The 72089-nt window shown below is 39.2% G+C and overlaps 1 protein-coding gene across 1 annotated transcript; it reads right to left on the reverse strand.

The window, feature by feature from the left end:
* Nucleotides 1-16923: 16923 nt before the first annotated feature.
* LOC123945468 lies at nucleotides 16924-57492 on the reverse strand. Its single transcript, XM_046010482.1, has 3 exons — nucleotides 57064-57492; nucleotides 55919-56038; nucleotides 16924-17091 (listed from the first exon to the last, which is right to left on the reverse strand). Exons 1-3 carry the CDS (start codon nucleotides 57490-57492, stop codon nucleotides 16978-16980), a joined length of 663 nt encoding a protein of 220 aa, XP_045866438.1. The 3' UTR covers nucleotides 16924-16977.
* Between the last annotated feature and the right edge of the window lie 14597 nt (nucleotides 57493-72089).

The following is a 72089-nucleotide window of genomic DNA, read 5'->3' on the forward strand; positions in this document are numbered from 1 at the left end:
GTCTAAAGTTGACATCTTTACCTTTCCAAGTAGTGTATTTTGATCACTCTTTTCCAATTTATGTGTTTTGACTTTTTTCTATCTTTTTTAATAGTAAAGTCAGAAGACATTATTATTTTTATTATGTACAATCATATTTCCTTGCTTTTCCTATTTATAATTTCTTTGTTATGCATTGCTTTTTATACTTTCTGCTCTGTGGAATTACTAAACTTCTGCCAATAGATCCTCTAACATTTCTTTTAGGTTCTTCTAGTAGCCAATTCAGTTGTTTTTAATGACAGTCTTTATTTTATCCTTATTCATTGGACATTGAATTTGAAGTAAACAAATTTTTTCTTTAGCATATAGATGATTTTCTTCCAGTGTCTTCTGACACTGTTTATTAGCTCATTTGTTTTGTTTTTAGAATTCCACATGCGAGTGGAATCATATGGTATTTGTCTTTCTCAGTCCGACTTATTTCATTTAGCATTATACCCTATATGTTCATCCCTGTTGTTGCAAATGGCAAGAACACTTTTTCCCTGTGTGTGTATACATACATGTATGTGTATGTACATGCACATACATCTTCCTTATGCTTTTGTCTATTGACCGATACTTAGATTGTTTCCATACTTTGCTATTGTTAATAATGCTGCAGTAAACATAGGGTTGCATAAACCTTTTCAAATTCATGCTTTCATTCTCTTTGAGTAAATATCTAGTAATGGAATTATTGGATCATATGGTGTTTCTATTTTCAATATTTTGAGGAACCCCTATACTGTTTTCCATAATGACTATACCAATTTACATTCCCACCAGCAGTGCACGAGGGTTTCTTTTTTTCCACACCCTTGCCAACACTCATTATTTCTTTTGTTTTTGATTTTAGCCATTCTGACAGGTGTGAAGTGGTATCTCATTATAGTTTTGATTTGTATTTTCCTGATGATGAGTGGTGTTAAGCATCTTTTCATGTATCTATTGGCCATTTGTAGGACTTTTGGAAAAATATCTATTCAGGTTCTCTGCTCATTTTTAAATTAGTTAGTTAGTTTGTTTGTTTGTTTTGGTGTTGAGTGGTAGAAGTTCTCTATATGTTTTGGATATTAGCCCCTTACTGGATATATCATTTGTAAATATCTTCTCTTATTCAGTAGGCCGCTTTTTGGTTTTGCTGGTAGAGTCCTTTGCTGTGAAAACACTTTTTATTTTGATACAGTCCAAATAGTTTATTTTTGCTTTTGTTTCCTTTGCTTAGGAGACATATCTAGAAAAATATTACTACAGTCAGTGTCAGAGAATTTACTGCCTGTATTGTCTTCTAGTATTTTTGTGGCTTCAGATTTCACCTTTACATCTTTAATCCAAATTGAGTTTATTTTTGAGTATGGTGTTAAAATGTGGTCCACTTTCATTCTTTGGCATGTAGCTGTACAGTTTTCCTAGAACCATGTATTGAAGGGACTGTCTTTCCTCCATTGTATATTCTTACCTCCTTTTCGTAGATAAGTTAACCATGTAAGTGTGGATTTGTTTTTGGGCTTTCTTTTCTTTCCCATTGATCTCTATGATACTACCACACTGTTTTGATTACTACAACTTTGTCCTGTATCTTGAAATCTGGGATTGTGTTACCTCCAGCTTTGTTCGTTCTTTGTCAAGATTTCTTTTGCTATTCGGAGTCTTGTAGTTACACAGAATTTCAGTATTATTTGTTAAAGTTCTAGTTCTATGAAAAATTCTATTGGTATTTCAGTAGGGTACAGATTCATTGCACTGACTCTGTAGGTTGCTTTGGGTAGTAAGATTTTTAACAGTATTAATTCTTCTAATCCATGAGCATGGACTATTTTTCCAGTGTTTTTCGTTTGTTTGTGTCATCTTCAGTTTCTTTTATGAGGGTTTTGTAGTTTTCAGAGTATAGACTTTCATTCCCTTAGTTAAGTTTATTCCTAGGTGTTTCATTTTTATTTGGTACAACTGTAAATGGGAATTAAAAATTTTTTTCCTGCTACTTTGTTACTAGTGTATAGAAATGCTGTTGAGTTTTGAGCATTAATTTTGTATTCTACAACTTTACGGAATTCATCTATTAGTTTTAAGTTTTTTAATGAAGTCTTTAGGGGTTTCTCTTTATAGTTATGTAATCTCCAGATAGTGGCAGTTTAACTTCTTTATCAATATGGATATCTTCTTTTTTTCTTGTCTGATTGGAGTGTCTAGGACTTCCAGTCCTATGTTGAATAGAAGTGGTGAGAGTAGACATCCTTGTTTAACTGTAATACTTTTTAATACAATCAGAGAACCCTGTGCCCTCCCTCGCATCTCTACTAATAACTTGGATATATGCTGCTGAAGCGAGCACTCTACTAATAACTTGTGATGTCTTTCTTTCCCCATTGTATTTAAAACATTTCTCTCCAGATCACAAATAGGAAAAATAAAGGAAAAAAAAAATATATATATATATATATTTTTTTTTTAAGATTTTATTTATTTGACAGAGATCACAATTAGGCAGAGAGGCAGGCAGAGAGAGAAAGGAGAAAGCAGGCTCCCTGCTGAGCAGAGAGCTAGACTCAGGGATCAATCCCAGGACCCTGGGATCACCACCGGAGCCAAAGGCAGAGGCTTAACCCACTGAGCCACCCAGGTGCCCCAAAAAACATATATTTTTGAAGGTGTTGAATGCTGTAGGAAGGTATTCTGATAGGTTAACTAATCTTGTACCTATATTTAATATTAAAACTTCAACTAATTTTTAAAAACAGATATGATATAAAAGCCAGCAATTTTAGGTCTTTTTAAAACATTCTTAAAAGAAATGTTTTTCCATTGCAAATTTAAAATATGTTTGAACAGAGGTGATGAATTTTTAAACAGGCAGTTATTTCCACTCAGTTGTTTGTGATTTCTGAGTTGACTCTTCCTCTCTTTTGAAAAGTAAACTCCCAACTTTCTGCCTTAACCTAATACATGTTGTTAAAAGCACTGTTTCGTTTTGGCTTTGGCTTTTTATCCATCTTACTTGTCTTGAGTCAGCATTTTCTGTTTAAACTAAATTTTCATAGAATGCAGGGCCTCTTGTTTTTATGTTGCTTGTTGTTGTGCGTAAATGAAAGGGCAATTAGTAAATGCTTTTTATCATTTGTTGATGAAGTATATATGATTTTTCTAGCTCCTTTCTTATAGTATTTTAGATTGTAAGATTATTTTTATGATCTACGTTCCTATAAAGAGAAGACATGATTTTGCTTGTAAGCTGGAAGGCTAAGATGTTATATATTAATTGATAATTATTTGGGTTTATTTCAATTATAAAGCTAATAGATGCTTGTGAGGAGGGAAAATAAAACTTTGGAGCCATGAAAAGGAAAAGTTCTTCCTCTCCATTATTCACATACAACCACTATTAATAGTTTCTTGTATGTTATTACTCTTCACTAGATCTTAAGAAAATATGTTCTTGACCATATAACTGCAGAGGACCCATATAATGATTGTTGGACCATGATGTCACATCCTTTGGCTTCAGTATGTGGATGAGAGTGGGGGGCTGACAAGGTAAAGCAGTATTCTGTTTCTTTGATTGAACTTGATTATGCTTTTCTATTTCTAAGCAATAGAAATTTAGAATTTTTTTAATTCTTTTGAATTCTATAATGAGTCTCTTAATTTTCTCTTAAGCATCTTTTCCTACTTGTTTGTAAGAATTCCTTTATTTCTTTTGTGGTATCTTTGTGATTCTGGAAAAGGAACATTGGGACTTCAGCATAAATTTGATTTTCTGGAAGGAGACTAGGATGATATCTGGCTACTGGCAGAATGGGAGGGTAATTGACAAATTCATTTTGATTCCTTTAAGACGGTGTTAATGTGTTAATGTTTGTTCTAAATGTCATTTAATCGTTTTGTTCATAAAAACTAAATATGATCAACTTAAAAGACTGAGAGAAGTGATTTACTTGGAAATGGGAGGTTCTTGAATGTTTTTCTTATATTTTGTTGATATCCTTTTAAAAAAAATTCTGCTATTTCATGTTCTATCTGAAGAGTACATTTTAATAGGAACTTTATATAGCAATTCAAATTTTGTACTTACTTGGGCTTTATAATAAAATCAAGCAATGTTAGCTTAGATAATGGAACATGTGTTATATAGGACATAATTAAAAATTTTTTTTTTTTACACAGCAGTTGCAGGGGGGGGAAATATATCCTAATTCTAAAATGTGAAATTTGAACTGGTAGAATTGTAAACATTTTTAACATTTTAAAGTCTTTTCAATCTGTTCTATATAAGATGCAATTTTTTTTTTAGATTTTATTTATTTATTTATTATTTATTTGACAGACAGAGATCACAAGTAGACAGAGAGGCAGGCAGAGAGAGAGAGGGAAGCAGGCTCCCCACCGAGCAGTGAAATTTGAACTGGTAGAATTGTTAACATTTTTAACATTTTAAAGTCTTTTCAATCTGTTCTATATGAGATGCAATTTTTTTTTATATTTTATTTATTTATTTATTTATTTATTAATTTATTTATTTGACAGACAGAGATCACAAGTAGACAGAGAGGCAGGCAGAGAGAGAGAGAGTGAAGCAGGCTCCCCGCCGATGCGGGACTTGATCCCAGAACCCTGAGATCATGACCTGAGCCAAAGGCAGCGGCTTATCCCACTGAGCCACCCAGGCGCCCTGAGATGCAATTTTTTTTTTTTAAATCTATCATTACATGATAGAAAATAGTTTTTAAAAGCAAAAATTCTCTTTTATTTGATCACTTTCTATTTTTACACACAAACCTTGACTTCAGATTGTCGAATTGTCATTAAGGACCATTGATTTATTGTTTTCAAATCAATGAGACTTCTTATTTTTTAATACATGAAACTCATACTTTCCCTTTTCCTATGACTCTTACTCTTTCATGTTTCATCTGCTCATGGATTTCAGCGTCCTCCTTGGCCCTTAATAGATTTGCACTGTCATTTCTGCCAACTACTTTATTGATCCTACATCTGTACTTTATTTATTCCATAATTTAGTGAGCAAATGTTATATCTTACGGATATGAAAAGGTTAAAATATCTATCCAACAAAGACAGGGATATCACCCTGTGAAGCTGTAATCAGAGTTTCATATTTTCTGACTATTTTTGAAGTTCATACAGATAGATAATGGAAGGTTATTATAGCTTAGAATTTATAAAAATATCTTTTTTTCTATTTTATTGTTCAAAGGTGATTTCCTCTGTTTAAAGATATTCATTAATGATATTATTGAATGTCTTTTTTGTTATATGGAAGCTGTTGTTTCTTGGTTTTGCTTCCTCATTTTTCTCTATTTTTCATCTTGCTCACCTCAAATCTAGTTAGAATTATTTCAGTTGTGAATTGGCGTTTATTAATCCAATAAAAGGAATCTGCTACCTTAAAAAGGCTCTTTACAAAAGCTCTCAGTTCCATAATTTTGCTTTACTTTTTGTCTTATCAGCTTGTTACTAATAATGGTACCATTTATTGACTGAATGTGTTTAATGTGCTCAATTTCCCTTGTATGTCATGCATATACCTACATTATCTCATTTGATCAAGTATTGTATAATTTCTGTTGGCAACAGTGAAAATCAAGTAGTTTTTTAATTGCCTTTTGATATTTACATCATATGCTTTTGTGTGTGTTTTATTTATAGACTTTATTTTTTAAAACTCTTTTAAGTTTACAGAAAAATTGAGCAAATAGTACAAAATGTTCCCCTGTACATCCCCCAGCCCCCCTCCAGAGTATTCCCAGTTTCTTTCTTCCATCCCTTACAGCATTACTGTCATTCATTTCATTTATTTAATTTCTATAATCACTCAATACATTTCTACTATTACTACTTTGAACTAGCAGTTAATTAGTTCAATTAATAAAAAAAACTTTTATTTTACATCTATTTATTCCCTCTCTGACAATCTTCCTTTTTTAATGTAGAGTTGAGTTGCTGACCTATGTAATTTTTTTCTCTCTCAAGAACTTCTTGTTAACACTTCTTGCAGGGCAGGTCTTCTGGCAACAAATTCCTTCAGTTTTTGTCTGAGAAAATCTTTGTCTTTGGCTTTGTTTTTTTTTTTTTTTTTTTTTTTTTTTTTTTTTTTTTTTTTTTTAAGATTTTATTTATTTATTTGACAGAGAGAGATCACAAGTAGGCAGAGAGGCAGGCAGAGAGAGAGAGAGGAGGAAGCAGGCCCCCGGCTGAGCAGAGAGCCCGATGTGGGACTCGATCCCAGGACCCTGGGATCATGACCTGAGCCGAAGGCAGCGGCTTAAACCACTGAGCCACCCAGGCGCCCCTTGTCTTTGGCTTTGAAGGATAATTTTGCTGGATAAAGAATTCCAGGTCGGTGGATTTTTTTTTTCTTTTCACACTTTATAGTTCACTCCACTTTCATCTTGCCTGCATGATTTCTGACAAGAAGTCTGATGTAATTCTTATCCTTGTTTCTTTATACGTAAGGAGAGTGTCCGTCCCCCCCCCCGCCCCCGCTTCCTTCAAGATTTTCTCTTTGTCTTTGGTTTTCTTTTGTTCAAATATAATGTACCTAGGTATAAATTTCTTGTATTTATGCTGTTTTATGTTCTCAGAGTTTCCTGGATCTGTGGTTTTGTGTCTGTCATTAATTTTAGAAAATTCTGTCAGTTAAAAATCATTAAAATATGATTAAAGGTTATTTATAAATTAAGTAAAATAAGAGTATATAATTTCTTGAGATTTTCTTGATTCTCACTATAACCATTTTTCCTAAAACCTGGACATGTTGGACATTAGGTTATCAAACTCTGGGTCTTGTCTTATTTAAGCTTCTTGTTTTAGCAGGCTTCCCCTGACAAGTCTCTAGCAGGGTTAAAGGAAGTGCTGCTTTGCTAGTGCCAGATTGGAGTAGAAATCCAGGTCCCCACTTGGGGTCTGTACAAGAGGGGTTGGAGGGAGAATAGAGGTTGCCCCTTGTTTCCACTGAGCAGGAATATAAACTTAAAAGAGTCCCCGTTTGGTCTCCACTGACACTGTCTTGGAAGAGAGACAGCCTTTTTATCACTGGGAGGTGGTGAAATCTTGATTCTGCTAGACTACCCCAGTGAGAGACAGAGGTGTGTCTCATTAGAGCTGGGTGGGCATGGAAGTCTAGGTTCTCCCCATGGTCTTCACTGACCTTAGGGGAGAGGGTATCTCATACTCCTTGGTTCTCCACTCAGCTTTCTCTGGCCAATACTGTCAGAGGGTCAGTGTTCCTTGGTATAGTTTGGTGAGGCCAGAAGTCTAGACTCCCACTTGGCCTTTGTTGTTAGGGCTGGGAATGGGCAATTTTTCCTGTAGTGTTTTGCTGAAGTGGAGTGATAATTATCTAAAAGCTTTCTGTCTTGCTGGATTGTCTCTTTCCTGGGTAAAGAGCAGGCTTTTCTTGATGTTTTTTTGTGTGTGTGTCTTCTCTGATTGATGTTTTTGGCTTTATGGCTTCTCTGGTGGTCATTCTGTAACATGAAACAAAAAGAAAACCCATGATATTCATTATCTTGTTGTTCTTTGGATCCTGATTTTCTTAGTTGGACTTCCATCTTCTCTCTACCTTTTAGAATCTTCTTCCTTTTGTGTTAGATATCAAGTCCCTAGGTTTTGGTTATATTTAGTGAGAGAAATAGGGAAAGGTTTGTCTTTTCCACCATACCTATGGTTTGTAAGCTGAAGTCCTAGAAATATATCATTTAATTTACAGAAATATAATTATGCATACCTTTTTAAGAACAGTTGACACTATTGTTACTCACTATTTATTGAATTGAGTCAAAAGTTCCGGAAATTTCTTCAGGAAAGTTGTTTGTCTCCATCTAAGATGTTTGTGAATTGAGAAGAGGAAAATGCTGCTAAAACAAACACGTGCAGCATTTATACCAAGTTTATTTTCAAATGTATCAATTTGTATACTTTTAGTAAACAATTTATGATTTAGGGAGGAAAAATAGGAAGTTTTGTGTTGAACAGTAACTTCAGTCTTCTCCTATCATTTCCATTGTTAACTGGAAACTGGTTCTATTATGTGAAATTCATTTTGGATGATCATTTGTCTTTTAAATTTGTGATGCACATTGTAAATGAGCCCCATATTTTATTATAAAACTACAAATAACCTCTGGATCTGGTGAGCCATTCTAAGCATCTACTCTTAATTATAAGTTCTCATTTATTTTGAAGCTACTTCACACCATTTGAAAGATAAAGGTTCATATGAGTTGGGTGTTTGCATGTTCAGTTCAGATTTTAAAAGTATTTTTTTTTAATTTCAGTTTAAATAATGACTTATAGGATAGTTATCTCCATTTTACAGATGAGGAAATTGAAAAAAATGTGATTTGGTTTATGACTTATCCAAGAGCATTCAGTAACTTGAGATTAGAACTGGAACAATAGGCCAAGATTGGAACTCTATTTTTTTTTTAAACACTGTGCTCAGTCCAAGAGACCATGCCAGCAACCAAATTAAATTTATACATCTTTGATAATGAGAGCAAGGGGGGAAAAAAGAGTTATCCAATTAGAACTGTAGCATCAGACATAAATATCTAATTTTTCAGTCTGATGCATCAAGAATGTTTCATCATTATCATATTCCTTCTTTCTTTTTTTTAAATATTTTATTTATTTATTTGATAGAGAAATCACAAGTAGACAGAGAGGCAGGCAGAGAGAGGAAGGGAAGCAGGCTCCCTGCTGAGCAGAGAGCCCAACGTGGGCTCGATCCCAGGACCCTGAGATCATGACCTGAGCCGAAGGCAGAGGCTTTAACCTACTGAGCCAGCCAGGCATCCCTATTCCTTCTTTCCTATGCAGCATAACAAAAAGTCTATACACACAAGATAATAGTTTCAAAAAATATTTTCTCCTTAACAAGAAATATGATAGTTATTTGAATTTTTACAACTTAAAGAAAAACTGAAAAAAATGGTATGTATAACAAATGGCACAAAAAGCACATATACTTGCTGTTGATTAGATTATGGCTATACAATATATATTGCACATATGTGATATAAAATGTATTGAAAATTTATGATAAGTTTATAACTTATCAATACTATCATGTTAAAGAATACTGTTGTATCAAGTAAGTTGGAATTTGGGAACTGGTGTATTTTACTTACTATTATTCCATATCTGTCTTCTCATCTTGAAATATTTATATAAATATATATATGCTTTCTTTTTAGAGTAGGTTGTTATAATATGTGGGAAGAATTTATCACTAAAAATTAAAATTTGTTTTACATTTAGTTCTTATTTTGCTAAATATATTAACCATAGCGGCATATTTGCAGTATTGTCTGGGAAATAGAATCCTGTTGTAGCAGTTAATTGATGTTGTAGCACCACAGAAATTTCTTCTCGCTATTTTTTTAACCTTTTCTCCTATTTTTAAGATTCTCCTTTTGAACTCCATTGTTAAAATTCTGTCCATTGTGAGGTGAAGCTGGGTAATAATATATTGCTTTTCCAATGGAAAAGCAATAATATATTGCTTTTCCAGAAGCATTGTTTCTGCTTCTCATAATGGGTATTTCCATTAAAATGACTCAGTTTCAGATGATATTACAAAAAAGTTTAAAGCCCATATCTCAGTTGCCCAAGATTAGGAATGTATATAGTGAAACTAAGTTATTATAAATTTTATTCCCTAAGTCCAAACTAATTTTTCCTATTTTTGAAGTTTCAGTTTTTTTGTTAATAATATTTATTGTATTTTGCCTTGTATTATTGTGACCCCCATAGTACCTATGAAAGTGTACGCACTTTGTCTATTTTCAGGTCCATGTTCTAAATTGAATTTAGTTCCCTGAAGATAAGGTAAGCCAGTGATCCCTTCAAAATATCTGATTTTTTAAAATATGGACATGATGATTTTGTTTGTTTCAGCTTGCTTTTCACTGGGCTGTCAAGTTATGTATTCATTTTTAATTTTATTGTCTATTCATAGTTTTCTTCACATGGTTAGATTATTAAAATTTTGTTTCCCTAGTACTCTTTTAATTTGCATGGTGAAAAATCAGATTTGTATTTCCCTGATGATTAGTGACATTGAGCATCTTTTCATGTGTCTGTTGGCCATCTGTGTGTCTTCCTTGGAAAAATGTCCTATTCATGTCTTCTGCCCATTTTTAATTGTATTGTTCATTTTTTGGATGTTGAGTTTTATAAGCCATTTATGAAATTTTGGATACTAACCTTTTTTTATTATTTATTTATTTGACAGAGAGAGAGATCACAAGTATACAGAGAAGCAGGCAGAGAGAGCAGGGAAGCAGGCTTCCTGTGGAGCAGACAGCCTGATGCGGGGCCTGATCCCAGGACCCTGAGATCATGACCCGAGCCAAAGGCAGAGGCTTGACCCACTGAGCCATCCAGGTGCCCCGGATACTAACCTTTTATCGGATATATCATTTGCAGACATCTTCTCCCATTCCATTGATTGTCTTTTAGTTTTGTTGATTGTTTTCTTAACTGTGTAGAAGCTTTTTATTTTATCATATCCCCAATAGTTTATTTTTGCTTTTGTTTACCTTGCCTCAGGAGACAATATCTAAAAAAGAAGTTGAGACAGATAATGTCAAAGAGGTTCCTGCCTGTGTTCTCCTCTAGGATTTTTATGGTTTCAGGTCTCACATTTTGGTTTTTCATCCATTTTGAATTTATTTTTGTTTTTGTGTATGGTATAGAAAGTGGTCCAGTTTCATTCTTTTGCATATTGCTGTCCAGTTTTCCTCACACCGTTTATTGAAGAAACTGTCTTTTTCCCATTAGATACTCTTTTCTGCTTTGTTGGAGATTAACTGAAAATATAGTTGTGGATTCATTTCTAGGTTTTCTATTCTGTTCCATTGATCTAGATGTCTAGTTTTGTGCTAGTCAGAAGGGCTAAAATCAATAGCACAAGAAACAGCAGATGTTGGCAAGGATGTGGATGGAGGAGAACCTTGGAAAACAGTATGGAGGGTCCTCAAAAAGTTAAAAATAGAATTACCCTATGACCCAGCAATTGCACTACGAGGTATTTACCCAAAGAATACAAAAGTACTAATTCAAAGGGATACATGTACCTTGATGTTTTTAACAGCATTATCTATAATACCTAAATTATGAAAACAGCCCATGTCCATTGACTGATGAAAGGATAAAAAGAGGTGGTATATACACACACACTAAGATATTACTCAGCCATAAGAAAGAGTGAAATCTTGCCATCTGCAATGACATGGATAGAATTAAAAAGTATATGATAGGGGCGCCTGGGTGGCTCAGTGGGTTAAGCCACTGCCTTCGGCTCGGGTCATGATCTCAGGGTCCTGGGATCGAGTCCCGCATCGGGCTCTCTGCTCAGTGGCGAGCCTGCTTCCCTCTCTCTCTCTGCCTGCCTCTCTGTCTACTTGTGATCTCTCTCTGTCAAATTAAAAAAAAAAATTAAAAAAAAAGTATATGATAAATAAAATAAGTCAGAGAAAGAAAATACCATATGATTTTACTCATATGTGGTATTTAAGAAACAAAACAAATGAGCAAAGGAGGGGGGGAAGAGGCAAACCAAGAAAGAGACTTTTTTTTTTTTTTAGAGATTTTTTTTTGTTATATTTTATTTATTTATTTGACAGAGAGAGATCACAAGTAGATAGAGAGGCAGGCGCGGGGGGGGGGGGGGCGGGGAGAGCAGGCTCCCTGCTGAGCAGAGAGCCCGATGCGGGACTCGATCCCAGGATCCCGAGATCATGACCTGATCCGAAGGCAGCGGCTTAACCCACTGAGCCACCCAGGTGTCCCAAGAAAGAGACTCTTAATTGTAGGGAACACAATGATGGTCATCAGAGGGGAGGTGAGTGGGGGGATGGGTTAAATAAGTGATGGGGATTAAGGAGTACACTTGCTGTGATGAGTACCAGGTATTACGTGGAAGTGTTGAACTGCTATATTGTACTCCTACTAATATTATACTGTATATTAACTAACTTGAATTTAAATAAAAACTTTTTTTTAAATAAAAACTTTTAATGAAATGAAAAATTAGGGGATCATTGCTCAAGTATCTTATTTTATTTTATAGAGAAAGAGATCATGAATCAGAGTGGGACAGAGGAAGAGAGAGAGAGAATCTTAAGTAGGCTCCATGCCCTTTACGGAGTCCACCACAGCGCTCCATCACACAGCCCTGAGATCTGAATCTGAGCTGAAATCAAGAGTCAGATGCTTAACTGACTGAGCCACCCAGAACTCCTGCTCAATTAGTTTAAAATATAAATTGTGTTCCCATAAATGCCATTTAGATGCCAGTACAGAACAGTAAGAACAGTGTCTGTCACTAAGTAGGTACTCAAAAAATTGAATAAGTGGATGAATGAGAGAACTAACAAACGATTCTTATATCCCATCTGTTTAATAATTTGTCTACTTAGGTATTTATAGGGAAGGTCGCTATAGTCAAGCATTTGAAAATTACTAATTTAAATTTAAACTTCTTAGTGCTGAAGGCTGATTCTCTGTATGAACATGCTACTTGAAACCTGTTAACTGGATTAAGATGTATCAAGTTAATAGTTATCCAAACTAAGTTGGTAGGTTAGGGACCATTAAGCAGAATTCCATAAAATTGTTACATACATTAAATGAGACTTAATGAGTGTGAAGGGAGTCTGTAGACTCTAAACTACTTTACGAAGATTAGTCTGCTCCTTAAATAAGTCTTTTATTATTAAAATGAAATCAGTAATACATGTTCAACAATAGTTTTATATGGTAACTACATTGTATGTAGTGCTGGGTATATGCAATGTGTGTTTGGGTTATTGTGCTGGATTTATAGATTATCAAGATATAGACTAAAGTTTATTCTTGGTAAGGTATCTTTAAGTGTTCCTAAATACTTAGAAAGATGCAATAATGAGAAAAATTACAAAAAATTAGTAACTAAATATATAGAATATAATTTTGATCATTATTAGAAAGCAAATTTCTATTTTATTTTATTTTATGATTTTATTTATTTAGTTTAGTTTAGTTTTTCAGTGTTCCAAGATTCATTGTTTATGTACCCCACCCAATGCTCCATTCAATATGTGCCCTCCTTAATACTCACCCATCCCCCTACCCCCTCCATTCCCAAACCCTCAGTTTGTTTCTCAGAGTCCATAGTCTCTCATGCTTGGTCTCCCCTTCTGATTTACCTCAATTCACCTTTTTCCTTCCTTCTCCTAATGTCCTCCATGTTTTTTCTATGCTCCACAAGTAAGTGAAACTGTATGATAATTGACTTTGTCTGCTTGACTTATTTCACTCAGCATAATCTCCTCCAGGCCCGTCCATGTTGATGCAAAAGTTGGGTATTCATTCTTTCTGATAGAGACCTAATATTTCATTGTATATTTGGACCATATCTTCTTTATCCATTCGTCTGTTGAAGGGCATCTTGGCTCTTTCCCCAGTTTGTCGATTGTGGACATAGAAAGCAAATTTCTAAATGTCAAGGCTGTAATTCAGATGTGACGCTTTGGGAGGAATCCTTTTGGATACAATACTAGTAATTTGGATTTATTTGTAAGAAATATTGAAAGGCTGAACTTTGAAAGATTAAAGCTTGTCTTTGGAGATTATTCAAGAACAGGGTCGATTTTCTGTTTATTTAAAGTTAGAAATGAGAAGGAAACAAGTAAAATGGTTCATTCGTAAATGAAATGTCTTGGAAAAAAAAGATTCCCATTTTCACATAAGAAAGCATTTGAGTACATTAGTAATATTCGGCTTTTTAATTTTCAGCCAAAAACAATTTACTAAGAAAAACCCGACTTTAAGAAATCACTATGAAATATGTTTCATATTTCTGGAATCTCTGGAAACCTATATGCTTTTTTTTTCAACTCCTACAAAGAGAGAGAATATGCTTTTTTCTATAAAGTTTTCCTTTTTTACTGATGTCATTTTATTGTCCTGTAAATTTGCATATGGTAGGATAATACAAAGTGCTGTGGACTTAGTATTTAATGGAAATGTGTCTCTTCAGAGATCATTTGCTGTCCAGACCTCTATATATCAGTCTTGAACAGATTATACTTTACTGTTAAGATTACTGTGGTTGCAAGGCAGCATTTTAAAAAGGAAGAGTTTTAAATATTATGCTTGGATATTGTATGAAGGACAATTAAAATCTGCTATACAGTAACAATTTTAATCAAAATACAATTTGTTATATTTTTTTCCTTTTTTTAAATCAATGAATCTATTGCTTATTTATTTTTTTAAAGAACCTATTTAGAGGGGCACCTGGGTGGCTCAGTCGGTTAAGCCGCTGCCTTCAGCTCAAGTCATGATCACAGGGTCCTGGGATTGAGTCCCACATCAGGCTCCCTACTCAGTAGGGAGTCTGCTCCTCCCTCTCTTCTGCCTGCTGCTCTGCCTGCTCATTCTCTCGCTCTCAAATAAATAAATAAAATCTTTAAAAAGAGACAGAGAGAGAGAGAGAGAACCTACTTAGAATTTTTGATAGATAAAAGCAGGAATCTTAACATTTAGACAAAATGTTGTGCATTTAAATGCATACATATAATAACACCTTGTTATTTTAGATTAGACTCTTTTGGGAGCCTGGACATAGTTTGCACACTGGTTGAGTAGAAGTGTACTTTTGCTTAATAAATTCATGCTCTACATTTTTGGAAGTATATTTAGTCTTACTGAGGATGTTTTAGTTAAGGTTGCTATAACAAATACAGACTGGATGGTTTAAACAACATTTATTTCTCACAGTTCTTGAGGCTGAAAGTCGGAGATCAGATTCTGAGTGTTATTGGGTTCTCAGTAAGGGCCCTTTTCCTGGTTATGTCTTCATATGGCCTTCTTTGGTATATGCACGCAGAGAGACCTCAAGTCTCTTCTTTTTATAAGGGCATTAAATCCCATGATGAGGGACGTAACTTCATGACCTAATTTAACCCTAATCATCTCCCATGGGTCCCACACTCAAATACCTTCATACTGAGGATTAGGGTTTCCATATAGGAATTTGTAGGGGGCACAAATATTCAGTTCATAGCAGAAAGAGAAACAAAACCTTTTGAAGAATCACTAAGCAATTTTAGTTGCATTCATTTGTATACAAACAACATGCTATTTACATTGTCTAACGTAATTTCTGCTTTGCACTTTTGTAACAGTACAAGGCTGAAAGAGAGAAACATATAATGGAGGAGTATCAAGCTAGCTTGAAAAATAATTAGAACTCTTGATTTTATAAAGAGTAAGCTAATCTAGGGGCCCCTGGGTGGCTCAGCTGTTAAGCGTCTGCTTTTGGCTTAGGTCATGATCCCACAGTCCTGGGATTGAGCCTCATGTAAGTTGGGCTCCCTGCTCAGCAGGGGAGTCTGCTTCTCCCTCGGCCTTTCCTCTCCACCTGCTTGTGCTCTTCCTCATGCTCACTCTCTCAAATAAATAAAATCTTTTAAAAGACAAAGTAAGCTAATTTTAAGTATGATGTATATGTGTTACATATATTCATGTATCTTACTGAATATAAAAATTTAAGATTCCTAAATGACAAGATTACCTGTTTGATTTAAAGCAAATAGATGAGATTTGGATAGAATCTTTTTCTTTTTTTCTAAGATTTTATTTATTTGTCAGAGAGAGAGAGAGCACAAGCAGGCAGAGTAGCAGGCAGAGGCAGAGAGAGAAGCAGGCTTCCTGCTGGACAAGGAAACCAATGTGGGACTCGATCCCAGGACCCTGGGATCATGACCTGAGCGCAGGCAGGGGCTTAACCAACTGAGCCACCCAGGTGTCCCTAGAATCTTTTTCTATAAAGAGATTATGAGCTCTTGATTCAAGATGATTCCTTTCTGCCTATTATCTCCATCTTCTTCTAGCTTTCCAGAATGTTGTCTAAGAATAGGTTCTAGGGGCATGGCTCAGGCCTACCCCGGTTTGTTAGGTAGTCTTCACAGAGGGAGGAAGTAGATGGCTACAGTGGGTACAATAGATTCCACCTTGAGATGGAATTCCACCTTGTTCAGTAGTGTTCCTTGCAAGTTTTTGTCCAGGACATCCCTGAATGAACAGATAGTTTGCTTGCTCTTTATTGGCACTCTCCAGTATGGTAGCCACTAGCCACATGTGGCTATTGAGCACTTGAAATGTGGCTGGTCTGAGATGAGTGTGTAAATATAAAGCACACACCAGGTTTTGAAGACTTGGTACCAAAAAAGAGAGTAGAATAGCTCCCTAATAACCTTGGAATTTGTTACCATATTGAAATGATAGTATTTTGTAAGTATCATTAAAATTAATTTCATCTTGTCCATGTTTTTATTGTTTTTAATGTGCCTGTTAGAAAATTTAAAATCACGTATGTGGCTTGCATTTGTGGGCAGCAACTGAGCTATGTGATCATAAATAGTATAGTACATATATGTGTTAAATGACCATAGCAGCTTAAATTGTGTCCCCAAAGCAATTCAGTTGTGGAGTCCCTCTTGACCGTATTTTCTTTCTTTACATTTTTCTCCCATTCAGCCTCAATCTAGTTTGAAAGCCATTAGTGTCCCAGCACAGGATCTTTTCTTTCCCTAATCTTCATAGTATTTTAAGATAAATATTTATAAATTAAGATTTCATCATTCTTCCTACAGAAGTCACAAACATTGGCAATTCATTCACTAAATGAATATGAATAATTTAATACTCTATGTTTTGAAGAAGTGAAAACTATGGCCTTGGCCACTTTTCAGGTTCCTCTTTTCTCGGAGGAAGGCTTATGCCTGCTTGGTATTATTGACAGAATCTGAAGCTTATAGTTTAGCATAAAATACCATCCCTTTTCCTCCTAGAAAACATATACAACAACCGGGAAAATAAATGAAACTGCATAAATTCCATTTTTACTCAAATAAGAAGATAGATTTTTGTCTTCAGAAATCTTCAGAATCTGTCTTGGGAAATCTTCAAATTCCCAAGTGTTGCCAGAAGTGGCTGCAATCCAGTAGAGTCATGGATGGAGCAGCACTCAGGGGTCATGAAGCTGCTGGAGAACAACTGAAGGGCCAGAACGGTAATACTTCAGTAAGTGCCAGCACCAGGGAACTACGTAAAAATCAGCCCCCAGCCCTACAGTCTAGAAGCGTGAGCTGGAACCTCTATGCCCAAAGCTGAGATCTGATATTTTGCATTAGCTGCCAGGGCAAGGAGGAGTGAGGAAAATGTCTAACAGCAGCGGATGTCAGCATGCAACAAAAACACACATTCTTAACTTCAGGGGTGTCACCTTAGAAAGCAGAGCTGTTGTTATCCTTGGGACAGTGGTCAGTGAGGTAGCCAGGTATAACCAGGGGCAGTTGTGCTAGGGGCAGAAGCCCTTCAGGACCCAGCAGGGCAAAAAAGGAATTTGAAAGGAATAGTTTGTCACTGTGGCCTGAAAGAGAGAGCCCTTGGACTTCCAAGTATTAAAGGCTTGAGTTTTCCCCCAATCCTGCATTCACTGGAACCTCCTCCCTGGTCTTGGAAAACCTGAGCTCTTCATCCTAAATTACAAAATGTACTGATAAGGCATCAAATTAAATAAGTTCTGGGAAAAGAAAAGAATAAACATGAAAACCAGAAACAAAAACACACTGGCAGATAAAATCTTACCTGGTGCTCCCCTTTGCACTGAGTCCATTGGTCCTTCTGTGTATTTAGCTTATTACATTGATGGATGGAGTTTGATTTTTCTGTCTTTCACTAGAAAATAATGTTCTTGAGGGTAGAGTCTATTGTTCTACCATAAAACATAGTACCTGTGGCTTTGAAGACCTTTTGTACTTTGAAGAGGGCAAATGCTATAGGTAATAGTGTTTGTCATGATTTGGAAAACCATTGCCATCAAGGTCTCTCTAAATTAGAAAAAAGTGATATCAGCTAGGAATTGACCTAGTTTGTATTCCCATATTCCAGAGAACTGTATTCTGAGAAATAGTTCTTACCAGAAGAGTAAAAACCCTAAGACTTCTGCTCTAAGATGTCATAAAGAGCTCACTGAAATGATTTTCTTAATTCTTTGATGGAATCACTCTGTATAATCTAGCTCTGCTTAAACCAAATAGCCAAATGATAGTTGTTCCCTGAAATGTCATTTATTCTTTTCTAGCAATGCCAATCAATACCTTAATGAAGTACAAAGATAGCAGATACAAGATGGATCTGTTGTAACTTATATATCCTGTATGCCAGGTATAATTCCTTTTTCTTTTACCCCATGGCTATGGCTACTTGGTGTTTTAAAAATATTTTTTATTGGTCATGAATTTGACAGAATGAAAAAAAAATACAATTCAAACTTTTAGTTTGAATCTAGTAATATCTAGTTAATATGACCCCCGGGTTCTCCTTTTCTTTTCTTTTTTTTTTAAGGTTTTATTTATTCATTTGACACAGAGATATCACAAGTAGGCAGAGAGGCAGGCAGAGAGAGAGGGGAAAGCAGGCCCCCTGCGGGGCAGAGAGCAGGATTGCTGGGCTCAGTCCCAGGATCCTGAGATCATGACCTGAGCTGAAGGCAGAGGCTTTAACCCACTGAGCCACCCAGGCGCCCTGGTTCTTCTTTTTCTAAATGGATCTCTTCCCAGCAAATTTTGTGAGGAAGAGGAATAGCAGAGATAATACCTATATTGTTTGTGGAGAACATTCTCTTTCTTTCTCTTGCTGATTATAATCGTATCATTTGTGAAAGCAAACATAAGAAAGAAAGATGTTTGATACTGTGGACTTTGGCTGGTATATTAGTAACAAGATGATTTGGAAACACTTGTCATCTGATTCCTCATATAGTATTTATCTTTTCAAGTCAGGAGTTAAGAAGTCTTTAAGGATTGCATTCTTATCCTGGTGTTTTTTCTCTTTGGCGAAGGCCTACCATGCTACTGGGACTTTTTATATATTCAGTTTTCACAGATTTTAATGGGGGCATCATTAATTTCTAGATATATTAAAAAAATTGTGGAAAGTTTATTTCCATGGAATAATAGCCACTAAAAAACTAAATCCCTCTGGTTATTCTTTAAGATAAATTGTAACTGAAGAAATGAAAAATTGAGTCTTAGAGAGTAGATTTGTTCTCTTGGGTCCTACAGTTTGCAAATGGGAAATAGCAAAGTTTTATGAGGAAAAAAGTGTTTGTTGTAAAATGCGTTTCTTGATCACATGAGACGCTGGGAAATCAACTATACTTCTCAGTCCCCTATGATTTTTTCCATTCTCAAAACAACCATTGTGAAATGATTCGTAAAAATACAACCTTGACGTATGGGATCAACCATAGTCTTTCTGCCTTGTTTGAGGATCTTTAGACAACATTTCCATCTTAATTACTTTTGCGGTAGATGTTTTTTACTTCATTTAATCATAAATTGAAATTGTTTTACCATTTCTTGATACAACAAGTGTTTTATTATAGGGTAAGTCATTCACAGATGAACTTAAATCTGTTAGTTTTAGAGGATTCAGGGAGAGAAAAATAAATTTGGAATCATACTAGTTTAAAAATGATCCCTTAAATACCTAAACTAGTATACATGACTTACTACTTTATTTTACAGATGCATTGTATGTATATGTATATAATTTATGGTTATTATATGTCACATTATATGCACCACACCCTTATTTCCATTATTGAAGTAATTATGCACCATCTCCTCAAAGGAATCTTGAAATTATCACACTTGACCTTTTATCCCCCTTTATCCTGGTAAGTGAACAAGGAATTTTCCCAGCTAACTAAAAATTTAGCTAAAATTCTTAATCTTGGAATCTTTTGTTTGATAATATTAAGATCAAGTTCTGAACTTTGCTGGGGGGCAATGAGCTTAACTGCAAGAAACAGTTAATACTTTTTCAATAAAGCCATTGTCATTATCTTCTTCACTAATGAGTATTTTACCTTAATAAAATTAAGACAAGACTGATGGATTCCCTATCATTTACTTACGTTCTTTTAGTGTGAGGGAAGCTCTTATAGAGCATACTAATTTTTTTTTAATAATTAATTTATTTATTTTTATTTGCTTATTTACAGCATAACAGTGTTCATTGTTCTGGCATCACACCCAGTGCTCCATGCAGTACGTGCCCTCCCTATTACCCACCACCTGGTTCCTCAACCTCCCACCACACCCCACCCCCTCCTGCCGCCCCTTCATAACCCTCTGGTTGTTTTTCAGAGTCCACAGTCTCTCATGGTTCATCTCCCCTTCCAGTTTCCCTCAACTCCCTCTCCTCTCCATCTCCCCATGTCCTCCATGTTATTTGTTATGCTCCACAAATAAGTGAGACCATATGATACTTGACTCTCTCTGCTTGATAGAGCATACTAATTTTAATATGAAATTAACTTGTTCAAAGTTACTTTGTGCCTCATATGTGGCACTTCCTGTGAGTTCCAGATAGAGATAGAGGCACCAACTTTAAGGACCCCAAGCAATTTGGCCGAGTTTGAAGCATTGAGTAGTTAGCCTTTCCATTTTCCTACCCCTCTACCTCTCGTCATAGATTGAAAGCACAAGTATATAGTTTTCATTATCCTTTATGGAGAACATATTACTTTGAGATGAAATCTCAGAACGATGATCCTGGTTGTTACCAAACTAAGCTTTCATTTTCTCATAAGTAAAATGAAGTTAATACTAATTATAAGCTACCTCATAGAGTTACTGTGAAGATTAAATTAATGCAAGTTAATTAGGACTGTGTCTGATATATATACTAAACTTTGGGCGTTAGTATAATAATTAGTATGATTGATTTTACAAATGTCTATTGAATAACTTACTGGAACTGTGGTAAACTGTGGTAGACCCTGTGAGGGCTATACAAGAAACATTACATACCATTTTCCCATAGGGAATTACAACATAGTTGTGATCAAACAGACATGTGAGGATGTAAGAGCAGTCTGGTTGTGACATCTGTGACCCCAGTGTTGGCTGGGGTTGATTAAGCTGATGTGACTGGCTAGGCAGGTCGTTCCCTTTATCCCTCACTGCTCCGCGCGCATTTTTCCCTAAGCTGCTTTCTTGGTCAGAGAGGACCTTTCTTCAGTCAATGGTATATGAGTTCCCTCAAAGTCCATTTGTAGGAGAAGATAGGGTAGTCAGGCTTCCAAGACTCCTGACACATCCAAATGAGGCACTGCAGTCAGTCCTCCTTTCTTGAAAAACAAGAAAAACAAATGAAAAAACACGAAACGATGGTGAACTATGTATGACAAGATATAAATAAGGATCAGACTGTGTAGCCCAGGTTGTTGATGCTGCACAAGAATTCAGAAGAGTAGAAAATCAGTGAGGTGGGACAATGAAAGCAAGTCTCCCACAGGAGATGGCACTGGAGCTCTTTCTGGGAAAATGGCTACTGCTAGAGAAAAAGGATATTCCAGGTCAGTATGACAAGGGCCCATTCACAAGACAGTGAAGAAGCAGAATTGATGAAAACAGAGGCCTCCAGTTGCCGATGATAAGGAAATCAGAAAGTAAGACTTACATTCTTGTCTTAGATTTTAAGCATCTTAAGAGAAGTTTTATATTGAAACTTTCAGCACTTCCCTTTTACACATCTAACTCTATAGACCTGTTCCTACCACATTCTCATATGAATGCTGACATGTCACTTTCTCTGAGGCAAGACATTGTAAGTTTCAAGTTGTTTCTGCACTTTTATTACTGCAAGAGGACTTCTTGTCAGTGTAATTCATTGTGTTTTCTTGATGATGCAGTCAACATTGATTTTCTTTCTTTATTCCTACCTCTTGTTTTTTGTTGTTGTTGTTATTGTTGTTATGATGGCTCAGTTTCCACATTTATTTCTGCTGAACACCCTTTTGGGGAATAGCAGTGGAAGAAGAGTTATGCAATATTAACAAAAAGGGAAGAAAAGTTAAGCTAAAATGTTAAATATTCCTCTAAATAAATTATAAATTAGTATAGTAAGTCTTACAAATTGTCCCTGTATAAAGGGATTCTTTCCTTTCCTTGTGTTCTTAATACCTGGCAACTCTGCCCTCCCTTCCCTGAAAGATGTATGAAGAATCAGTACCCTAAACTGAACCATCATATTTGTGTTCAGTTATTTGTAGCAACATACACTAATCCATGAAATTTCTATCTCATTTCAAACTGTTATTACACATAGGAAATTGTTTCTGTAATCGTGTTTTTCATAGCCCATAATGGTTATAATTGGAAGTACTGTGCTCTTTGTATTTTATAAATAGCTACCTACTTTGAGTTTCACTTCCATGTCAGACTTCTTTTAAGGTTAAAAGTTTAGTATATACAAATTTGGTAAGTACTTTATAAGCAACATTGGTAGGTAGTTTATAAACAACATTATGTGTACTGTAAGAAAAAAATGAAGCAAAATATTTTGGATGATTTTAGGGCAATAGCAGATAAATAGAATCTAATCTGCCATATCTCTTCAGGATGCCTTCACTACTGGGCTCATAATCTTTTGAGTACCTCTCTAATGAATGACAGACTGTTGAAATTTAACTTAAGTGCTTCTGAAGTAGTTAAATTCCCTCAGTATCTGTGCACATTTAGATTGTAATTTTGTTGTGCTTTGTATACACATGGAATTGTTTTGCCTTATTTTATTTGCCATACAAAATTATATTTTACCGTGTAAAATAGTTGAAATGTGCTTGCCATTTTCAAGTGTGAGAGTAGAATTCCATTTAAAAACAGTACTAGTCGAGGGGCGCTTGGATGGCTCAGTGGGTTAATAAGCCTCTGCCTTCGGCTCAGGTCATGGTCTCGGGGTCCTGGGATCAAGCCCCACATTGGGCTCTCTGCTCAGCAGGGAGCCTGCTTCTCCCTCTTTCTCTGCCTGCCTCTCTGCCTACTTGTGATCTCTCTCTCTGTCAAATAAATAAATAAAATCTTAAAAACAAAACAAAACAAAACCAAAACAAAACAAAACAGTACTACTCGAAAGCTTCCAACTTGCTGCTTGGAACCATTTAAGTTATAGAACCTTAATTTAAATTACAGAACCCTTTTTCTTATATATCTGACAGAAAATCTATCAATGCTGTTTCTCATTTATTGTAACAAATTTCTTTGTATCCATCTCTAGATTATTTATATATAATAAATCTGCAGTGTCTTTTTGTTTTTATTAGCTATGTGTTTCATTTGATGGTAAAGATCGTTACTGTTATAAGCATTGTACTTGGTAAAATACGATGTAAAGATAGCTCCACTTCCTTGTAAAATTAATCTGATCTCAGAAGCAAAACATTGCTTTACTTTATTTATCCATCCAGAACAGGTTTACTCCCAAAAAGGGCATTTCAGTGCATTGACGACACACTCAGTGCTCATATTGATTCTAATGCCTCTTGGCTACTGCTGCTGCCTTGTTCCTCTTAATTTTTTCCTCTTTTTTTTTTTTTTGAGTCAAGGAATATTAATAGATTAAAAAACGTCTTGACTGATATTCTTTTATTTTTGGTGTCCTTTAGGTTTTACTGAATTCATTTTCCTTCTCTACTCTCGTTCTTCCCATTCCCATCCCAATATTTCACATGTAATCAGTTTAGACTCCTGAAACAGTTCTAGTCTTAGAAGGAAGCTTTTTTAATACCCGTTTTTGGGTATCACCTGCTAGAAAGTGAAAGGAGGCTCAGAACTTGTGAGTTTATAATAATAACCAAACTTTAGGAAATGAAGTATAATATTTAATTTTGACCTTAGAAATAAATTAACTTGGGTCCCACTAGCCATTATCAGAACATTTACAAAATAATTTATGCTGATTATTATGCCACAGATAGTTCCAGATGTTTTAGTTCCAGCTAAGGCTGTAATTCAGCAAGCAACATTTTTAAATTTTGCATGAATACCTCAGGTTTATTTTTCTAAAATTAAATTGGAGATTTTTAGGAAGCTGTTAAGCTCCTTCATTATTTCTATTATGCTTCATCTCTCATCTCATTTGTAGGAATCCTACTTTAAAATTCCCTAAGTCTAGGTAGTCTTTATCTTGTTTAGATCATTTCAGAACTTCAGCTGTCAGTTTTGGTTTTGCATATCAAAATATTTTATAGCAAAGTGATATATAAATTAGCTTTATATCCATCCATTTACAAATCTGTGTTACATTTTTCAAGTATTTTTTAGACTACCTTACTATCAATGATTAGTTCTTCCCCAAGGAGGTGTGTGTTGTTTTCTGTTTGTTTTTTCTTCCCTTTTTTTACTTTTGTTTTATACTTACTGAGCAACTCTTAATCACATCTACCTTGTGTCGGGCACTGTAATAGAAGCTTGAGATTGTAATATAAAATTGTATATGATGACAGTTCATGGTGTTTAGTAGGAGAGTCTTAAAATATGAAAATTCCCTATTAGTGGTTCCAGTGTTGAGTCATAGTGCATCCACAAGAAATTCCCTAAAAACCAGCATATGGGTTTCCACTTGACATTCAAGCTTCTACTTTCACCGTTTAAATCTTTAGTATTCAGATTACCACAATATCTACCTCATGTGGGTCTGTAGTAGGATTTACCAAATCAAACCTGCTGCCTCTTTAAGGCTATGAGCTCCTGGGGGTGGGGGTTATCTTTTTATCTTTTTATCTTATCTGGCCCAAAGTCTGGCATATATAATAAATGAGTCAGTTTTCATAAAGAGGAAGAAAGAAGATGGAGGAGAGCCAAGATGAATATAAGTTGGACTTAATCTTCCTCCCTTGTTGTTACCTTTCCTCCCCCACTTCTCTTTTTAAGTAGGTCATGTTGATTTAAAGAGATGCTGTGCACATCTGTGGAGGTGGGATTGAGTTTTGCAAGGCCCAGATTGATTCTGTTATGTAGAATTGATCAAGTTGTGGGGAATTCATTATCTTTAACCAAACTTCTTAATTATTAAAACAATGCCCATACAGCATGAAAATTAAGAACAAAGAACCAGAGAAGGAGAATTTTGATTCCTAGATTCCTAGTTCTATCTCTTACAAGCTGTGTGCCCTTAGGCAAATTAGTCATTTCTGTTAGCTTCCATATCTATTAAGTGGGGATAATAATGGTACCTAACTCCTGAAGTTCTTTAACAAGAACTTAAATGAGAATCCTACATTAAAATTAATACTAGGGAGAAGACCAATGTAATGTAAAATTAAGCTTAGCCCATGACCTTGCATATTGATGTTATTAGTGAATAACTATTATTAACATTGCTTTTGTAATTATTAGTACCAGTTTGTAATGCTATATCATTACATATGTATGTGTGTATACACACATGCAAATACACACATACGCAGTTGACCTTCGAACATCGCAGAGTTTGGGGCACCAACTCCACATGCAGTTAGAATTCTGGTATGACTTTTGACCCCCACCAAAACTACTGGTAGCTTACTGTTGCCTGGAAGCCTTACTGATAACATAAACAGCTGACTGATACATATTTTGTACGTACTGGGTTATTACAATAAAGTAAGCCTGAGAAAAGAAAATGTTACTATGAAAATCGTAAGAAAAAGAAAATACATTACTGTATTTATCAGAAAAAATTGGCATGTCAGTGGATCCATGCAGTTCACACCCATGTTGTTCAGGGGTCAGCTGTGCATACATACTTAGGCCTGCTGTTTACAGTATCTCATTTCCAATCTAACTACTTGGGAAATTTAATTAGTCATCAGAAGATCGTTTTGTGACTATGTGATCAAAGAAAGAGGGTTAGGTGATCCTAAACTATATCATTCGGGGCTTGGAAAGTCAGGTGTTCTGTGTTAGTGTCTACTTTTCTAGCATCCACATAACTCATTTTTGGTAATGAGTCTCTTTCTTCTTTCTTCCCTTCCGACCATCTGCCTCTCTCTCTTTTTCTCCTTCTTTCAAATATGTAGACATGCATGTAGCATATAAATTCTGGCAGATTTATATTTTCAACTCTTTTATTTGTCATTAACCGCCAACTTCCATATTTCACATAAGGCAATTAGTTTTTTCTTCTTTTTAACCTGACATGTGTTTTGAGACTATACCTTGGTCATTTAATGTATTCAACTGATTTTGATTTAATAAATACCTTGGTCATTTAATGTATTCAACTGATTTTGATTTAATAAATATTGAGAACGTATATTATTTAATCCTCAAAAGATCTCTGTGAAGTGAGCTAAACCCATTTTGTCCAACAAAATCCTAAAGCTGAAGAGGAGTTAAATGAGTTGCCTAAAGTAATGTAGTTAACACCCACTACAATCACAAGTAGGCAGAGAGACAGGCAGGGGGGTGGGGAAGGCAGGCTCCCCACTGACCAGGGAGCCCTATGCGGGGCTTGATCCCAAGACCCTGAGATCATGACCTGAGCCAAAGGCAGAGGCTTTAACCTACTGAACCACCCAAGCGCCCCTTCATTTCTTTTTTAAGGCCAGATAATAATTCCATGGTATGTATGCACCACATTTTATTTATCAATTTTTGATGGACATATGGATTGTTCCTACCATTTTTGGCTATTGTGAATAATGCTGCCATGAACATCGATGTACAAAGAAATGGGTTTTTTAGAAATGCATCTACCATACCATTTAAGTCATTCTGAAAGCCTGGTTAGTTTGAGAAGAAGATAACATGATATGACGATCCATCATGTTTTTGCTGAGCATATTCTAAAGTTGTAATGGCCATAACCTGCCCCCAAGAATTCACAGAAATCACTCAATAGAATGGGAAAAATGAATGGAAAAATACTGTGATTATTAGATAACCGCCATCTCATTTTTCAGGAATAGTCAAATTAGCCTAGCCACAAGGATATGAAGGTCTATAAGTCATTTACAAAATGTGGTCCTAGTCAGGAAGTATCATTTAATTTATATTAATGTGTTTTTTTCTTATTTATTTTTTAAGTAGGCTCCACCCCCAGCATGGAGCCCAATGTGGGGTTTGAATTCATGACCCTGAGATCAAGATCTGAGCTGAGATCAAGAGTCAGACATTTAACTGACTGAGCCACCCAGGTGGCCCTATATTAATGTTTTATGAAATATTAGAATTACCATGCATTATACCATTGATGGCAGTATCCAGTGAAAATGTCTTTTTTAGGGACATTTCATGATTTTCTGTTATTGGTGCGTGAGATTCTGGAACGTTGTCTTGAATACTTGATTATAGTTGTTACATTATTGAGGTAAGAACTATTAAGAACTATCTCACACATTGTGTTAGCTTTCAATTGTTAGTGGGTCAAAGCATATTTCAAGGATAAATATTGTCACTTGTAAGCAAAATAATTGACGTGCAATACAGCATACTAGACAGTCACTTTTACATTTGGAAGTAATTTTTAAAGACTTTTAGTATTATATAATTATATCTGTTTGGAACAGATATCAAAATAAAAGATAAAATGGACTGTGATAGTTCAGATTCTTTTACATAAGCTATTCAGCTGGTAATAAATTCCTTCAAGGGGTCTACGAACTACTACCAGTCAGTAGTTACTCTGTATGGAGCAAAAACATACTGATGAATTAAGGAGGAACTATCTATTGAGCTAACTCAAATATGCTGATTCATTTTTATAGTCATGAAAAAGATAAAATTAATTACTTTAATAATAATAAAGATTGCTAGTACATGGCTAGCAGTGAAAAAATATAATTGTTTACCTATTATAATCCATGTTTTAATATATAAAATATAGTATATTTACTAGGGGAATATTCAGATTAAACTTAATAGCAGAGAGAAGACCAATTTAATATGTATTCTATCAATGAAATACTTAGGCGGTTCTCTGTATTTTTCATTATAGTTCATGTGTCAGTCAGCATTTTGTAACGAGCTCAATGAAGCTGAAATTCAGATTTGCAGTAATTCTTTTCATTGTGAAATATAACAATCTCAGTCATTTTGGGGTCTGTGATTTAAAAAAACAACAACATTTTTCTCTTTGATTGATCATAGCTATTATTGAAATAGCTATTAACATGTGACATGATGATATAATTTAGACTAAAAAAAATTGAATTGTGAATTATATCCACTCAGCTTAAATTTCTCTGTTTCTACTCTCCAGAGCATCTTCTTTACTTCTTTTCCTGCAGAAATGGCTTCTTACCATAATGTTCCTACATTTTCCCAGGGGAAAACAAGGACCTCACGGTCAAATTCTTGTCCAAAGTATACAGGGGAAGCTAATACAACAAAAACAGAAGGAAAAAAAAAATATGATTTAGAATTTGCCAGTACAGGAAATGAAGATTTTATTCCATTTAATCTTTTAACAACACATAACAACACATAATATCCGTCATGGTGTCATTGTCAAGGAGATGAACATGTATGGATTCGATGATGATTCAGATGATTTCAGATGTTTAGATTTGAGGTTAATTCCTGCATACATCATTCTCCCATCTCTTGTTTTGTAGGTAGAAGTAAGCCACAGAATAATGTTTAGGATCATTAGATAACAAATTAGGCAGGAAACTTTATGTTTGTAATGATTTCCTTGTTAAAATCCACTTTCAAACTATTCTGCTTCATGTTCACACAAGCAGTTCTTCAAGTAACAAATCTATTCATTTAGAATGATCAGGGTGGATCAATTAAGAATTATTTGTAGGCTCAGTTTGATATATGGACTGCAAACTGTTGTAGCCTTTATTTTTTAAATATATTTAACAAAATTTGGAAGGTGAAGTTTGTACATTTTTTACAGCTTTATCAAGAAGTAATTGATACAATAAACTGCACACAGTTAAAGTGTGCAACTTGATTGGTTTTTATGTGTGAAATCATCACTCCCAGGATAAGATGATGAACATTTCCAACACCCTCCAGAATTCCCTCCTGTTCTTTCTAATCTCTCCTTCCTCTCACACCCTTCTTTGGCAACCACAGATCTGCTTGCTATTGAGAATTTATATTCTAGAATATTATACAAATGGAAGCATATAACTTGCTCTCCACACTTCTTTCAATATTAAAGAATTCATCTGTGTTGTTAACATATACCAATAGACCATTTCTTTTTATTGCTGAGTAGTGTTTTAGTAATAGGTACATCACAATTTATCCATTCATCTTTTGATGGGCATTTGAAATGATTCTAGTTTTTGGCTATTAGGAACAAAGCTCCTATGAAAGTTGAATACAAGTCTTTCTGTGGACATTTACTTTCGTTTTTTTAGGAGTTGACAGGTTTTTTTGTCTAAAGGAACACATAGTAAATACTTCGGGTTTTATAGGCTTGGATTTTCCCTTTGTTGCCCTGCGGTAATGAAAACTCCAGGTAGTAAGCTGGGGCAGAGGTGGGAATGATTTGGTTTGTTTTCCTTTCTTTCAGGTATTACTGACCTGTGCTGTTTCTTGTCCAACTTCTGAAAAACATTGTGTAACTTTGTGTATTTAGTTGTTTAGTGGGAGTAGCACCTAGTTCAGTTCTCCTGACGCTGTCTTGGCTGGGAGTGGAAAATTTGTCTAAATATTTTTTATCAGTTCTATTTCTTTTCTTCAATTTTAAAATACCATTATGCCCAGGTATATAAGTTCTGTTTTCAAATTATATTTATGCCATAGAATATATAGCTCCAGTCTGAAGGAAGAGGTGAGTGACTTTTGGATTCTCTAGGAGCTCATCTCTCTTTTTTTTTTAAGATTATTTATGTATTTATTTGACAGAGATCTCAAGTAGGCAGAGAGGCAGGCAGAGAGAGAGAGGAGGAAGCAGCTCCCCACAGAGCAGAAAGTAGGGCTCAGTCCCAGGACCCCGGGATCATGACCTGAGCCGAAGGCAGAGGCTTTAACCCACTGAGCCATCCAGGCGCCCCTAGGAGTTCATCTCTTAAAATACTCATCTATTTATACAGGAATATTAAAATATGTTAATTTGTGAATTAATGCTCTACCCCTCATTTAGGAGTCACTCTCTTACTGATTATTTTGTTGTTTTTTTCTTTGTGCTTTTTCTATTAAGACCTTATATTATACAGAAAAGTACATAAAACAAATAAATGTACAGTTTTATGAAATTTTATGTAACCAATACACACTTAACCACTACCCAGGACAAGAAAGAAAATATTTTCTGGCAAACTAGATGCCTCCAGCATGCTCTTTCTCATTCACAAACTTTTCCCTCCCACCAAAGATAACCACTTTCCAGATTTACTCCCTTGCTCTTCTGTATACTTTTACTACTTAAGTATGAATCTCTAAACTGCACAGTTTGGTTTTGCCTGTTTTTGAGCCTTACATAAATGCAACCTTATGTTCTTTTAGGTTTGGCTGCTTTTGCTTAGTGTCATGATATTGAAATTTATCGATGATGTGGGCAAATTCATTCTTTTTCATTGCTCTCTCTCCCTATAAAACACCATATTATATAAAGGCATTTGCATAGATGGCAGTTTGGGGTCATTACCTATAATAGTCAAACATACTTGTATGTGTATTTAGGTACACATGCACATATACATGTCTGATGTGTATATACTTGGGTGTTAGACATTTCTTCTTTTCAGTGGCTTCTTTCAGCCTCTTAATAATGTCTCTTTTTTTTTTAAGTTAGCATTTCTCCTCTTCCTAGTTTTGAGATATTATTGACATACAACATTGTATTAGTTTAAGGTGTACAGCATAATGATTTGATATGTGTATATTTTGTGAGGTGATCACTACAATAAATTGAGTTAACAGCCATCACCTCACATAGTTACAAAATTTTCTTTCTTGTGATAAGGACTTATAGATCTATTATTTTAGCAAACTTCAAATATACATAATACAGTATTATTAACTATAGTCCCCATGCTGTACATCACATCTGCAGAACTTATTTACCTTATAACTGGAAGTTTGTAACTTTAGCTACCCTCATCCATTTCCCCCAACTCCCATCTCTGGTAGTGACTCTGTCTGTTCTCCGTTTCTGTGAGTTTAGTTTTTTTTTTTTTTTTTTTTAGATTCTACGTATAAGTGAGATCATATAGTATTTGTCTTCTCTGGATGACTTACTTCATTTAGCATAATGTCCTTGAGATTTGTAGTGTTGCAGTTGACAGGATTTCCTTCTTTTTGTAATGATTGACTAATACTCCATTTTGTATGTATGACACATTTTCTTTATCCATTCATCCACTGATGGGCACTTAGGTTGTTCCCATGTCTTGACTATTGTAAATAAAGAGATTTCATTTCTTTCAGATATATACCCAGAAGTAGAATTGCTGGATCTTATGGTAGTTCTACTTTTAATATTTTGAGGAACCGCCATGCTGTTTTCCATAATGGCTGTAGTATTTTACATTCCCACCAATAGTATACAAGGGTTGTCTTTTCTTTGCATTCTCCGTATCATTTGTTATTTCTTGTTTTAGGGTTGGTTTTTGTTTTTTAATAATAGCCGTTCTAACAGATGTAAGGTAATATCTCATTGTGGTTTTGATTTTCATTTTCCTGATGGTGATGTTGAGTACCTTTCCTTGTATCTGTTGGCTGTCTGTATGTCTTTTACTTCCTCTGCTCCTATTTTAATTGGATGTGTGTGGCTGTTGAATTGTTATGAGTTCTTTATTTATATTTTGGTTATTAACAACTTATCAGACATTTAATTTGCAAATTATTTTCTCCTGTTCTGTAGGTTCTCTTTTCATTTTGTTTATTGTTCCCTTTGCTATGCAGAAGCTTTTCAATTTGATGTAGTTCCACTTGTTTATTTTTGCCTTTGTTGTCTTTGATTTTGGTGTCAAAAAACCATTGCTAACACTGATGCCAAGGCGCTTTTATATTTTCTTCTGGGAGTTTAATTGTTCCAGATCTTACATTCAGTTCTTCAATCTATTTTGAGTTAACTTTTTGGTGTGGTATGGGGGGCACTCTTTCTTTCTTTCTTTCTTTCTTTCTTTCAACTATAGTGGACAATGTTATATTAATTTCAGGTATACAATAAAACAATCTTTTTCTGGGGTCAAAAAGGAACTACATGTTCAATAGAAATAAGACATTAGAATCAGAAGGATCCTTAAAAATCATTTCGCCCAATCCCCCAATCCAATGTGGCAATCCTCTGTAGTACCCTTTTCCCTCAAGTTTTTGAGCCTATGAAATGAGAAAGGGAGCACCTTATCTCACATAAGCCATTTCACACTTGGATTTCTTGAGCCAAAACTTGCTTTTTCCAACCTCCACTCATTTGATGACGAACAGAAGAATTCTAATTCCCACTCCACACAGCAGTTTTTAAAATGTTGGTAGATGGTGATTATGCACCGCACTTCCCCCACACACCCATCCCTGCCAACAAACATGTGTCTTGAAGTATAAATATCTCAGATTGCTTCTAGTACTTTTTTAATTTGTTGAGGGGCAATCTTTTTCCCTTTCTTTCTTTCTTTCTTTCTATCTCTTTTTTTCTTTTTTGACCACTCAGCATTCTTCCTCCAGACACACTCCAGTCTGATCGGTCCCCAGGCCACTGACATTCACAGAGTCTACGCCACATCCATGCCATCACTGCCTGGCACGAGAGGCAGGTGTGTCTCCTCATGTACTTGAACTTCCGCCGGGTCCTCCAGAGAGCAGAGACAAGAATCCAAAACCAAATTCTTCGTTAGCCAATAAATTCTTCAGTAAATCCACCCCAGGATAGAAAAGACATCTTGGGCAGCTTCCTGGAGACTTGTATGAACTTAAATCATCCCCCTCCCCCATCTCCTTCATAAGAACAGGCGGATACTCACCACATGCTATGTTGCTTTGATATTCATGCTTTGCGTCTAAGGGCAACAGTGTGCATTTAGTCCTAAATTTTACCATGTTTGACTCAATCAACCCTTCTTGTGTGTGAAGATCACTTTTTAATTTTGGCTTTCTGGTTGCTGTGTCACCTGCCCATCAGGCAGGCATAATTAATCCACTTTCTCCTACCACATACCCCCTCTCCCCAGAGGACACTACTTACAGGGTGAGAAACCTCCACGTGATCGTCCAAGCTCACCAGAGACAATAGATATTTAAGTTCAGTCAACATTGTTGAGTGTTTGAGCCAGGCCCACAGGCAGGGGAAGGAAATGCAGACAGAAAGAGACAACAATCCATGTATTTGGGGACACCTGTCGGGGTCTTCCACAGGCTACCAACATGGACACGAAGAACTCAAATGTGGGGCCTGGGACTGAGGCTCTGGAGCACGGTGACGACAGCCATCCATGTGATGGAGACCGTCCAGGGAGGCCTGAGTGAGGGGAGGGCAATGGACTGGAGCCTTGACCAATGAGAAGGAGCTCAGTGGGCAGGGCTGGGGACTAGGGAGACAAGACAAACCTGCAGGCAATGGGTTTTTAAATGATGCAAGTGACAGAACTATTTTTTGTTTGTTTGGGGATATCCTTCTCCCTTCTGGAAACTCTGCTGAGTCGCAGTCCATAACCTAACTGTCCTCTCACAATCCTTTCCTCAACCGCAAGTGGCTTGTTTCACTGCTGTCTTTTCAACTGGGACTTTATAATAAAGGTATTTCTTTTCTATGGGAAAACGTAAAGCAAGACCACGCCCCGTTTACAAGTCAGGGGCGAACTGCTACCCCATCTGCCACAGTCAGACCCCTGGAGGTGTGGGCCTGAGCTGGGGGACCAGCCACACAGAGGCCTTTCAGAACTTTCTGGATTTTGTCCCACCCCTTGCGGGGTGCCCACTCCGCTTTCATTTTCTATGTGGCCCTTTATTTCCTCTGAACATGGACTGAGAAGCTGGGCTTGGGTTCTGAGTGTGTGCTTGTCCAATACGGAAGTCCTTCAGCAGAAAAAGTGCTCTCCGACTCCCGGTGGTGCTTTTGTTGATAAACAGGCTTGTCACAGTTTTGCCCTGGAATTCAGTCTCTAGTTTCTGCTTGAAATGATGAATGGTTGCGGGAGCCAGAGCTGAGGAACTCTCCCCCAACCTTCTCTTCTACTGGAAGTCCCTGGGCTCCCAGCACCATCGTCCCAGCCACACAGAACCAAAAGGCAGTGCAATGAAGAGCGACGGGTTTGTAGTTCACGGTGCTCTTCCTCTGTGGGGAACGGGGAGAGGGTTGTGGATAGGGACTACATCTCACTCTGTTTGGTTTCCTCAGCACCGTGCATAGCCCTCAAGCATACACCAGGTGCCTAATATTAATAAATATTAAATAAGAGAATAACAGGATGAATGGACAGATGGCACAGTTTCCTGATCTCAAAAGGAGATTGCTCTAATTAAATAAAATTTTAACAGTAATTCAGACCTGAGATTCTAGGCTTCTACCATTTTCTAAAATAAATGAGGGCACTGACAGGCATATTTACTTGAATACCAGGCAAATGCTTGAAAAGGTAGGCCAGATCTGAGAATCCCAGGAACCCGTGGAGTACAGAGGACCCAGATGCTTCTCATCAGCTCACCGATGTTTCAAGCACAGTGCTAAGTGCCAGAATCCCATCTATATAACCTAGAACATCACAGCTCACAGGCCTGCGTTTTACGGATACGGACAGTGAGGCTGAAGAAAGTGCCATGACTTGTCCAAGGTCACATAGCTAGTACGTTGGACTGAATTTACTGCTGCTTACTCATGAAAGGTGATCATTCACATTTAAGGCAGAAAACTGACAGGCATCAGCCTGAGCCAGAATAGGCCTAATGGATTCAATGAACGCTAGGCTTTCTGTCTTGCAATGAAGACCCAGCGAGTCTATAACATGGGGAGCCAAAGATGAACTGAAAGAGATCACTGCTCTAAGACCAACAAGCGCTAGCTTATAATGCCAGTCCTACTTTCCCAGTGCTCCGGGTCCTCACTGACTATAGAGCTGCCTATGCCCCCAGCACTCACTGAATTCAGCTTACAGGTAGCTTCCATTGGATCAGGAGGTAAGAGGGCCTTTGGAATTATCATCGCATGTCTTCCGAACTTCAGATGGAGCTAGCGTTTCACAGCTCCAAGGGCTCATCCCTATGAGGGCTCACCTCCCAGTATCAACTGCTGGCGATCTGAAACACCGTTACTGAACGTCTGCAGGTCTGTGCACAAAATGAACAGTGCACTGGTAGAGGAACCTTTATTTTTCTGGTGAATTTTTAACACCATTGAGGTGGAGAGAATGAAAAACTAGGGGGCTTTCGACCTGTGAAGCTCTTCTATCTAGACACTGCAAACCACCCCTGCCAGACCTCCTCCCCTACACCAGCAGTGGTGGCGGGGCACAAAGGAGGCACTTATTTCAAGTGGCTAAAGGAACAAATGTTATGGAAGATCATCTGGCCTGCCCACGAACTACCCCTGGAGGTACCCAACTAGAGGTTTTTTCCCACTTCGCAACAAACTTACATAAAACACCGCATAAAGCAAGATGATGCAGGGACTTCACACCAGTACCTGTCTTTTTCTTTTTCGTTTTCCTTTTCCCTTTCCTTTCCTTTTCTTCTCAAAACAAGTCACCAAGTTAATAGTAACATCTTATACTGGTCCACTTGGGAGACTTCCAAAGTGCGAGCCCTAAATTGTCTCATGTAGCCTGGGCTGTTTATTTTAGACACTTCTCCTCCCATGAATCATCCACCACATTACCATTTCGTAATGCTGAGGAAAGAGAAGCAATCATAGCTCGTGCCCATCTAGGCACATTACACAATTCATACATGGTGCAATCACGAAATGGGATTTACTCAGTCTGCGGCACTGATGTTGATGTGGCTCAAACCTAATTTTCTAGAGGACAGCACAATTCTCATTGATTTGGGAAGATGTGTTCACATTGTCTTGCTTTGCAGACTAGCTCCTCCAGAGCCCAGGCAAAAACAACCTCAAAACATTAAAACACCAGTGAGGACAGTACAAGCTCTCTCTTCTTTCTTAAAAGCATGGGAATGACCTCACCGCCATGCAGGCCACATTCTGACATGATAGGAAATCATGTAACATGGCCCTACCATATGGTGCTGAGTAATCAGAAATGTATAAAAGGATTCCATTATCGGCCCCAAATAATTTACCTCTCTGCTCAACTGCAAAAATTTGGCATTTCATGTACACTAAAGTGAAATTTCCCTGAGAAACTACTGAATTTACTGTACATGGCTTAAGGGCCTAAGCAATTTCACCACAGCTATATAAGGGTCCCCTTTCATAAAAATTTTTATCTGTGTTTGTTTCTGTGCTTCCCTGCACAATCTCTAAAATGTAATGCGAAGTTTATCCATACAGTTGCCAAATATTGATCAGGTGTCATGTTTGCAAAATATTCTTTTTATATGGAAAAGACATGGGTGAAAAGGCTCTTGCCCTCAAGGAGCTCACAGCCTCGAAGGCGAAAGTAAGACACAAAACATATCCACTCTAAAAAAGACAGCCTCTTCAATAAATGGTGCTGGGAAAACTGGACAGCTATATGTAGAAGAATGAAACTCGACCATTCTCTTACACTGTACACAAAGATAAACTCGAAATGGATAAAAGACCTCAACGTGAGACAGGAATCTATCAGAATCCTAGAGGAGAACTTAGGCAGTAACCTCTTCGATATCAGCCACAGCAACTTCTTTCAAGATATGTCTCCAAAGGCCAAGGAAACAAAAGCGAAAATGAACTTTTGGGACTTCATCCAGATCAAAAGCTTCTGCACAGAAAAGGAAACAGTCAACAAAACAAAAAGGCAACCCACGGAACGGGAGAAGATATTTGCAAATGACAGTACAGACAAAAGGTTGATATCCAGGGTCTATAAAGAACTCCTCAAACTCAACACACACAAAACAGATAATCATATCAAAAAATGGGCAGAAGATATGAACAGACACTTCTCCAATGAAGACATACAAATGGCTATCAGACGCATGAAAAAATGCTCATCATCACTAGCCATCAGGGAGATTCAAATGAAAACTCATTGAGATATCACCTTACACCAGTTAGAATGGCCAAAATTAGCAAGACAGGAAACAACGTGTGCTGGAGAGGATGTGGAGAAAGGGGAACCCTCTTACACTGTTGGTGGGAATGCAAGTTAGTGCAGCCACTTTGGAGAACAGTGTGGAGATTCTGCAGGAAATTAAAAATAGAGCTTCCCTATGACCCTGCAATTGCCCTACTGGGTATTTACCCCAAAGATACAGATGTAGTGAAAAGAAGAGCCATCTGTACCCCAATGTTTATTGCAGCAATGGCCACGGTCGCCAAACTGTGGAAAGAACCAAGATGCCCTTCAACGGACGAATGGATAAGGAAGATGTGGTCCATATACATGATGGAGTATTATGCCTCCATCAGAAAGGATGAATACCCAACTTTTTTGTAGCAACATGGATGGGACTGGAAGGGATTATGCTGAGTGAAATAAGTCAAGTAGACAGAGTCAAGTATCATATGGTTTCACTTATTTGTGGAGCATAACAAAGAACATGGAGGACATGGAGAGATGGAGAGGAGAAGGGAGTTGTGGGAAACTGGAAGGGGAGATGAACCATGAGAGACTATGGACTCTGAAAAAGAAGCTGAGGGTTTTGAAGGGGCAGGGGGTGGGAGGTTGGGGAACCAGGTGGTGGGTAATAGGGAGGGCATGTATTGCATGGAGCCCTGGTTGTGGTGCGAAAACAATGAATAATGTTACGCTGAAAAGAAATTTAAAAAAAAAAAAAGTAAAGTACTAAAATAAAAAAAAAATCCACTCTGATAAAGAGTATCATTGGTGAAAAATATAGTAAGAACAGAGAAGGACAGAGCCTAGGATGAGGATCGATTTACAGGAAGACTTTTGAGAGGGGGGGAAATCATGTGTATAACTGCGTACTAGACACTAGTCATTATGTATTACTATAGATGAACAAAAAGTGTCAGTCTGCATAAAAATCAGAGAGTTATTGTGGGTAGGGATTTTAGGGATCATTCATCCAAAACCTTCTTTCTCAGTCAAGAAAAGGTAGGTTCAGAGAAGTCAAGTAAGTAGTTCAAGGACACACAGGTCTTCTGACTAACCTGATAGGAGATCCCACGTGTTCCTACAGGATGTTAAGACTCCCCGATGCACAGCCTATCACAGCTCCCTCTCTTTTACCTGCCTGCCGGTAACTCGATTCAGCACAAGCGACGCAGCCAAGAAGAGCACAGAGTTTCACCAAGCCTGTGCTTCATGTTTTAGGTTCTTTCGAAGTACAGACAGTTTGTCTCTCATTCCATCTGGAATAAAAGAGCACCAAAAAGCGAGTTGTGTTCATGACATTGCCTGCATCATTATATAGTAATGACTGACTAGGTAAAAGCTGATAATACATTAAGGTGACACGGTATCTGGATTGAGCTCCCCACCACCACTCCTGCCACAGTGAAAATGAAGTAAAAATATATAGACAGATAAAGAAAAGACCCTAATTTCACAGTACAGTAGATGTTAGGACAAGAAATGAACTTATATGTAGGAGGTCAATCTCATCTTATGGTCAGGGAATATTAATTTGCTGATATGCTTTATGCTGGAGAGTTTAAAGGAAAATTGGCATAAACGGTACCACAAAATTTCAGCCTCTCTTAAGAGGCCGAGCCAAAACAGTAAAAAGGAAACTGTTTGAGCCACCATATTTTATTACACAAAGGGCTGAATCAGAAAACTGAAACATTAATAAAATATTTTCTACATGGATTTTGCTGATGAAATAACTAGCTTCATACTTTTATGAAGATCTGATATGTTACAGTCACATTTAAGGGCAGTGAGTCCCTTTTTGTTAATACTAATAGGGATGGTTTAATTACACCCATAAGTCCCAAGATATTGCTACAATACACCAGCTGGGGACTGAAGTACCCACTCTCCACCAGATTCCTAGATTATCTGATGTCTGCCACGTAAATCCCATCAGCTTTGATTCAGGTACTTGTAGGAAGGGGCTTAGGCAATATATCTTTTGCCTTATTCATAATGAAAAATAATCACAATGGATGCATCGATTTACTTAACCTCATTCACTTTCTGGGGTATAGTTACCTACTTCCCAGGGAGAAGAAGTTAGCTTATGAACATGCTGTCAGAACACAGAGTGAGAGCAGACACAGCCCAAATACCCCAATGCTTTCATCATCAGAAGACTTGGCCCTCCTTGGGGTAAGGGAATGATCTCATTAAGTGATAAAAGCCTGCTAGGCCAATGGATAGCAATTCACAAGATGAAAAAATCCACCCTCCCCCCTGACAAAATGGCTTTCCTGAAATAGAACTGGGGTAACCAAGAATGCTTCAAAGATACGGTACAATGAGTATCCATCGTGCAGCATGTGTCTGCCTGACAAACACATTTCCCAACCCAGTGGCAGACCATGTAGTTTACCAGGGAACTCACCTCAGCTCTATACAGACCTGGGCCCAGAGCTGACCGACGGACATGAATCCTACCTCCCCAACTGTGACCACAGGGACAGACTCAGGAATGAAAACAAGTTCACCAAGATCCAGATAAAGGCCATTCTGTGGATCTGTGAGGGAAAAGTCCTCTCTACTTCTGCTAGGGCCCAGGCTAGTAGGATGTAAGCCTAGACTATTGGCAGCCATCTTTGCCACTATTTTGGGAGAACCCACTAACAAAGCCAATGACGTGGAAAACGCAGGCCAAGGAATTAACCTTTAGACCAAAGTCATACTAAGCTACATTCTTGTCACTGACAACCTGAACTGTTCTCACATCAGCAAAACTTAAAATTCATCTTCTAAGTTAAGATGGTAGCTGGCGGGGCGCCTGGGTGGTTCAGTGGGTTAAAGCCTCTGCCTTCGGCTCAGGTCATGATCTCACGGTCCTGGGATCAAGCCCCGCATCGGGCTCTCTGCTCTGCGGGGAGCCTGCTTCCTCCTCTCTCTCTGCCTGCCTCTCTGCCTAGTTGTGATTTCTCTCTGTCAAATAAATAAAATATTAAAAAAAAAAGATGGTAGCTGGCACGTGACGTGTCCTCTACTAACCCTCCATCAAAATAAAAAGAATGTACACAAAGAAAGGGAAAATCCAGTACTTAAGTACCTGTACCAGAGAATTAAAGGAAAAGGCCAAAAGATAAAGCTAGATGTTTCACTGACAGGTCTCTCTAAAAAAACAAACCCCAGCCTAGATCTACTCTACTCCTTGAACCAGAACAGCATAAGGCCATGCTGTACAATATGGCAGCCATGAGCTCACAGGGCTATTCAAACTGAAATTAAATAATGTTAAAAATTTTTTTAAAAAATCAGTTTCTCAGTCACACTAGCTGCATTTCAAATGCTCAATAGCCATGCATGGCTAGTGGCTACTATACTGGACAGTGCAGATACAGAACATTCCCATCCATCATCCGCAAGGGCTCCACTGGAGGATGCTGGCAGGAATCCTGCCCATTTCCCATGTGAGATGCAGTCACTATATTAACCAGAAAATCAAGCTGCCACCAAAGATTGATGAAGAGAGATATCCATCAAATAATTATTTATACTAAAGAAGGATGAAAAACACCTTAAACATGCAAAGGAAAAGTTTAAGGATGATTCAGGTCTGTAAAGAAATCTGTTAAAAAGGATACTTAGAGAGTGATTCTTAAAGAGATATGGGAACAAGGGGAGTGGTCCTTTTATTTTTTTTAACAGAAAATAGGTCATTGACCATATGGATTCCACAAAGCAAAACGTTTGTAGCCAAAAGAATAGGAGACATAAGCATATTGCTCATTTTTTTCCCTCTTTTTTTTTAGTTTTTCAGCATAACAGTATTCATTGTTTGTTGCACAACACCCAGTGCACCATGCAAAACGTGCCCTCCCTATTACCCACCACCTGTTCCCCCAACCTCCCACCTCTGACCCTTCAAAACCCTCAGATTGTTTTTCAGAGTCCATAGTCTCTTATGGTTCGCCTCCCCTTCCAATTTTTTTTTTTTAATAAACATATAATGTATTTTTATCCCCAGGGGTACAGGTCTGTGAATCGCCAGGTTTACACTTCACAGCACTCACGATAGCACATACCCTCCCCAATGTCCATAACCCCCTCCCCCTCTCCCAACCCCACCTCCTCCCCGCAACCCCCAGTTTGTTTTGTGAGATTAAGAGTCATTTATGGTTTGTCTCCCTCCCAATCCCATCTTGTTTCATTTATTCTTCTCCTATCGCACTAACCCCCCATGGAGAAAGACAACTATCATATGATCTCCCTGATATGAGGACATGGAGAAGCAATATTGCTCATTTTTTAATGCATTCTCTGCACCAACCAATGAGCTACATGCTTCATGTACATTATCTGGTTTAATCAAGAATATATGAGATAAAAGAGATAATATCCATATTTCTATTTCATAGGTGAGAAAAATAAGACTCATCAAGAATACATAAAAGAAGAAGACTGGATAGAAACCCATATTCATCTGACCTCAATCTCTAGCCTGTTTATCTCTGTAATTCAAAACATTAACAGAGACTGCTTCTGGGTAGAAATATTATAAGTGACTTTTTTTTTCATATTTCTTGTGTGTTTTCCAAATTCAGTAAACAAGGGATTATTTCTGAAGAAAAAAAAAATCTGGAAGAAAAATACATTGAACCTGTTTACAGCCACTACATGGTTAAAAGGAGGCTATTGTATGCAATGGATCAGTGCTGAAAACGGGTTAATTATGAACACCAGGAGCTTTCATATTCTGCTGAAACTTCTGTTCAAATCTGATTTCTCAAAGTATATTGCTAGATGTTAATGAAAACCCAAGAGACACACACATTCAGGAGATGGATAGCCAATAAATTTTCTGTTGTTTTTATAGTGAACGACTTTTTTATATCCTAACATTTTTATGCCAGCTGTGAAAAAGATAAATATTTATGACATTCACCCAACTCCACAGTAACTACTAAGTTGCTTGTGTTCTCACTCTCGTTTGAAATGTGCATATTTCAGAGGCTGGGAGTCAAGGCTCAACCCTAAAGGAGAACGCCATGGAACGCTGTCATTTACAGACACTAGACCCACTCATCGGACTTACTACGGGGACTTGCCTGGGCAGCAGGACGTCACAGGCTTCACCAAGGCAGCTGTAGGGCCAGTCACACATAAATCTCAGTGCTGCCCAGCAAACAGTGAGCAACACACTCGGATTGCCACGAACACCGGTTTTACTGAAGGTTTACCCTGTATCAGAAGCATTTAATCAAGAACAACAGAAGAGGTGATTGAGGAAACACACAGAAATAAACGAGGACCAATTCTTACCATCCAACTGTCTTACAGAAAATTTTCCTTACTAAAAATGGCCCGATTTACCCCTTGGTATATTTATTGAACTTCCATTTGAGAGCGATCTATGTAGTCATAACTTAATAATTATCAAGAATGGGCCAGAATCCACCAATGAGGGGGTTCATGAGTCAAAACCAGCCCACGGGCAAGTTATCTTTAGCCTACAAATGTTATTTTTATGTTGTTGTCCTTGTGTAACTGATTTCATCCACGTTTTTAAACTGATGGATTTCACATTTAAAAAACAGATTTCTTGGTATGCCTGGGTGGCTCAGTCAGTTAAGTATCTGTCTTTGACTCAAGTCATGACCCCAGGGTCCTGGGGTCGAGTCCTGTACAAGGCTCCTTGCTCAGTTCTTCTCCCTCTGCCTGCCACTCTCCCTGCTCCTGTGCCCGCTAGCTCACTCTCTCTCTCTCTCTCAATCTGGCAAATAAATAAATAAATAAGTCTTTTTAAACGTTTCTAACTTTTCTCAAGCTGAAAACTTGGCTACTTTTGTCTAGCACTCTCTTATGGCAACCCTTGGTTGGAGCTAACCAAGTAGCTAACCCAGGACCCCCCAACACCTCCCCTGGATTGTTCCACTCAGCAATGTCAACTATGCAGTCTTTGTGGGCACCTGGGCTTTCAGGTATGGTCACAGGAGGCCACTGAGAGACCATTAAAACACACCGTACCTGCCACATACCCATTCTCATTTCACCTAAATAAATATAACCCCATTTCTCCTTAGACTGCCCGTTCACCCCGGGGAAGAGGAGAAGGGTGAGATCTGAGCAGAAGGGCACACAAAGAAAAGGCTGTTTCACCACCAGCCACAATCTCAAGGCTAATATGGCGACCAGGTACTACCTTCACGGCCTCACCTTCCCCGGCTCTGGCCGGCTCATACCAGCTCATTCAGGTTTCACCATACATGGAGGTTCTCATCTCTACCTTTAACATGGTCCCCTGACCTAGAACGTGCCTCCTCCATGCATTTGTGGATTTGTGTCTTCCCTGGTAGACAACAGCTGCTGTCACCTTCACCCAGCACAATCCCTGAAACATATTTACAATAAGAACAACCCACCAGCAAAGCCTACCTTTTGGTGGCCTTGAATTTGAAGTTCACCTTCAAATTACTTAGCTGGGGGCTGGCAAAATTCATCCCTCAGCTAATTCTACTTTTTTTGTTGTTGTATTTAGCCACTGTGTTGTCATCTGTGTATCTGGGCTTCACACACCAATCCTCGATCTTGAGAAGAAAGCCTATCTTTTGTGGCCATTTCCACGGAGTGCACCATTGTGCCAATACCCTGCAAGGGCGCAGTGAACACTGGGTAAATGAGTGACAGGACAGAGCACAGAGTACTTCCCCATAAACCATTGACCCTTGTAATGGACACAGAGGTAACTATCCTCCTCACCATCACCCTCATCATTGCTATCACCCTTGCCACCAGCACACCATCTCCATGTGCTAAGAGAGCAGAGACCCAGGGCACACAGCTTGAGACAAGGCAGCCAGGGTCCAAATGCCTCTGTGTCTAATGTCGCTGCAGTGCCGCCAAAGGGGTGGAAGGGACCAGCATCCCAAGGACCGCGATTACTCAATGGGCTGCCGCCTACTTTTTCACACCCTCCCAATTTGAAAACAAAATGAACACAACTGCTGGTTTAGATCACATCCAAGGGAGAGTTGCTATCCTATCAGCAACCTGCACTACACCTGGCAGAGAGCTAGTTGAATAACGGACACATAATTCAATGCTGACGTCTTTACCTACAGGACATATCTCGTATCTTCTTCCTCTGGAATTTTCTATAAGTTATGGATTAATAAACTTTCCCTAAGAATGCAGCCTTACTAATCTTGCAAAATACTCAGAAAAAGAAAATATTTTATTATGCCCATGTACCGTGAATTATGATAAGCAAAGTACCATGTGTGCTGACAAGAAATAAAGTTGCTCTCTGCAGCAAATTGTATTTGTGATCTGGTTGTTTCCTCTCCAGTCAGATTTGGAGTAAACAAAATAACAACCTGTGCCTATCTGGATCTGTGAAGACAATAGGGTCTGTGAAGACAATAGGGGCCACAAAGGTCACAGCCAACTGCAACCCAGTTTCCCAGGAAAGAAAGAGAAAATTAGCACATGGTGGCATTTCTTCAAGCCCCTCCTCTTAAAGCCAGGAAAGCAAGCAAGCAAGCAAGCAAGCAAGCAGAGGCACAGAGAGAAGAGGTCTGTCATCAGTCAACTACTAAATTCTCTTCGTGATACTGAAGCCTGCCCTTTCAAAGGGAATAGCTGTGTGGCTTCAAGTAATCTACTTTACTTCTCTGAAGGTGGAGGGGTGAGGAAGAAAGGATGGTTGATGGGCACCAGGCACATTTCTAATTGTGTTGCCGCTCTCCCTATGGGTCTGATTGTGGCTGAACAATTAGAACAAAAGCATGAGTAAGAATTCATTTTCCAGTGGAGGCTCCAAGCATTCAGGGAATTGCCCACACCATGGACCTAGTTATTACTCAAACCTTGGTCTGATGGTCTGGAAAATGGGGATGGTGACACCCATCCTGTCTGTCTGATAAGATCAGAAGCTGAATAGTTTTTGCATGACTGTGAGTACGTGCGTGTGGATGTGCAACTGTGCGTGTCTGTGTGAAATGCTACAAAAGGATAAGATGACCACAGCTGGAGGGCAGATTTACCTGTATGTTCACTCACCAGCTGGCTTCCTTCATTCTGACACTTCAACATTGGAAGTCACCCAAGCTTCAGACCAAAGCAGCATGGACTGCAAAGGGAACTCAAGTAGCAGCAGCTCCACTGAGAAGCTCTTGGTGACCCCGCGACACATGGGCCAGCTCTCCAACCTCAATGAATTCTCCCCATCTATAGACTGAGTGGGCTGTTAGGCCAGTCTACCGAGGAAACCCGCTCTGGCATTCGGTGATCCTGGAATGGCTGTACTGCCTACCAGGAGCACTGGCCTAGAGCTCCCTATAATCAGGCCACATTTCCACTCCTTCTCCTTCTGTCATGTTGAAATACATGTTCACAATCCAAATTTCCTGGGTATGATGTTTTCGGAATGCAGATTTTATTCTGCAGTTTAGAAAGGCAGCATGTCGCATGTCGCATGTCACACACTTAGCTTTTAGGTATCTGGACTACCCCTAGCTAGGTTCCTCTCTCCGTAATCAAGTTCATCAAGACCTCTTGAGCCGTATGTATGACTGTTCACACTCAGGGGGATCAACAGACATGATAAGTAGTCTTGTGTCCATTCAGATCAGATCAGTTCTTGCCATGCGATGAATTATAAAAAAATACTGGGACTTTTCAGAGTCCTCTAGATTTGGGAACTGCAGAAAAGGGACTGTCACTGTTCTACTCACCAGGGTACTTGGCACAGACGTAGCTCCCCCTGGCAAGATAGAAATTCAATGCCAGGGGTCCCTCTCACAGTTCGGCAAGGGAGGTTGGATGGGACAGCATGGGAGGGCAGCTTAGAGGAGGAGCATGGCTTTACTTCACGTTCTGAAGCTCTACAATATTAGTGAACACTTTTGTAAGAGACTAGTCTCCCTGGCATCAGAACTAGTCCTTTGCCTGTTTCTCTCTGATCCACTCCAGGCCCCTTCCCCTGCACTGCTGGGTGTGGCAGGAAGCTGAGCCCAAGTCCCATTCCCAGGCTCCCTGGCCAAATGACTTCCAGTTAGGGTCAATCAATGGGAATGCCGGGCAGGAGACAGGAAGAAAGGAGGAGGGGTAGAAACTAGGGTATCTATCTCCCTCTCTCCCTCTCTGCTTCAAGGTGGCATCCTGGGCAGTGGCCCAGTCTCCTCAATGGATCAGGAGCCAGACTGGCCCCAGGTCTTGTTCCTCAGACGAAACAGAGTGCCTAACCAGTGAAGTTCTTTGCTTCACCGCACACTCCAAAACTAGAGACAGCTCTCAAAGACCCTGCCACTGGAACAAGGTGACTGACTGCTACAAGGTTTGAGCAAGTCCTTGGAGCCCCATTCCTCACTTCTGCATTCCCATTGGTCCACTGGGACAAAGGGCATCCCCTGCTCTGTCATCTGTGAAGGAGGGCGGAGGCTGTTCTGGACATCAAATGAGAGCATGCAAGGTACCTAGTAATTTTTTTTTGGGGGGGGGGACTCTTTAGCAGGTTCCATACCCAGCACTGAGCCTGATGCAGGACTCGATCTCACAACACTGAGATCATGACCTGAACTGAATCAAGAGTCGTATGCTTAACCAACTGAGTTAGGCAGGTGCCCCAGGCACCTAACACTTTGTAAGCAGTCAGTGAGCACCATTTTTTCTCCTCCCTTCCTAATCCCCCACCATCCAGAGCAAGAAATACAGGTGGGATATGATGAAAACTAATACATAATTAGAAAATATAGTTTTTAGAGATAGCATTTATAAGAGCAACTACAGAAACATAAAGCACCCAGAAATAAATCTAGTAAGAGTGCATAACTTCATGAAGAAAATTACAATCTATATTGAAAGACATTAAGAACCAAAAAATGGAGAGAAGTAGCATGTTTATGGCTGGAAGGACTCAGTATCATAATGATATCATCTCCCCGAATTAGACTATAAATTCAATGTAACTCCAATCAAATCTCAAGAGTATTTTTGTGTAACTTTGAAAGTATAAAATGAATATGAAGATAAAAAGCCAAAAAAAGAAAAAGCACCAAGACATTTCTGAAGAAGGACATTATGGGGATCTGTCCTGCCAAATACCAAGATTTACTATAAAGTTATAATAATAAAGAAATGTAGTCTGGGCAAAGAGTAGACAAAATATACACCTAGAAACTGACCCTAAATGCCTCGATGACTCTTTTCTATACGGAAGAAAATTAGGAATAAAATAAATTGCTACCTCACACCATACATACTCTCTCTCTCTCCACGTGGATTACAGAACTTAATGTGAAAGGCAAAACAATAAAACTTTTAGAAGATAATAAAGGAGAATATCTTTAGGACATCAGGATTAAAAAAAAAGACTTTCTTAAACAAGACATAAAAAGTACTAACCATCAATGAAAAGATTGATAAATTCAACCACATTAAAATTACTAAGTTAGATAGCAGAAGGTTGGCAAGACCCCAACTTCTATGTGGCTTATAAATCTATTCAGTTTCCCAAAGGAATAAATCACAGTAACCTTTTTGCATTCACTATGTTCTAAAAATACATACCAGAGCTCAGATTCAGCATATGGTTGACCCATCTTTGACTTCATCCACAATTGGATTACCGGCACTTCTGGTTTAATTTTAATGTCTGAATGGTTGTGTTCTATATTTAGAACTTTTGTGAGCATGCATATAATTTTGCTCAGAATGTGTCCTCCAATTCAAGACAAGCACCGCCATGTGCCGTCCTCCTAGCCCATGGGCATCTGTAGGCAATCATGTGGGCATGGCAGTCTATGGCATTTCTTCCTGACCCTCCGTGTGCTGTCTGCATTGTTGAAGGTCATTCGAACCCAAAGCTGATCCTCATTCTATCTCTTGGAATTTTACTCGTGCTCCCAAAATTACTCAGAGAAATCAGTACTGGTGAAATCAGAGGAAGAAAATCATGCGGGTGGACTGTCAGCCATGATCAACATCCAGCCCCATGGGAAAAGCTAACAACCACGATTTCATATGAAATAAAAGTCTCCCCCCACTGAGACTATGGATCTCCCACTTTATTCATCCTTTCATTCTTTCTACCATGTATCCCTCAGCAATATTCCAACATTCACTGCACGCTGACATGTAAACAGGAGTAATTCAGGAATACAGGCTAGGATAACATAAAAGGAAAATATGACAAGTTTCAGATGGAGATTTTTCAAGATGTCCCTTACATATATCAAGAGAGATTCTTGTGTTGGCATGACTGTACCTAAGGTCATACCCTGCTACTGGCAGTAAGTTATTTCTTGGGGCCCTAAGTATAAACCTTCAAAGTACTTGGTGTCTGGGTACTGAGTAATTAATTACATTGTAATTTACAAATATCCTTTTTGATTGAAAGCACTTGGAGTTATTTTTCCTGTAATGGAAGTAGATAGCTGTTTTACTGAATCACCTATTTTAATAGGGCAGATTTGGGCAAGTAGTTATCATTAATGACTCCAAAAGATGTCAAGAAAACATGAAAAGGACTTATAGTCAGTAGTTGTTACTATTCACTTACAGATCCGGATTATAAAACAAAACAAAAATGAAACAAAAAAAGTTTTCAAGATCTCTGATCACAAAGAATTTCAATACTGTTAATGAAAAATAATTACTTTTCCCCAATCTTCGTTACCACGTAAACTTAATATACTCCATGAGAGTGCACACATTTAGTTAAATTCAATTCAGCAGAAATTTATCGAGCATCTACTACATTCCAAATACTGTTAAAAGGAGAAGTCATACTTCCTTCTTCTGAAGAGCTTATAAACGTCCTTTATTCCAGGAACAGAACAACAATTCCTGGACAGAACAACAATTTCTTTATTATCTCTGTAGTGACAAGCTAGAAACTGAATGGGAATTCAAAGGAATTCTTTGTCTTCTAAAAAGAATATTCCAAAGAATTATATGGTATCATAAACACCAAATTAAGGACGGTGGTTACTTCTGGCAGAAGGGAAGGAGATATGATCAGGGAAAGGAGTCTTCAACTGTATTTACATGGCTCTATTTCTTAAGTTGGGTGTTCTCAGCTTTTTTTTGTGCTGCTTTTTCTTTCTTTATTCATAGTTTTACTCTATTTTTTTTTACTTTTTTGTATGTCTCACATATACTATACTACATTTCAAATCACACATACTACTTTTATGATAAAATTAACTCCTTTTGGAGCTCCTGGGTGACTCAGTAGGTTAAAGCCTCTGCCTTCAGCTCAGGTCATGATCTCAGGGTCCTGAGATTGAGCCACACATCAGGCTCCCTGCTTGGCAGGGAGCCTGCTTTCAACTACCCCCCCCCCCACTCTGCTTACTTGTGATCTCTGTCAAATAAATAAATAAAATCTTCTAAAAAAAATCAACTCCTTTTTGTAAAAATCCTAAGTGATTACCTACAAACAAATTCCCCACTCTAACTCATAAGACACTTTTTAAAAAGGGCTCCTTGAAATGAGGGGGCCTCTGGCAAGTGAGTTTAGAAGACCTTAATGATTTCAATGAGCTTCCTTGCTTGCTTGCTTTTACTTCTTACTGAAGTTTTAATATGTCAGTAAATACCATGTCTTAGCAAGAGTGAGTTATGTTTTTCAATGCTTTTCAAACTTTGGGGGACACAGAACTTTTTTCCTTCTGTATGTTCTTTCTTTTAAAATACTCATAACCATCTTGGGGAACCCTAGTGTTCCTTGGAACACAATCTGGAAAATGCTCTACAAAATAATCCATTTCAGTCACATATTGTACACTACAGCCACACCCAACTTTGCCTGTCTCCAAACCAATGACGAACCTTCATGCCCACCTCTGTTTGCCCACACAGTTCTCCCAGTCTGGATGCCTTCAAGACCTGAGAAATTCTTGGTCAACCTTCAGCTTCCAGCTGAAATGCAATCTCTTCTTTCAGGCTTGCCCCTCCTTTTCCTTTCTTTAGACGTAATAAATTACTCTTCTGGAAGCTTCTAGTGCCATGCAGATATTTTCTGTACCGTATCTCACACTGTGGCAGTAATTTATGCATGAGGTAGAGTGCCTAGATGGCAGAGACTGCACCCTTGCCCATGGTACTGTTCATAATGCCAGGCACAAAGCCAGAGCCAGATACAAACAAGGTGCTCAGGCAAGTATGTGTTAAATGGGCATGGAAGTAATGTCTATGGGCATTCCCTGAGTTAGCTTCCTCCATTTCCCAGATAGTCTCAAAGACATATTTGTAACTTTTCAGTCTTCACTAGCAAAAGTGACACTAACTGGAAGAGATAGGAACTGATCCAAAGACTGAAAGAGAGACACACTCTGAGACAAAAACAAGAAGAGGCAAAGAGGGGGAAAGGAAGACTAACTGATGGGCCAACAGATCACAGTTGTCCCGTCAAGAACCAGAGACACTGACCAACAGCGAGAGTCAGAAATTGCATCTTGGAGCCAATATACGAAGTTGACTATTTTGCAAGGCTCAGTGTAGGTGGTGGACAGAGACTGCGGTTCACCTTGAACGGTCTCATCTGTCTGGGACTGCCCTCCTCTCATTTTTATCCCCTAAATGAAACAACCCATCTTGGCCATCACAAAACTTGTATCATTTTGGCTGTGAGTTGTTCTATTCAGCAAAAATTTTATTTCTGTTTTCCTTTCTCTTTATGAGAATCCCCCACTGGTATTGTAGATTGGTTATATGTTGGGTTCAAATTAAAAAATAATAATAATAATAATAATAAAAGCAAGCTGACAGTTTCTCTCCAATAGTATATGCTGCATATTTCATGAAATAGAAGCCGGAAGAGTTTTAGGATTCCTGAACCAAAACCTTCCCATATCTGAAAACTAAGTGGAAGAAAAACACAAAGAGCATCTCACAGAAAAAGAAACCCAATCATTTGTTCATTTGCTCTCCAACCTAAGGGAGGTGTTCAAGTCATCAGCTGCTCTGTGTGTGTGTTTAACATGGGTTCATATCCCGATGTGCATTTCATAGATTGAGTTTAGTGCCAGTTTTCATGGATATTAATGTACTTATAAGAGGAGGGGTTTTCTTTTCCTATTGGACACATTTTTCAGTACAGAACATCTGACTGGCTCCTGCTCCTTGTCTGGCAACACTCCCCTTGCTTCAAGGTTTGTTTATACTTAGGCTACTTCTCTATCCTGGTATGGGAGGCAATCTGGCCCAGAGGAAAAAGCAGTGGACAAGGATCCCAAGAATTCTGGGTTCCAATGGTGTCTCTCAGCCATTATGTTTATATGTTTCCTTTAATCTGACTTGTTTTCCAATCTGTAAATGGGGAGAATTGACTATTCTACTACTAGAATCCAATCAATCAAACAGTCACTTTATTTTCCTCAAAACAGTTTCTGAAAAGAGCAATTCCATGGAGAGTTTAGCATTATGTGTACTTCCCAATTCCCTTCACATAGAAGGTAAATGTTCAAGGTAATATTTCCAATGACCTAGAAAAACAAAAACAAAAACAAAACCCAACAACAACAAAACCGTTCTCTGAAATCCTGAACTATATCTCTTTCTCCCTACCTCCTGTTTAGGAAAAAAATAAAAACAAAAACAGATACTGTTAGGATACTTAGGCCTTGGGATATCAATGACAGAGACCTTTGTATTATGATTGTATTATGAAAAGGAAGAATCTGGCTTTCATTTGAAGGGTGACACAGAGCTAAGTAACATTATGTACTCACTTCTGTTCTAAGCACTTGGTGTTAATTCCTATAATTGTCTCCACAGTCGTAGGTGGTGGGTACTGTTGTTTTATTATCAAGGACACTAAAGCATGGAGAAGTCAGAGAGAGGTTGGTCAAGTCCACACCGCTGGCAGGGCTGGAGGAACTAGGGTCTGAACTCAGGCACTCTAGCACCCAAGTCCAGACTTCTAACTACCTGTTATGCCACCTTTTAATTTTAAGAATCTCTGCTTATCACAGTTGGTAACAGACAACAGCAGTAATGCAATTTCTGTATACCTACTTAAAGAATACTTTGACAGCACAGATAGATGTGAACATACTGACCAATACCTATCATGAAGTCCCAAGTGTTCAAAATGTTCTACCATCAGCCCAATGCCCTGTTGATAACACAATACTCATTTTGTTTTAGCATCTGAACCTTGGGAAAAACCTATTAACTTGCTCCTGCCTGAAGTCTATTCCATTATTCCCTGTTAAGTTTTACAACCACCATGAGAGATAGCTGGGATCACCCCTCCACACAGAGGCAAGTGTGTGGCCACACAGGCCCAGGAACCAGAAAGCCTGGATTTAAATCCCAGTTCTAGGGGCACCTGGGTGGCTCAGTTGGTTACCTGTCAACTCTTGACTCAGGTCATGATCTCCAGATTGTGAAGATGAGGCCTACATGGGGCTCCATGCTGATGATGGAGCCTGCTTAAGATTGTCTCCTCCTAACCTTGCCCTCTGCCCCTCCCTGCTCATGCGCACTCTCTCTAAATAAATAAATACATTAAAAAAAAAAACACCCTAGTTCTATACCTTATTGGCTTTGTGACCTTGGACCAGTTACCATCTCTGTGGGCCCCAGTTTCTTTATTAATCAAAGGGGAACGAAAATATAACTATCAACCTATGGTTACTCAAAGATTATTCATGGCTTTTAAAGATTAAATAAACTAATGCATGCAAAGTGCTTAAAAGGGTGCCTGACTCTTAGTAAGTGCTCCAAAAAGGTAAACTATTCCTTTTTTTTTTTATTAACAGTGTTAGGGAACGGAGTCTACCACCCCTCAATTAGACAGAGAAAACTCTCGATAATGCAAGTCACACAGCAAGGTTTATTTGACAAGCTTAAGCTTGGGCCCAAGTATACCCGACACAGCGGAATAGGGACTTGGACACCAAGGCTAGTTAAGGCAGGGGTTTTTATGGGTCATTACAAGAGGCTTGGGGGCGGGGGGGTTTTTCTGCAGTAGGCTGATTAGCTGTTGCGGGTCTAGTTACAGGGTTAGGTACTTTCTTGGAAGTGTTTACAGGGTTAGGTATAGCGGTTTTTCCTGGAACTGTTTACAGGGTTAGGTATTCCTGTTACTAAAGCAGGGTGGGGGTCTCTGGAACTAAAGCAGGGTGGGGGAAAGTTCAGCTCTTAGGCCTGAGATGGCTGCTCAAGCTAAGATGGCTGTACTTATGCTAACCCACTCTTACAATAGAAGAGGTGATTGACCAAACATCACATAGTCAGGATTCCATCCTGGCCTTCCAATGCCAAATATCCTTTCTCCTTAGCAGGACTCCTTCCTGTGACCAAAAGTTACCATTCTCCTGAAGTCCTGTTATCTGTCAAAGGGCCCAATGAGATAGTTTCCCTATCAAATTGCTTGAAGAGCATACAATGTAGATAATACCGTCCTTGTTTTGCAAATAACAAAACAGAGGTTCTGAGAGGTCAAGAGATTTATCCTCAATTGCTTAACTCACCCAGTGCACATTCTTCTTCACAGTAAGCCCTAAATAATGCTGAAAGCTCCTGACAACAGCATTCAATGTAGGCAAGTTTTTAAAGTGCCATCTAAAAGATATAAACTGTGATTTTCTTGCTTTGTTAGCTTTATTAGCTTGAGAGAGGGATTAAATTCCTGCAAAAACCAAAATGTTTGACTTGAGTGAATTATCAAAATGAAATGCTGCTTCAATTAGATTCTTCATCTGCCTGCAGGTTGGCTCCAGGCATCCATATATCCACCAAATGCAATTTTTAGGAAGGGTCCTATCAGGTACCAAGCCAAACCCCCATCCCTTTAAGGGAAATAACTTTGGAGGGCAGAGGGGAGTGAAGCAGCAGATTCCTCTCTGGCCTGGGGAAGAGAACAAGAACAATAAGTGATGGCATCTCTTCCCTACAGCCTCCTACAATGGTGTGTCTTGCAAATAAAACATACTGTGAAACAGCTTGTGAGATGAGCTTCATCAACAATAAGTAACTTTTATCCAGATGAATACAACAAACATGATTAAATGTTTCAGATATTCCTATTCAGACCTTAAGCAAACCGACAAGAAAAAAAAAAAAAAAAAAAAAAAACAACCTAGTAAAAACCATCCCCTAAATCTGCTTTACGAAGAGATTTAATTGCCAACTTGATGCTTAGAACTGAATTCCCACTTGATAGTGGCACTGCTCCCAAGAAGACTTTAACAACAGGTTTGCACTTCCCACCTGGGCCTCTGCTCTCATCCCTGCTGATCCCCTCAGAGTCGCCAAATAGTTACAATGTCAGTCTTTCAAATCAGGGCATTTTGAACGTCCTAAATCTTTATGAGGACCTCTGTGTACTGAAAAGAACAATAGCACTTCAAAAACTATGTCTGTGAGTTCTTCAATACTCCATTTGAATGCTGGGGTTTCAATCAAGGACATCAGCAGACAACTTCTGATTGTTTAGAATTGACTTTTACACAGCACTGATTAGGTTGCCCTTCTCAATAGGAAATCAAGAAAATCTTTGATCCCTTTCAGATTCCAGAATTGTCACCAAGCCCTGCCAGGATAGGAAGTGAGAGAGATGGGGGAGGGGGTTGCTGTTAAGTGTCCTTACTCCAGCCCAGCTCTCCTCTCCCTCGCCCCCACCCACCTGCACATGTATCTTCTTGCCTGTTCAATTCAGGATTCCCATCCATAACAAAAACAATGCGCGCTAATTCAGGGGGTGGGAATGGTTTATAATTTTATGGATTTCCTGAAGACCTCTAATTGGCACATAAATGCACAAACGTGAACCGGATAATTAGGGGGTTCTGAACGTAAGCCACCTTTAATTTATATGATTACTTGAAAACATGTTAAGTGTTATGAAGTGTCAGCGGAACCCCCACAAGGCCTTTATTCAAAAACCATCAACACAGGGCGCCTGGGTGGCTCAGCGGTTTAAAGCCTCTGCCTTTGGCTCAGGTCATGGTCCCAGGGTCCTGGGATCCAGCCCTGCATTGGGCTCTCTGCTTGGCGGGGAGCCTGCTTCCTCCTCTCTCTCTGCCTGCCCCTCTGCCTACTTGTGATCTGTCTGTCAAATAAATAAAATCTTTAAAAAAAAAAAAAAAAAAAAAAAAAAAAACATCAACACTGTGAAAGTGCGTGGAACCCGCCAGCAGGAGGGGAGCAGGAGGGCAGGAGACGCAATAGTGGATCCTCGCTCCGGTCCCGGTAACTCGCTGGAGCGGCTTAGTAGCAACCGCCTCGGAAGACTCGTTGGCCCGCTCGCCCGCTCTCCAGACCGCCCGGCCGCCCAGCGCCAGGACAGCAAAAGACGCACTCGCTTCCGCAAGCTTTCCACTCGCGGCTCTTCCTAAAGGATCTAAGTCCAGGCGTACCTGGGTCTCCAAACGTACCCGCCAGGCACCGACCCACGCGGGCACGCAACCACGCTCGCCGACAGTCGCCAGAGCGCTGGATGCCCGCGCCAGGGCGCTCTCTGCTCCGCCCGCTGGGGGAGCCCCCTGCTTCAGCCGGCGCTCCTTCGCCCAGCGTCCCCGGCCTCCCCACCCCCATCCCATTCCTTCAGACTCTCCCAGCCCCGGCGGAAGTGCCCAGGCAGACCCCCAACAATGAGGACTTGTGTGATGCAGTTGGGGGTGGCGGGTAGTTTAGAGTGAAGCACACACAATCTGGCGGGTCCGGGAGCAAGCAATGCAGGAACCAAGGGGCATCAGCCTCTCCAAGCAGATTTCCCTTGTACCGACTCACTCTTCTCCCACACGCGTTCGGTCACCAGCACCACCAAGGACGGGCGGGGGGTGGGGGGAGAGGTGGGGACGGGCGCTTTAAAAAGTGCAGAGAAAAACGCGCCCTCCCACCAGGGGTCACAATAATACTCCGCGGGACGGAATCAGCCAGGGAAGGAGAGTCCCGGCAGCAGCAACCACCTCTGTTTTGAAATTTACTTTGTACACTCACCCCATGGCTCCCTTCCGACGAGCGACACGATCTCCCCCATCTCCGTCTCCCTGCGTCCAGATTCTCTCGGCGGTTGGGCCCTCCGGTTAGGGCTTTTTTTAAGAGCCGAACCACGGGGATCTTAAAGTTTCCCCAGTAGGAGGAGAAAAGAAAAAAGAAAGAAAGAAAAACAGAAACAAAAGCCCTGAGCTCTGGTTCCAGGCACAGCATCCAGTCTGGAGCCCAAACCAAGGAGGCGGGCCAGGGAGGAGAGCCATCCGGGCTGCGGGGAGCCTGCGGAATGGGACAGAGCGGGGAGCAGCACAGAACAGAGTCGACGGAGGACTCGAGAACGGCTTGGGTCCGGGGAGACGAGGTGTCCAGCTCTGAGGGTGTTTGCGAAAAGGCAGGGGTTATAGGAGAAACCCGCTTGTTCGACAGTTGCGGGCAGAGCTCTACAGATGAGTGGGGAAGAGGGTCCGGCCCCGGGAAGCCGCTAGAGAGACCGGGAGATGGGCTCCGGAGCAATGGGGAGGTTTTGGAGTGGAAGGGAGGGCTCAGAGGTGGCTAGAACCGGGTTCGCGGCAGGGAGGAGGGAGCAGGGGGTCTCGGAGAGAGACGAGTGTTTGGGGTGAGGACGTCTGGAAAGAAGAGGCGCGAGGTCAGAAGTAAGGAGACTGGGGGTGGTGAGGGAGAGCCAGGAGGAAGGAGGAGGGGTCGCTCCTTTTCCCCCAGCAAGAGAAGGGAGCGGGCGGAAAACTGCAGTCGCCATTCCCGCAACATCCCAGCCAAACTCCCACGACGGGCGCCCCAGGAGCCCTCCTCCGCGCCCGGGGCCCCAGCGGCGGCGTCCGGCGCCCAGTTCCCCCCTGCCCCCGGCACCTGCTGGCACTGAACTCGGAGCTGCGCTCGCCCCCGCCGCGCCTCACCTACGCACGCGGACAGCATCCTCCTCCGCTGTCGCAGCCAAGCAGGAAGCGGCTCCCCAAGCCCGGGGGGCGACGGCACTCAAGCGCGCTCTCCAGCCCGGGGAAGCCCGGCAAGCGCCGCGCAGGGTCCGTCGTCCCCGACAGCCACGGGCCCGCGTCAGCGCCGGGGGAGGAGACCGCCGCGCGCGCAGCCCCGTGCGGCCCCCCGCCCGCCCGGCGCCCGGCGACTTAGCTCACCTGCCGGCTCCCGTGGCTGCCTCCGGGCCGTCTGCCCGCGGCGCGCCGTCGCCCGGGGCCTCGCCGCTCCGGTTCCGGCTCCGGCACCCGCCCCCGCTCCCGCCCGGACGCTTTCTGTGCCTCCTGAGCGCGCTCCGAGAGCTTAGCCGACTCGCGGCGGCGGGGGGGTGGAGGAGGCAGAAGGAGCGAACGAGCGAGCCGGGGCGCCGCGGTTCGCGGTCGCGCCTCTGGAGCCCCTGCGCTCACTCCGCATCCGGGTGCGGACGGAGGCGAGCAGAGCGGAGGGCGTGGGGTCCCCTCCCCAGCCGCATCGCGCCAAGCGGGTGAGGAAGGGAAAGTGTCAAAGCTCCCAGCCTCGGCTTTCACAAAGTACCCAGTGTTTTTCGCCACCGTCCCCACCGACCACAGCGCCCTCCCGACCTGCCTCATTTTCCCCTAGGGTCTACTCTTTGATCCAAGGGTCCAAACTTCTCACGCATTCCCAAGGGTAGAATGCCCGCGGTGAAAGCCAGAGGCGGCCCCCTCGCCCCTTCGCGGGAGGGGGCGCTAGCGCCCAGCGGCCAACCCTGGTTAGGCAGGTCCACGTCTCCACTGAGGCTTCCCTGGGCAAGCGGAAGGGAGAAGGCTTGCATCGCTCACATTGCCCTCAGTCCTAGGAAGGGACTCAAGCCCCTGAAGGTATGCGGGCTGGTCTTCTCGCCCCACTCGCGTTCTTAGAACGCTGGGGAGAAGGCAATCTGCAGATTCAGTTCGAACACGCGGCCTGCACGGGAGAAGGCCCCAGCTAGTAAACAGTTGCTCCCTCCTTCTGATCCTAGTTTACAAAGAGCTACCAAGCTGCAGAAAAGCTGTGTTGGTCTGAAAGTCTTGTACCTCAGACTGGGTTCAACTCCAGTAAATGTCTGGTATGGTATAACCTGTCTCCAGACGCCGGAATGCCAGGTGTGGGAGAGAGAAAAAATCTGATCAAGGACTGCCCATTGGGAACAGGGCCAAGAAAGGGAAGAAAAGACAGGCAACAGTTCCTCAAAAAGTTCATTTTCTTATTCTTTTGAGGTACCACACTCCTGTCCTCCAGCTGTGTAATCATAAAGCTAATGTGGCAGGTTTGGGTTTTGGGTTTTTTTTTTTCCCCCCCTCATAGCTTCTGTCACTCACCCATGAAAATTTAATGAAGCATTTAGGGTTATTACCCCCAGAGTCAGTTGGCTAAAAATATTTAGCCTAATGCACTCCTTGTGGAGCCAATACCTCCGTAGCTGATACATACAAAGTCATCGAGAGACCCTCCCTTTCTGCACAAAATTCATGACCCATTAAACTTATTCCATAATAACAGTTCTGTACAAATGGAAGCCCAAGCAAAGGGAGGCTGTCATGCTCCTCCTGAAAAGATAGCAATTTATGTGGAGACAAAAAAATTGGTGAGGTCATTGGCAGGATGCAATCTTGGGAGAACAGTTGATCAGAGGAAACTCCCAGCAAGGTGGGAGGGAGGTGTCACCCTTGGTACTACTGTTTCTAGCCACTTCTGGTGTGTCCAGCACATCTAAAGGTGAGGACCAGGAAAAGCCTCAAGTTGGAGAGCCAACTTTTCTAAAGCTCTAGAAAGTGGGAAGAGTTGCCACCAAATGCTTACGATTCATTTAGTAGGAAATTCAGGCTCACCAGGCAACTCTACTAAGATTTAATTAAAAAAAAAATACCACTTCAGTATCCTCATCTATAAAGACAAACCCCAAGGGTCTGAACTCCATAGAGAGAAAACAGGACAAACCAGAGAAGACATTGTCGAAATAGGAGGAGAGAGTGTATAAAACTGTTCAGCACTATAGGTATCTGGGACAAATGTCAAACCTAAGGTAATCGAACACAGGTCTAACTTTTCATTGACTACCAAGAATCACTGACGTTCCTCAATGCTTTGAGGACAGTCACAGGACATCAAAACCACTCAACTGCATTTTAAGACCCTGCGTATACCATTCACTGCCTCCCTTCCTCCACCTCCTTCTGTTTTCCAGGGGGGTTACGATTACAGACTTTGAAGGGAATGCAGGACGCTGAGTTGGCCAAGTAATAGAAATGGAAGAGGTTCATGTAAAACTCTCTCTATATTCAATGTTGAATAAGATCAACTACAGAAACTGGGCAAATTCCCATTACATCCAACAGGGGCAATAAGCCACAGCTATTCCCAAGTCCAGGCTAGAAGAAAGTGTAACATATAGACAGTAAGTGCACACATGCTGCTCACCAAGGACTTGGTGAAGACACTAATACTCTTCTGGGTTAAACCCCAAACCAAGTCTAAAAGCACTATTTTGAGTTACTGTAGTAAACATATCAAGAAAGAACATACCTAAAAGGGTGTTGTTTTTCTTCTCTTCTCTTTATATAACGATGTCCTTTCTACTAAGTGTGGCATAAAGAAAAAAATCAATAAACATTTCTTTACCATCTACTCTGAGAAACTGCAAAGTAATAAGAACGGCAAAGATGTATGCATTGTGTATTATGTTCCAGGCACTGTGCTGGGCGCTTTCCATACATTAACTCATTTAATCTTCATGGCAGCCCAGTGAGAGAAATATCGCTTTTAACATGTACTGGATAGACTGCCCACTTTGAAATCTGATGGGCCTGAATCACCTTGGACAAGCTACTCACCTTTCGGCACTCCAACATTCACTAATCTACTATGGTGTTACCTGCATCATGAGACACCTGCTTCATGAGATCACAGCAGGTCTTCAGAGAGATAATGCAGTAGACATAGCTAGCACCAAAGGAATCACCTAGTAAACATTGGTTGCCCTCCGAGAATAATGCCAAAATAGTTCATTTTAAATCAACAAGCATCTATGGCATTCCTTTTATATATCGGGCTCTGTGCTATGCAATGGGAATGATGATAAATCAGAAACTGACTCTGCCTTTCAGGGGCTGTGAGTCAACTGAATAAAAAAGCAAGAGCATGGGCAGGTGGATGGGCACGAAGGAGTTTTATTGAACTTCACATAATTCATCCGGATGCACCTGATTCTCGAGCTACACAGAGGAGCAGCCTGTATGAGTTACTGTTTGAAACTGACCCAGGACTAAAAGTAAAACCAAATGTCAGAAATCATCAATTCAATTAGCAGAAATTACTTCTCCTATGAAAGGAATGGAAAGTGGCTCATTTTCTGTAGTATATATTAAAACTAAATTTATTCCTATAATTTTTTTCCAATAAATAAATGAATTCAGGCCATAAGCTCTGGGGGTTTCAAACACAAATTATTACATAGCCACTGTTTATTAAATAGTTTCTAGTGCTTGCATATGCCAGGAATACACTAATATTCTATATACATAAAGCTCTCAAATTAATAAAATTTTGACTAATGCGCAGTAGGAACATTTCCACCCAGCTTACTAGAGACATCATGTGTTAAAAGTATACTAGTATATAGAATGCACAAAATTTCAAAGGTTAATACCTAAAGTAAATGAACCTTGCACAGGCCCTTTCTATCAAGTTTATGTTAACACCCAGATTCTATTCCTTTACTCAAAAAGTGCTTGCTGATTGTTTACTCCATACCAGGAATGATGCTTGGCATTGGCAAAGAAAGAAAACAAAAAGCAAACAAAACTCATTCTCAAACAACTCAGAGGCACATGAAGGCCATACATCGTTATGCTGCATTCGGATCCATGCTATGGTAGTTTTAAGTACAGCATGCTAGGGGAATATCAGATGGGGCATTTAACAGAGAGTAGGATGTTAGGAAGACTTCAGGAAGGAAGTGATATCATCTTGAAAGATGACAGAATAACCAAAGGAAGCAGCGAAAGGTATTTCAGGCCAAGAAAAGAGAATGGGCAAATTCTCTCATGGGGGTGGAGGGGTTGGATATAGTTAACTATATAGAGGGAAGCAACGTAAACAAATTTTAAAGGGTCTTGTTTGCCATATTAAGGACTTTGGAATTTACTGTGAAAGGGCTCAGATTTCTTAAAAAGCAAGAAAAAAATATTTTGCAATCCTTACATTAGCCACATTTCAGATATGTTTCTTACCACCCTGGACTCAAGCAAGATATCCAATTGCTATTTCTCTTCTGAAGGTTAAAAAAGAAAAGAAATTTCTGTAAGTCTTCATCAAAACAGAAGCTCCTTTCTTTTATGATGCTGGCCTTTCTTGATTCCAGAGAAAGGTTGTGTGGCAGTATTATGCCTAAACTTGACTCTGGTTTACAGTTGCTATAAAGAGCCCTCCTTTTATTTCTCCAAGAAGGCTGTGGAGGGGACTAGCAGCACTACAATTGTATTTATGCCACCAATCTGCTCTTTTTGGCTAAATGCATAGTAGAAACAAAGCGCGGAGCTGAAACGATCATCAAAAGGCTCTTATGTTCCAACACAAATCCCAATTTTTTTTTCACTCATAAAATGGAGTGTAAGTGGGTGTTAGTGCTTGAAAATAGGAGGAGACTGGACGCTATCAGAAAGACCAAGTTCCCAGAGCCTATGGAGTATGAGAGCATGGAAGAATCAGAATGCTAAAGGATACAATGCCATGTAGCTTGTGGCTACAGTATTCAAGTTATGACAGATACCTGGTTTTTTGGCCTCTCTGCAGCCATTCCCCCTTCATTGGTAAACACAACTCAGATTTTGTTGGGGAACCATTTCCTCCACTCAGTGATTTGGTTTCCATTTAGTTTTGGGAGAGTTGACCCAACTTTGAACTCCAGGGAGAAACAGGTGCAACACATTAATTGGCCACAATTCAGGGATGGTCCAATAGACCTGTGTACTTTTGCTAGAGCAACTAGGGAAACTACTATCTCCTTACTGCTGTTCCAGAAACTGGAAAGATGGTAAGCCCATAGCTCTAAGAACCCATTCCATAAGAAAAGCCTCCAGAGAGGAGGAAAACACAGATCAAAACCACAATGAGATACCACCTCACACGAGTCAGAATGGCTAAAATGAATAAGTCAGGGAAAAAACAGGTATTGGTGAGGATGTGGAGAAAGCAAGCAATCCAAGCAAAAGATCAACAAGTAAATAAAGGCCTTAAATGACACACTGGACCAGATGGACATCACAGATATATTCAGAATATTCCATCCCAAAGCAACAGAATACACATTCTTCTCTAGTGCACATGGAACATTCTCCAGAATAGATCACATCCTGGGTCCTAAATCAGGTCTCAACTGGTATCAAAAGATTGGGATAATTTCAGACCACAATGCTCTGAAGCTAGAACTCAGTCACAAGAGGAAATTTGGAAAGAGCCCAAATACATGGAGACTAAACAGCATCCTTCTAGAGAATGAATGGGTCAACCAGGAAATGAAAGAAGAATTTTAAAAATTCATGGAAACAAATGATAACAAAAACACAATGGTTCAAAATCTGTGGGACACAGCAAAGGCAGTCCTGAGAGGAAAATATATAGCGATACAAGCCTTTCTCAAGAAACAAGAAAGGTCTCAAATACACAACCTAACTCTACACCTAAAGGAGCTGGAGAAAGAACAACAAAGAAAGCCTAAACTCAGCAGGAGAAGAGAAATCATAAAGATCAGAGCAGAAATCAATGAAATAGAAACCAAAAAAGGAATAGAACAAATCAATGAAACTAGGAGCTGGTTCTTTGAAAGAATTAATAAGATTGATAAATCCCTGGCCTGACTTATCAAAAAGAAAAGAGAAAGGACCCAAATAAATAAAAACCATGAATGAAAGAGGAGAGATAACAACTAACACCAAAGAAATACACACAATTATAAGAACATACTATGAGCAACTCTACGCCAACAAATTTGACAATCTGGAAGAAATGGATGCATTCCTAGAGACATATAAACTGCCAAAACTGAACCAGGAAGAAATAGAAAACCTGACAGACCCATAACCAGTAAGGAGATTGAAACAGTCATCAAAAATCTCCAAACGAGCAAAAGCCCAGGGCCAGATGGCTTCCCAGGGGAATTCTACCAAACATTTAAAGAAGAATTAATTCCTATTCATTCCTATTCTCCTGAAACTGTTCCAAAAAAGAGAAAGGGAATGAAAACTTCCAAACTCATTTTATGAGGCCAGCATCACCTTGATGCCAAAACCAGACAAGGATCCCATCAAAAAACAGATTAGAGACCAATATCCTTGATGAACACAGATGCAAAAATTCTCACCAAAATACTAGCCAATAGGATTCAACAGTCCATTAAAAGGATTATTCACCACCACCAAGTGGGATTTATTCCAGGGCTCCAAGGTTGGTTCAATATCCGCAAATCAATCAATGTGATACAATACATTAATAAAAGAAAGAACAAGAACCATATGATACTCTCAATAAATGCTGAAAAAGCATTTGACAAAGTACAGCATCCATTCCTAATTAAAACTCTTCAAAGTTTAGGGGTAGAGGGAATACACCTCAATATTATCAAAGCCATCTATGAAAAACCCACCACAAATATCATTCTCAATGGAAGAAAAACTGAGAGCTTTTCCTCTAAGGTCAGGAACACAGGAGGGATGTCCATTATCACCACTGGTATTCAACATAGTACTAGAAGTCCTAGCCTCAGCAATCAGACAAAAAAAAAAAAAAAGAAAGAAAGAAAGAAAGAAAGAAAGAAAAAGAAAAAGAAATTAAAGGCATCCAAATCAGCAAAGAAGAAATCAAACTATCACTTTTCACAGGTGATATGATACTATATGTGGAAAACCCAAAAGACTCCACTCCAAATCTGGTAGAACTTGTACAGGAATTCAGTAAAGTGTCAGGATATAAAATCAATGCACAGAAATCAGTTGCATTTCTTTACACCAACAACAAGACAGAAGAAAGAGAAATTAAGGAGTCAATCCCATTTACAATTGCACCCAAAACTATAAGATGCCTAGGAATAAACCTAACCAAAGTGGCAAAGAATCTATACTCAGAAAACTATAAAGTACTCATGAAAGAAATTGAGGAAGACACAAAGAAATGGAAAAATGTTCCATGCTCCTGGATTGGAAGAATAAATATTGTGAAAATGTCTATGCTACCTAAAGCAATCTACACATTTAATGCAATCCCTATCAATATACCATCCATTTTTTTCAAAGAAATGGAACAAATAATCCTAAAATTTATATGGAACCAGAAAAGACCTCGAATAACCAAAGGAATATTGAAAAAGAAAGCCAAAGTTGGTGGCATCATAATTCAGGACTTCAAGCTCTATTACAAAGCTGTCATCAAGACAGCATGGTACTGGCACAAAAACAGACACATAGATCAATGGAACAGAATAGAGAGCCCAGAAATCGACCCTCAACTCGATGGTCAACTAATCTTTGACAAAGCAGGAAAGAATGTCCAATGGAAAAAAGACAGCCTCTTCAATAAATGGTTTTGTGAAAATTGGACAGCCACATGCAGAAAAAATGAAATTGGACCACTTCCTTACACCACACACGAAAACAGACTCAAAATGGATGAAGGGCCTCAGTGTGAGATAGGAATCCAACAACATCCTTGAGGAGAACACAGGCAGCAACCTCTTCGACCTCAGCCACAGCAACTTCTTCCTAGGAACAATACCAAAGACAAGGGAAGCATGGTCAAAAATGATCTATTGGGACTTCATCAAGATCAAAAGCTTTTGCACAGCAAAGGAAACAGTTAACAAAACCAAAAGACAACTGACAGAATGGAAGGATATATTTGCAAACGACATATAAGATAAAGGGCTGGTATCCAAAATCTAGACAGAGCTTAGCAAACTCAACACCCAAAGAACAAATAATCCAATCAAGAAATGGGCAGAGGACATGAACAGACATTTCTGCAAAGAAGACATCCAGATGGCCAAGAGACACATGAAAAGGTGCTCTACATCACTTGGCATCAGGGAAATACAAATCAAAACCACAATGAGATACCACCTCACACCAGTCAGAATGGCTAAAATTAACAAGTCAGGGAATGATAGATGTTGGCGAGGATGCGGAGAAAGGGGAACACTCCTACACTGTTGCTGGGAATGCAAGCTGGTGCAACCACTCTGGAAAACAGCATGGAGTTCCTCAAAAAGTTAAAACTGAGTTACCTTATGACCCAGCAATTGCACTACTGGGTATTAACCCTAAAGATACAAACGTAGTGATCCAAAGGGGACATGCACCTGAATGTTTATAGTAGCAATGTCCACAATAGCCAAACTATGGAAAGAACCTAGATGTCCATCAACAGATGAATGGATAAAGAAGAGGTGGTATATATACACAATGGAATACTATGCAGCCATCAAAAGAAAGCTTTCTTGCCATTTGTGACGACATGGGTGGAACTAGAGGGTATTATGCTTAGCGAAATAAATCAATTAGAGAAAGACAACTATCATATGATCTCCCTGATATGAGGAAGTGGAGATGCAACGGGGTGGGGGGGTTAGGGGGTAGGAAAAGAATAAATGAAACAAGATGGGATCGGGAGGGAGACAAACCAAAAGAGACTCTTAATGTCACAAAACAAACTGAGAGTGGCCGGGGGGAGGGGTGTAGGGAGAGAGTGGTGGGGTTATGGACATTGGGGAGGGTATGTGCTATGAAGTGTTTTAACCTGGCGATTCACAGACCTGTACCCCCGGGGCTATATATATATTTATATGTTTATAAATTTTTTTTAATTAATAAAAAATAAAACTAAGATGAATGTAGATTCTCCCATACTAATGAACGAGTAAGACAAAAACTCAGGGTGCCAGACCCATGGCTGCCTTTCCTGTAATCACTTGAAGAGGGTGGACTTCATTAGGACCCCCAGCAACCCTTGATCTATGTATGAGTGAACACAAGGGAAAAAAAGACCTACTCCCATCTTCTGCTTGTATTAAAACTTTTTATTTCACAAGCTATGATATTTTTATAATACTTGGAGGAGGGCATCTGGGTGGCTCAGTCAGTTAAGTGTCTGCCTTGGCACAGATCATGATCGCAGGGTCCTGGGATCCAGCCCCATGTAGGGCTCCCTGCTCAGTGGGGGAGCATCCTTCTCCCTCTCCCTCTGCAGCTCTCCTTGCTTGTGCTCTCTCTCTCTGTCTAATGAATAAATAAAATCTTAAAAAATAATAGTATTACTTGGAAGAAATAAAAATACTGATAAGCATAAAGAAGAAAACCACTCATAATCCCAACCACCCAGATAGCTATTGTCAACATTTTGATGTATGATACTATTTTAGAAAGAAATAAACTACTACTCTGTTATGTTAAATGCTATACTTTCCTAATATTTGAAAGTTAGGGTATAATTTGTATGCAAAGCATATCAGTTGTTTACCGTTGCATTAAAAAGTACCCTTAAGGGGTGCCTGGGTGTCTCAGTCAGTTAACCTTCTGCCTTCAACTCAGGTTATAATCCTGGAGTCTAAGAATCAAGTCCCGATTGGGCTCCCTGCTCACTGGGGAGTCTGCCTCTCCCTCTGACCCTCCCCGCTGCTTGTCCTCTCTCTCTCTCTCAAATGAATAAAAAAAAAATTAAAAAAAAATAAAAAGGGGTTCTGGGTGGCTCAGTGGGTTAAAGCCTCTGCCTTTGGCTCGGGTCATGATCCCAAGGTCCTGGAATCAAGCCCCACATTGGGCTCTATACTCAGTGGGGAGCCTCCTTCCCCCCTTCTCTGCCTGCTTGTGATCTCTGTCTGTCAAATAAATAAATAAAATCTTTCAAAAAAATAAAAAGAGTACCCTCAAATTTTAGCAGCTTAAAAAAATAATAATAAACATCCATTATTCTCACACAGTTCCTATGGGTCATGAATCAGAGAGTGGCTTAGGTGGGTGATTCTGGCTCAGAGTCTCCAATGAGGTTGCTATGAACATGCCAGGCAAGCTACAGCCATCTGAAGACCGGACCAACCTTTCCCAACTCCGTCTCTGGATGTTGGCAGTCTCTGGCCAGGAAGTGGTTATTAAACTGGGGGTTGCTGGTCCTCTTCACACGGATACCTGAGTATCCTCAAAACATGGCAGCTGGCTTCCTTCGAGCAAATGATCCAAAAGAGGAAAAGGACGAAAGCAAGATCAAAATTGAAGCATCTTTTTAAGTGTGTTTTATAACCCAGTCCCAGAAGTGATATGTATCACTTCCAATGTATTCTAAGGGTCACACAGACCACCCCAGTTATCATGTGATGAGGTATGAGTGCTAAGATACGGGGATTTTCAAGTGTCTTCTTAGAAAATGACTTCCACAAATAAAATGCACAGATTTTAAGCACACGTTTGGTGAGTTTTGACAAATGGACACATTTATGTAATAGTTACTGATCAAGAAATATTCTTGTCTAGCAAGTTTTCTCATGCTCTTTTCCAGCCAAGCCCTACCTATTTCACCAAAAGCAACCACTGTTTTGATTTTTTTTTTTTCACCATAGAATTGTTTTGTTCGTTCATATAGTTCATAGAAATGGAATCAAACAGTATGTACTCTTTTCTGTCTGGCTTCTCTCACTTAGTAGTAGCTTCGGATTCATCAAGGTGGTTTTTTGTTTGTTTGTTTGTTTCTTCAAGATTTTATTTATTTGACAGAGATCACAAATAGGCAGAGAGGCAGGCAGAGAGAGAGGAAGGGAAGCAAGCTCCCTGGCGAGCAGAGAGCCTGATGCGGGGCTCGATCCCAGGACCCTGGGATCATGACCTGAGCCAAAGGCAGAGGCTTTAACCCACTGAGCCACTCAGGTGCCCCTTATCAAGGTTTTTAATGTTAAAAGTAGTTCATCGGTATGAAACCAGGTGGGTATGAAACCACAAATAGCTCATCCCTTTACCTATTAATCGACATTGGGTTGTCTCCAGTTTGGAGTTAATACAAATATTATGCAAGTCTTTCTGTGGACAGATGCTTTCATTTCTCTTGGGTAAAAACTGAGGAGTTTAATTACAGGATCACAAGGTAGATAAATGCTTAATTTTATTTTCAAAATTGTCAAACAATTTTCCAAAGTGATAGTACCATTTTACACTTCCATCAAAAACTTATGAAAGTTCCACTTGCTACATATACTCACCAACATTTAACTTTCCGTTTTTAAATTTTAGCAATATGGTTGGTATAGAGTTGTAGATCATTGTGGTTTTAATTTGCATTTAATTTGCATCAATTTACATTGTGTTTAAATGGTATATCTAATGTTATTGAGCACCTTTCCATGGATTTATTGGCCATTTATATGTCTTTTGTAAAGTATCTGCTCAAAACTTTTGCTCATTTTTAAAAAAATTTTTTTTTAATATTGACTTGTTGGCATTATTTATGACACCAGATGCAAGTATTTTGTCAGATATATGGATTGTAAATATTTAATCCCAGTCTGTGGTGCATTTTTTCATTGTCTTAATGGTGTATTTTTATGATGACATTTTGATAAAGCCAATTTATCGATTTTATGTTGTATGGATAGTTCTTTATGTGAGTTAACTAAGTAAACTTGACCCTTCCAGAAACTGCAAAGGATTTACCTATGTTTTCTTCTAGAAGCCCATCTCGTTTTTTTGTTTTGTTTTGTTTTGTTTTGTTTTGTTTGGTGTGTGGTGTGAGGTAGGGGGAAGAGGTACATTTCTTTTTTCACACGGGCATCTAGTTCTTTTAACATTATTTGTTGCAAGGTTTTCCTTTTCCTTTTCAAATGTGTTGTGCCTTTGTTGAAAATCAATTATGCATATTTTTGCCCCTATTTCTGGTCTCTATATTTCATTCCACCAATCTATTTATCTAAATTTATACCACAACCACACTCCCTTGATTACTGTAGCATGATAATACCTCATAATGTAACCTGCTTTTAACACAAAACAATCATGAACATCTTCTCAGGACAAGAATTTTACTATGACACCTTCAGCTTTTATGAATGCATAGTATTCTATTCTGTGGATGAATTATAATTTATTAAACTAATTACCTATTGTTGGATTTTTTTAGTATTTATATTTTCAAGAATCACTTAAAATTTCTTCAGTGAACATTTTTAGTCTTGTTCTAAATTATTTCCTAAGAATAAATTCCTAGAAGTGGACTTCCTCAATTTAAGCATATGTTGATTTTTAGGGATTTTCATATGTCTCACCAAACTACCCTATAAGGCTGTGTCCATTTGCAGCTTCCACCAGTAAGGGAAAAGAGAGCCAATGTTATGCATTATCACTCAAATTAAAAAATTGCTGTGTAATTTTAATTAATAGACAATACTAGCATATCACTGATGTTTTATTTTTTAAGAAATTGTATTTATTTATTTGACAGAGAGAGAGAGAGATCACAAGTAGACAGAGAGGGAAGCAGAGAGAGAGGGGGAAGCAGGCTCCCCACTGAGCAGAGAATCCTATGCAGGGCTTCATCCCAGGACCCTGAGATCATGACCTGAGCTGAAGGCAGAGGCTTAATCTAATGAGCCACCCAGGTGCCCCATCACTGATGTTTTAATGTGTATTTGTGATTTATAATATTTATTTATTAGTAAAACTGAAAATACTTAATGCAGATTGACTATACAGGTGACATAAGAATAAAAATTTCTTCCTTTTTGAATTGCCTGTTCATGCCATTTGATCACCTTTTCTGTTGCCTTTACTTCCTTCATAGTGCACTAATGGTCAAAGCTAATCATAGTTTAAATGTAGAAGTCCTTCCAGGACAATTACAGTATAATTAAATATATCACTTTTTCTAGAAATGGTATAAATGAAATGAAATCGCAGAAGAGGCCCATTAAATGTTAAAATAATTTTATTCATTATAATTATATTATGATATAATTGCAGTTGTCCCAACTGCAAGTTCATTTTCTTTATCTTTTGCTTAAAATTAAGACTCTGCTACTTCAGGGCTTTGGCACCACACTTAATGTGTCCAGATGGCTTCTGACTTCCTATATTGCCCTTGGTTTGACCTAAAAGCTTGTCATTTCTGTACTCTTGGCCTGTTCTTCTTACATGTGAATTTGCCACTCCCTAGTATTTCCTTTCAAATTCCCCCTAAAAATTATTTTTCACCTACCCAAGTTTTTGACCAATATTGCCTTACTATCAACTTCTTGTTATTGAAAAATATCATGGAGAAAGAAATATTTTAAAAAGAAAAACCTAAAGAACATCAAAAGGGAGAATTTTTGCATCACTAATTCAACTCTTGTGCATGCCTCTCTTCATTACTTGAATGTCATTGTTTAGAATGGGAAATTTCCCTCTGATCTTAGTACCAGGAATAGTTATGCCTTTGAGCAGTTGGTTTGTTTTTATGTATGGACTCCATGAATCATTGAACTCATCATGGTCTTCTATCTGAATTGGCTGCTAGAAATCTCATAGTCAGATTTGCAGTCCATCTGTAGCAGGTGGATTGCATCTCAAGACACACTTTCTATTTATTGATTCCACTCTTATTTTTTATCATCTCATTTTTTCCGTTCGTCTCTTATTTTTCCTACTACTTGTTGTCCATTTACCCTAGCATTTTTTACTTAAAAAATAATTTAATTTAAATTATTTTATTTAAATTTATTTAAATTTATTTAAATTAATTTAATTTAATTTAAAAAAAAAATAAAGTCTCATAGTATATATTTTGAACACTGATCTAAAACTCTTCCTTTAGAATAGGATGGATTATCTATAAATAAACAGATAATCTCCTATTTACTAAGAGAGAGAAAAAAAGAAAATTTGTCTAGTCTAATGTCATAATTCATATCTCACCAAAAGCTTTTAAAAGCAGTACCTCTTGCACCCCAGTCTTATCTCTATTTGCAAATAGAGAGGTGAATATCAGGAAGTTAAGCGAACCACCCATGATCACAGACAGAGTCATTAATAAGTGTCCATAATGAGCCTTTGCTTCCTCACCTAGCACATTGTTTACGGGTCCTAGAGTCCGCTTGCTCTTGGGTCATAGCTATTTGGAGTATTAATTGCTTGGAAAAAATTCAGAGAACACCAGTCCGTAGCTTTTAAATTTGAGAGTTTTAGATCTATGGGGAACTGGCCAAAGGTTATTACAAAGTTAATTGTTTGGGCATTTTCTCTCATTTTGTTTTGTTTGGGAGGGGAAGATTTGTTTGTTTGGGGGGTTTCTCTGGAACAGCTATGGTGGAACAAAAAATCATTGTTTTGACTTTCCCAAAATCTATAACTCAGAATTAGGAAAATTACTTTAATTTTGTTGGTCCTCACTGCTCAAAGAAAAGTACAATGTAGGGATATTCCAAATGAAAATTCTATAATATTAATGAAAGCATTAACCTGGTGTGTTAAAACAGAGAGAGATGGTTAGGACATTCCAAGTTAGGCTAAAGATTATTTTAGTTAGTTGTCAGGGGAGACAGAAGGGCATACTGGAAGGTTAGGATTCGAGAAAGGAGTAGGACTTGAATTATTTTAGTCAGGTGGGAGTCTTCTAGGAGACAGGGAACATACAGAAGCAGAGATAAAGAAGGTATTTCAGAGACAAAGTAAGGACATCATTTGGCCAAAGTGGAAGGACCATACTGTTAATTGTGAGTATAAAATGTATTTCTTACCTTTATAGGGCAAAACTGAAAGCCAAGGGAAACTTTTAGTTTTACTCTAGGAGTGATTGGACGTCACCATAGGATCCTAATAAGACAACAATGGCCTGACCTTTTCGTTGTTCAAAAACACAGCTGAGAGTAGAATGGGAGATCACATGGAGAAGGGCTGTGTTCATTAAGATTGGTTCACAGTGATCCTGGGAATGGAAAAGAAGTTTTCAATTTAAGACTCGTTGTCCAAAAGAAATCGAGAGGACTTAACAATTGCTTAGATAAGAAGAAAGTGGAAGGAAGAGAACTGTAAGGCCTTAAAGGCTGGCAACGAGAGAGTTTTGAGATATTCAGAAAACATTTGAAGACATGGCCTGGGCACTTAAGTCATTCGATTTGGCATCTCAACTACTGAGTTTCCACGTTTTAATCCTATGCTAGATTGTATAGAAGGCAAAGACAAAGGGA

Source organism: Meles meles, chromosome 1 (assembly GCF_922984935.1).
Source record: "Meles meles chromosome 1, mMelMel3.1 paternal haplotype, whole genome shotgun sequence".
NCBI lineage: Eukaryota > Metazoa > Chordata > Mammalia > Carnivora > Mustelidae > Meles > Meles meles.

What these genes read in the sequence shown, in the direction of transcription:
- LOC123945468 (XM_046010482.1), bottom strand. Translation starts at nt 57,492, where the DNA reads ATGAGGCAGGTCGGGAGGGCGCTGTGGTCGGTGGGGACGGTGGCGAAA. An exon ending in GCAGCCACGGGAGCCGGCAG is followed by an intron (nt 56,039 to 57,063) that starts GTGAGCTAAGTC and finishes GGAAACTTTAAG; the next exon opens with ATCCCCGTGGTTCGGCTCTT. An exon ending in CGTCGGAAGGGAGCCATGGG is followed by an intron (nt 17,092 to 55,918) that starts GTGAGTGTACAA and finishes CTGGCCCTTCAG; the next exon opens with TTGTTCTCCAGCAGCTTCAT.